This window comes from Eleutherodactylus coqui, chromosome 7 (assembly GCF_035609145.1).
Source record: "Eleutherodactylus coqui strain aEleCoq1 chromosome 7, aEleCoq1.hap1, whole genome shotgun sequence".
NCBI classification, from domain to species: Eukaryota; Metazoa; Chordata; class Amphibia; order Anura; family Eleutherodactylidae; genus Eleutherodactylus; species Eleutherodactylus coqui.
Genome location: NC_089843.1, coordinates 171386575 through 171458663, shown reverse-complemented (window position 1 = coordinate 171458663; position 72089 = coordinate 171386575). Strand labels below are relative to the sequence as shown.

General features: G+C 44.1%; 1 long non-coding RNA gene across 1 annotated transcript; it reads left to right on the top strand.

The window, feature by feature from the left end:
* The first annotated feature begins 37385 nt into the window (after positions 1-37385).
* On the top strand, positions 37386-61868 carry LOC136573623 (uncharacterized). Its single transcript, XR_010785898.1, has 3 exons — positions 37386-37472; positions 37593-37666; positions 61416-61868. It is a non-coding gene; the product is annotated as an uncharacterized lncRNA (long non-coding RNA).
* Positions 61869-72089: the final 10221 nt, after the last annotated feature.

Sequence of the window (72089 nt, the reverse complement as noted above, 5' to 3'; positions counted from 1 at the left end):
AGGTGCACGTGTTTGCACGCCTGTTAAACACGGACATGTGAACACACCATAAGGAACCAATGGTTCTAACAGACGAGTGGTTTTGTGCACAAATAAACACGCTCGTCTGAATCCACTCTTAAGATTGTACCAGCAAGTTATCAGTATTTGTTAAACTTTGCTACATTTGTAGGTACACGCTATAATGTTGTTTTTATACCATGTATCCCATAGACTGCATGAGCACCTTGTGTATTGAGTTGTAATCTGCTGGCGGATTGTATTTTGCAGCAGTGCACCATAAGTTGGCAGACTAGCTAGGCAGGAAGGATGGTAATTTCCCTGGCTGCCGGCTTGCAGGAGAAAGTTCTATAGTCAGTGTCAGCATGAGGACTTAGTCACATGGGTAGTAACTAGAGATGAGCGAGCACCAAAATGCTCGGGTGCTTGTTACTCGAGTCGAACTTTCAGTGATGCTCGAGAGTTCGTTTCGAGTAATGCACCCCATTGAAGTCAATGGGCGACTCGAGCATTTTTGTATATCGCCGATGCTCGCTAAGGTTTTCATTTGTGAAAACCTGGGAAATTCAAGAAAGTGGTGGGAAGGACACAGAAACGGATACAGCAGGCGAGGGGCTACATGTTGGGCTGCATCTCAAGTTCCCAGGTCCCACTATTAAGCCACAATAGTGGCAAGAGTGAGCCCCCCCCCCCCCCCCCGCACTGTCAGCATAAAGATCGTTCTCCTCTGCACAGCTGTAACAGCTGTGGCAGAGAAGAGCGATGTTAGCCCATTGAATTCAATGGAGCCGGCAATACAGCGTCAATGCTTACAACGGAGCATGCTCAGCAATCCCTGCACATTGCCCATAGAGGATGTGATGTGCCTGGACACAGATGAGTCACACCGGAAGTGCGTCACTGCCCATAGTATCTCAGGGCGGAAGTACATCAAAGCTTACAACGGAGCATGCTCAGCAATCCCTGCACATTGCCCATAGAGGATGTGATATGCCTGGACATAAATGAGTCACACCAGGAGGTGTGTAGGGGCGGAGATTTAGCCAGTGCTATCAACAGTACATGCTCACATCTCTATATGATATACAACAGAGGTATATCACATCTAGTATGAAAATAAGCCCTGACAGAAGACCTGACAGGTCTGTTTGTGTATTGAGCTTGACAAAGACGGCAGCAGCCGTCGAAACGTTGCCATGCTGTTTTACTTCTGGATCTGTATTCACCAATAAAGGATGATATTTCAGCAATACCTTCTGTCTCTTGGCTGATCTCCCCTGGACCAGTGCTGCCTTCCAAAAACAACTTGCTTGTTGCAAGAGGTAAAGGAACAGGCAAGAGATTTTTAACCATGATCAGGCATAATATATTTTAAAAATCCCACTTCCGTCCACTTTTAATTTGTTATTCTAATAATGCTCTGTATGTTTTCATACAGAAACTGTTTCTTGTTTTCCTTTCCCACAGGCTTCCCGGGTGTCAATCTGGATAAGCAAATTTCCCTTTTTTCTTAATAAAGAATTTATATAAAAAGAAAAAAATCCCACTTTCAATGACTTAAATCCCTTTTAGAGATGAGTGAGCACCAAAATGCTCGGGTGCTCGTTACTCGAGTCGAACTTTCAGTGATGCTCGAGAGTTCGTTTCGAGTAACGAACCCCATTGAAGTCAATGGGCGACTCGAGCATTTTTGTATATCGCCGATGCTCGCTAAGGTTTTCATTTGTGAAAACCTGGGAAATTCATGAAAGTGATGGGAACGACACAGAAACGGATAGGGCAGGCGAGGGGCTACATGTTGGGCTGCATCTCAAGTTCCCAGGTCCCACTATTAAGCCACAATAGTGGCAAGAGTGAGACCCCCCCTGCACTGTCAGCATAAAGATCGTTCTCCTCTGCCACAGCTGTAACAGCTGTGGCAGAGAAGAACGATGTTAGCCCATTGAATTCAATGGAGCCGGCAAGACAGCCGGCTCCATTGAAAACAATGGGCTGCCGGCGATCGCGGGATGAATTGTCGGGAAGGGCTTAAATATATAAGCCCTTCCCTGCAATTCATCCAGAAATGTGTAAAAATAAAAAAATATATATATACTCACCTGGTCATGGCAGACGGAGTTCAGCGCGGCTGGCGGCAGTCCTCCTGAACTGCTCTGAACAGCTGTGAGTAGTATTCAGCAGCCGTTCGAGTATTAGCATGTTCGAGATGCTCGTTACTCGTGACGAGTACCACGTGATGCTCAAGTTACTTTCACTTTCATCTCTGAGACGTTAGCGCGCTTTTCTGGCCAATAGAAAGACTGGGAAGGCATTACAACTTCCCCCTGCGACGTTCAAGCCCTATACCACCCCCCTGCAGTGAGTGGCTGGCGGGATCAGGTGTCAACCGAGTATATAAATCGGCCCCTCCCGCGGCTCGCCACAGATGCGTTCTCACAGAGATCAGGGAAAGTGCTGTCTTGCTGTAGTTGCTATAGGGAGAGTGTTAGGAGTATTTTAGGCTTCAAGAACCCCAACGGTCCTTCTTAGGGCCACATCTAACCGTGTGCAGTAGTGTGGAGGCTGCTTTTTGCAGTGTTGCATTTTTATTTTTTTTTGTATATCGGCCGTGCAGAGCATTGCGCCCTGCAGTAATTATACATAGTCCAGGGCCAGTAGTGGTGGTGAGGCAGGGACAGAAGACATATTTATTGAATATAGGCAGTGGGCCTTTCCAAAAACATTTGGGAAAAAAAATCTATTTGGGCTGCCTGTGACTGTCCTCAGTGTACTGGGTCTGTGCTGGGGGTAGTTGTCCTCCTAATTCATACGCAGCCAGCTAAGTGTTAAAGCAGGCTTGCGCAAAATTATTTCCTGGCTCTGCTGTGCGTTCCGTAAGCGAAGTCAGCCTCCAACCACAGGCCAATAAGCGGCACATTTAATTACAGCGTTCTGTTTCTGCACTACTGGTAATACACCATGCTGAGGGGTAGGGGTAGGCCTAGAGGACGTGGACGCGGGCGAGGACGCGGAGGCCCAAGTCAGGGTGTGGGCACAGGCCGAGCTCCTGATCCAGGTGTATCGCAGCCGACTGCTGCGGGATTAGGAGAGAGGCACGTTTCTGGCGTCCCCACATTCATCTCACAATTAATGGGTCCACGCGGTAGACCTTTATTAGAAAATGAGCAGTGTGAGCAGGTCCTGTCGTGGATGGCAGAAAGTGCATCCAGCAATCTATCGTCCACCCAGAGTTCTGCGCCGTCCACTGCTGCAACTCTGAATCCTCTGGCTGCTGCTCCTCCTTCCTCCCAGCCTCCTCACTCCATTACAATGACACATTCTGAGGAGCAGGCAGACTCCCAGGAACTGTTCCCAGGCCCCTGCCCAGAATGGCCAGCAATCGTTCCTCTCCCACCGGAGGAGTTTGTCGTGACCGATGCCCAACCTTTTAAAAGTTCCCGGGGTCCGGGGGATGAGACTGGGGACTTCCGGCAACTGTCTCAAGACCTTTCAGTGGGTGAGGAGGATGATGACGATGAGACACAGTTGTCTATCACTCAGGTAGTAGTAATTGGAGTAAGTCCGAGGGAGGAGCGGACAGAGGATTCGGAGGAAGAGCAGCAGGACGATGAGGTGACTGACCCCACCTGGTTTGCTACGCCTACTGAGGAGAGGTCTTCAGAGGGGGAGGCAAGGGCAGCAACAGGGCAGGTTGCAAGAGGCAGTGCGGTGTCCAGAGGTAGAGGCAGGGCCAGACCGAATAATCCACCAACTGTTTCCCAAAGCGCCCCCTCGCGCCATGCCACCCTGCAGAGGCCGAGGTGCTCAAAGGTCTGGCAGTTTTTCACTGAGAGTGCAGAGGACCGACGAACAGTGGTGTGCAACCTGTGTCGCGACAAGATCAGCCGGGGAGCCACCACCACCAGCCTCACCACCACCAGCATGCGCAGACATATGATGGCCAAGCACCCCACAAGGTGGGACGAAGGCCGTTCACTGCCTCCGGTTTGCACCGCTGCCTCTCCCCCTGTGCCCCAACCTGCCACTGAGATCCAACCCCCCTCTCAGGGCACAGGCACTACAGTCTCCTGGCCTGCACCCACACCCTCACCTCCGCTGTCCTCGGCCCCATCCACCAATGTCTGTCAGCGCACCGTCCAGCCGTCGCTAGCACAAGTGTTGGTTCAAAAGAAGTTAATGCAACCACAGCACTCACCAGAGTTGAAAGACTAAAACTCTGGATTCCACCAGAAAATCATCTGTTGTGGATATGGGGAGAAACATGCAAGAGCCTGGTGTGGTCCGGATCCAAAAACCAAACACAGCTAAATTTGTAAAGTAACCAGGCAGCAGCTGATGATTTTTTATAAAGATAGAAAAAAACTTTTATTCCTCCATAAAAGTCAGACTGGCGACGTTTCGGTTTCCACTGAAACCTTTCTCAAGCCCCTGGGCTTGAGAAAGGTTTCAGTGGAAACCAAAACGTCGCCAGTCTGACTTTCATGGAGGAATAAAAGTTTTTTTCTATCTTTATAAAAAATCATCAGCTGCTGCCTGGTTACTTTACAAATTTAGCGCAAGTGTTGGAGCGCAAGCGCAAGTACGCCGCCACGCACCTGCGCGCTCAAGCGTTAAACGTGCACATAGCCAAATTTATCAGCCTGGAGATGCTGCCGTATAGGGTTGTGGAAACGGAGGCTTTCAAAAGTATGATGGCGGCGGCGGCCCCGCGCTACTCAGTTCCCAGTTGCCACTACTTTTCCCAATGTGCCGTCCCAGCCCTGCACGACCACGTCTCCCGCAACATTGTACGCGCCCTCACCAACGCGGTTACTGCCAAGGTCCACTTAACAACAGACACGTGGACAAGCACAGGCGGGCAGGGCCACTATATCTCCCTGACCGCACATTGGGTGAATTTAGTGGAGGCTGGGACAGAGCCAGAGCCTGGGACCGCTCACATCCTACCCACCCCAGAATTGCGGGCCCCAGCTCGTGTGGGTACAATAAAGATTTATTCTTTTATTTAACCCCTGGAGTGCTGCTCTTATACATACTTTGCCCCAGCTCGGTGTTGGTATCTGCGGCGGTGTATGCTTCCTCCACTAAACCACCCTCCTCCTCCTCCTACGCAACCTCTGTCTCGCAATCAAGATGTGTCAGCAGCAGCACGTCGCCACCAGTCGGTGTTGCGCGGCACGGCAGCACAGCGGTGGGCAAGCGTCAGCAGGCCGTGCTGAAACTACTCAGCTTAGGAGAGAAGAGGCACACGGCCCACGAACTGCTGCAGGGTCTGACAGAGCAGACCGACCGCTGGCTTGCGCCGCTGAGCCTCCAACCGGGCATGGTCGTGTGTGACAACGGCCGTAACCTGGTGGCGGCTCTGCAGCTCGGCAGCCTTACGCACGTGCCACGCCTGGCCCACGTCTTTAATTTGGTGGTTCAGCGCTTTCTGAAAAGCTACCCACGCTTGTCAGACCTGCTCGGAAAGGTGCGCCAGCTCTGCGCACATTTCCGCAAGTCCCACATGGACGCTGCCACCCTGCGCACCCTGCAACATCAGTTTCATCTGCCAGTGCACCGACTGCTGTGCAACGTGCCCACACGGTGGAAATCTACGCTCCACATGTTGGCCAGGCTCTATGAGCAGCGTAGAGCTATAGTGGAATACCAACTCCAACATGGGCGGCGCAGTGGGAGTCAGCCTCCTCAATTCTTTACAGAAGAGTGGGCCTGGTTGGCAGACATCTGCCAGGTCCTTGGAAACTTTGAGGAGTCTACCCAGATGGTGAGCGGCGATGCTGCAAACATTAGTGTCACCATTCCTCTGCTATGCCTCTTGAGAAGTTCCCTGCAAAGCATAAAGGCAGACGTTTTGCGCTCGGAAACAGAGCTGGGGGAAGACAGTATGTTGCTGGATAGTCAGAGCACCCTCCTGTCTATATCTCAGCGTGTTGAGGAGGAGGAGGAGGAGCATGAGGAGGATGAGGAGGAGGGGGAAGAGACAGCTTGGCCCACTGCTGAGGGTACCCATGCTGCTTGCCTGTCATCCTTTCAGCGTGTATGGCCTGAGGAGGAGGAGGAGGAGGATCCTGAAAGTGATCTTCCTAGTGAGGACAGCCATGTGTTGCGTACAGGTACCCTGGCACACATGGCTGACTTCATGTTAGGATGTCTTTCTCGTGACCCTCGCGTTACACGCATTCTGGCCACTACGGATTACTGGGTGTACACACTGCTCGACCCACAGTATAAGGAGAACCTTTCCACTTTCATACCCGAAGAGGAAAGGGGTTCGAGAGTGATGCTATACCACAGGACCCTGGCGGACAAACTGATGGTAAAATTCCCATCCGACAGCGCTAGTGGCCGAAGGCGCAGTTCCGAGGGCCAGGTAGCAGGGGAGGCGCAGAGATCAGGCAGCATGTACAGCACAGGCAAGGGAACACTCTCTAAGGCCTTTGACAGCTTTCTGGCTCCCCAGCAAGACTGTGTCACCGCTCCCCAGTCAAGGCTGAGTCGGCGGGAGCACTGTAAAAGGATGGTGAGGGAGTACGTAGCCGATCGCACGACCGTCCTCCGTGACGCCTCTGCCCCCTACAACCACTGGGTGTCGAAGCTGGACACGTGGCCTGAACTCGCGCTGTATGCCCTGGAGGTGCTTGCTTGTCCTGCGGCTAGCGTCTTGTCAGAGAGGGTGTTTAGTGCGGCTGGGGGAATCATCACAGATAAGCGTACCCGCCTGTCAACCGACAGTGCCGACAGGCTTACACTCATCAAGATGAACAAAGCCTGGATTTCCCCAGACTTCTCTTCTCCACCAGCGGACAGCAGCGATACCTAAACAATACGTAGGCTGCACCCGCGGATGGAAGCATTGTTCTCTATCACCATCAAAAACGTGGATCTTTTAGCTTCATCAATCTGTGTATAATAATCATCCTCCTCCTCCTGCTCCTCCTCCTGAAACCTGACGTAATCACGCCGAACGGGCAATTTTTCTTAGGCCCACAAGGCTCAGTCATATAATTTTTGTAAACAATTTTTATACGTTTCAATGCTCATTAAAGCGTTGAAACTTTCACCTGAACCAATTTTTATTTTAACTGGGCTGCCTCCAGGCCTAGTTACAAATTAAGCCACATTAACCAAAGCGATTAATGGGTTTCACCTGCCCTCTTGGTTGGGCATGGGCAATTTTTCTGACGTACATTAGTACTGTTGGTACACCAATTTTTGGGGGTCCTCGCCTACAGTGTAATCCAATTAATTTTTTGCTCACCTGCATTACAGCTGACGTTACATCAGCTGTGCTGGGCACTGCAATGGGATATATTTATGTACCGCCGGTGGGTTCCAGGGAGCCACCCATGCTGTCGGTCCACACGGAGTTGTAACTACATGTGTCCACTTCTAAAGAACCCCAGTCTGACTGGGGCATGCAGTGTGGGCCAAAGCCCACCTGCATTAAACATGACATTACCTCAGCTGTCATGGGCAATGCTATGGGATATATTTATGTGCCGCCGGTGGCTTCCTGGCACCCACCCATGCCGTCGGTCCACAGGGACTTCACAATAGGGAGATGTACCTGCCCTTGTCTATGAATTAAAAAGCCCGGTCAGGTTGGGGCATGCAGTGTGGGCCGAAGCCCACCTGCATTTAATCTGACGTTAGCTCTGCTGTCCAGGGCACTGCAATGGGATACATTTATGTACAGCGGGTGGGTTCCAGGGAGCCACCTATGCTGTGGGTGCACACGGAATTCCCATTGCGGAGTTGGGGATTCCCAGTTGTACCTGCCTGTGACTATTTATAAAAAACCGTGGTCTGACTGGGGCATGCAGACACCTTGACAGAATGAATAGTGTGTGGCACATAGGATCCCCATTGCTATGCCCATGTGTGCAGCTCCTGATGGCGGTGGCACAGGATTATATTTCTCATTGCTTCTGTACAGCATTGTGGGCTATCGCCCCACCCCTTTTAAAGAGGGTCGCTGCCTAGCCGTGCCAACCCTCTGCAGTGTGTGCCTGCTCATGGCAGACGCACTTATAAATAGACATGAGTGTGGCGTGGCATGAGGGCAGCTGAAGGCTGCGCAGAGACAATTTGGTGTGCGCTGTGGACACTGGGTCGTGCAGGGGGGGTTGGGCAGCATGTAACCCAGGAGAAGTGGCAGCGGAGTGTCATGCAGGCAGTTATTGTGTTTTGTTGGAGGTAGTGTGGTGCTTAGCTAAGGTATGCATTGCTAATGAGGGCTTTTCAGAAGTAAAAGTTGTTGGGGGGGGCCCACTCTTGCCGCTATTGTGGCTTAATAGTGGGACCTGGGTACTTGAGATGCAGCCCAAAATGTAGCCCCTCGCCTGCCCTATCCGTTTCTGTGTCGTTCCCATCACTTTCTTGAATTGCCCCGATTTTCACAAATGGAAACCTTAGCGAGCATCAGCGATATACAAAAATGTTCGAGTCGCCCATTGACTTCAATGGGGTTCGTTACTCGAAACAAACCTTCGAGCATCGCGATAATTTTGTCCCGAGTAACGAGTACCCGAGCATTTTGGTGCTCGCTCATCTCAAGATCTTATCAGTACAACAGAGTGAGTGATCAGTGCAGAAAGGGGGAGGAGAAGAAGTGCCTGATAAATATAATAGAATATATACAAAAGTTGGTGTTCATTTACCAAAATCTACAATATTGCTAGCAAACATTCTTTGCTAGCAGGAATATGGATTGTAAATGTGTAACCTTTTAGTGACCTGAGAGCGGTCACAGCCATGGGTAATTGGAAGTAATTCAGTGATTGGGTAATAGCCTTGTGGTCATAAGGGCCTCCAGTGGTGGTGAGCATAACAAGCCAGGCTGAGGATAGATGGTAGCATCCCCTGACAAATGACAGCAGCACTGTAAAACAGACAAAAACTAACAGGCACTCAGGGTTAAGTTTAGTAAGTTCACATACTATATCTCTGATGGTTATCTGCAACCATCAAGCACACTGTGCATTTAAAGGCCCATTTACACTCAACGATTATCGCTCAAAAGCCATCTTTTCAGCAATAATTGTTGTGTCTAAATGCACTGCCATCTTGCACTGTTCGCTCATCATTGATTTGTAGCAAGTTAAAAATCAGTGATAACTCTTATCTCATTTTCTCAGTGGGTGGGCGCTGATAGCATTCTTTCAGCTGATATCCCACTGGGACTTTCCAGCGGGATACCAGCTGAAGGCTTTGAGAACAAAGAAGCTGTCAGCACTCCTGCTCTTTCTCGGAGCTATCAGCTTAGCGGGACACCGCTGATAACTGCGAGAACAATGCAGCTGTTTGCATATACAAAACAGCTGCTTTATTCTAAGTTATCAGTGGGGTCCCGCTTTGCCTGCATTTTACTCTTTAAGTAGCTAATTAGCTACTTAAGAGTTATGCAAAGATGATCGCTCAAAACTGTCACTCAAACAGTCATTTAAGCGATTTATAAGTGATCATCTTTCAGTCTAAATGCACCCTAAGGCCTCAGTCACACGGGCGCATCGGCACCCGTACATAGGCGCCGATGCACCCGTGTGACTGCAGGAAGGACACGGCCGTACCTAAAGACGGCCGTCTCTCTGCAGCGCCAGAGGAAAGAACACATGACCGACAATGAAGCCGGTCACATGTTCTTTCCTCCAGCGCTGCAGAGAGACGGCCGTCTGCAGGTACGGCCGTGTGCTGGTGACAGTCACACGGGCGCATCTGCGCCGGTGTAGGGGTGCCGATGCGCCCGTGTGACTGAGGCCTAAGACTGTTCTGCAAATATCAAGTTTACTGTTACAATTTGTTTGATTGAGGGAGGATTTAGATGAGCGTAGGTGCAACTACATTTGGCAGCACAGAGCGTAGTTTCGCCTGAACAAGGTTAATTTCTTCACTTTCGATGGCTTTTCAAACTCCACACTACAGTGTAGGAGTTTGAAAAAAAACGCTGGAAGATAGGTGTCACCCGATCTTTCCTGCACATTGGCAGTTCCTATATTTTCTTGGCCTTACAATTAACAGCCAAGAAAAGAGCTAGTGAAAACAAAACCATTGAAATCCAATTGAAATCAGTGGTTTTGTTTTGTCTCGATATGTGGGAGAAAAACATGTTTTGTCTTAATCCGCCATGAAACTATCCAGCTCTTTGTATCTTCCTATTGACCACTACAATCTTCAACTATTCCTGAAGGATATTGGCAGGTAATCTAGCCTGAATTTGGTTTGGAATGGCACTGAATGGTATCCAATGGAATATTAGACCACTCGCTATGTAAAATCTAGTAAATCTCCTGTAGGGATGTTTGTGGGAATAATGTGTTTTCACTCTTGTGTCTCCAAGACAGACCAGAATGCCTCGATAATATTCCGGTCTGGTGACTGTGATAGCTAGGGAAGATGCTTATCCTCATCTTCATGCTCCTGAAACCATGCCTAGGCATAGGGAAAGCTGCGTGGATAAGAGCATTATCATCTGAAAAATTACCTCTCCATCAGGAAGCAATGTCTGCACCATTCGGTAGACATGATCAGCCAAAATGTCATTATAGTCCTTGGTAGTGACTCTCTCTTTTAAGGTGACAATTTTTCCCTGCAGAAAACCATAAGTTGGCTGCCCAAGCCATGACAGATCCATCATGCTTGACCGTGGGAATCAGACAGTTGGGATTAGTTCCATCCTCACTGTAATCACTGAGACAGGATGCTAAAAATGACGATTGAGCTTAGCAGTTGTCTTCCTATTAGAGTTAATAATTCACTTCAACATCCTTCTGTCTTTGACACTGAGTTTATACTTACGGACACTATTAAAGTTAGCAAAATTTTGCCTTTAATACTGTAGTGACTTTTGATACCATACCTCTAGATACATCAAGCAAGCTAGCGATTTTGCTGATACTCCAATTAGATGGACACCAACAATCTGCCCTCTCTGAAAGTCTGTGAGGTTAGACATCTTGCACAATCCGCAACACGAAACGCTATATGCAAATGTACTACTTCTGTTTTACTTTTGATTTGCATGAACAGTACACATTAACAACAAATGTGGCTTGGGGGTCCAAAGAGCCATTCCTGCATGCATTACCAAGAACATTATGAATCTTAGGCGTTTCCATTATTTTGATAGACCATTGCATATTTTTTGAACCCACTACCTATAGAAAGTTTTATTTCTTATGGTCAGGCCTTTGGGTCCAAGCAATTATTTTTATTTTTTCAGCAATATATTCCAAGCCTATGACTTTATTATGTTTCCATCAACAGAGCTTTATGATGGTTTGCGTTTTCCAAGATGAATTGTAGTTTTATCAGCAGCATTTTAGGGTACATGTAATTGATTATTTTTATAACAGTATATAACACAAACACATATATACAGTACATAGAATTCATGATAGATTGCTGATCTAGTCTGGTACACTTGGTATCAGTAAGGAACATTTTCCATTTTAGGGCAAATTGGCTCATGCCTTATGTTTTGTTTCTTCCTCTGGATGAATAGTGGAAACTTTTAAAATTTCCCCCTTTCCTTCATCCACATCCTCTTCCTGGTTGAACTTGATAAACGAATGCCTTTTTTTCAACAAAACTATATGAATATATAAAATTGAACTATTTAGTTGAGTCTTTTGTAGAGCACATTTGTTGTGCCTCATAGCCTTTATACAGTATATGACACGCTGTGATCGTATGCCTGTAATAGAAAATAACATGTAAACCAGTTTACCATTGTAGCTTTACTTCATTAAATCTTGCAATTCTTGCTTTTTACAGAGCTTGGTTGTTTATTTCTTCAGTTTTTTTTCATATTATGTGCATTTATTATAACAATAAAATCCTACAAGAGCTCAATGTTTTCATTGCACAAAGATTTGTGGTTTACACTGCTCTTTTTAAAATTGTATATTCGACTTTTCTTACCTATAATGGGCTTAGCTCTGGGTTTGGAACTTCAGGTCTTAGAACAATAAATATAAAATGCATTAAATTCAAAATGTGAGGAATGAACACCATGGAATTGACTCACAGTTTACAAATATAATGGTTGTTAAGTTTTTGGCTAATTTCAATTATTTTACATACATTTTAAGAAAATATAGGTATAATGAAAAATCTATCGCTGATTTTTAGTAAATAACATTTAAAAGCATTACATTTCAAGAACATTTATAAAATATAACCATTACAAATATCCTACAGTAAATACATTTCCAAAAGAAGCAACATTAAAATGCACCATAAGCATGCCATTTAGGTCTGCATTTCTATCTTTTATTTAGTTTTCCATCTTCGTGTTCTACTATGTAAGGGCTATACTCTTAAGTTACTAAGCAACATGATTTGATATTGTAGTTGGTTCTATGTATTAAATAGATGTTAAATGTGTTTTGGAGGACATTTACTAAACAAAATGTGCCAAAATTCTGTTGCAAATTTATTATGCGTTTCAGATACTTTTTACAATGTAATGAGAATTTATTAAACTGCTTGTGTGTGTTACGGACAGTGAGTGTGGACCCACTGTGCCAACCAACCAGTTTGGCTTTGGGCTAAACCTAAGGACGTTTTCCTGACGGTTCCCTGGTATTCACCCTTTAACCTGTGTACAGGGATCTGGAGTTCCCTGCAGGAAACCAAGCAGGTCGCTACCTTCTGGAGAAGTCCCTATGTGGTTGGTAGCTAACCCATGGGAGTCTGAAGCACTGGTGCACAGCACTGTGAAACACCCCAAACTATGAATAAAATCCAGTGCAAATTCGGGGAAGGCAGAGAATAAATGTATACAGGTAAAAGTATGAGAATAAGAGCAGACACAAAAGTCAGAGGAGGAGACCTATGCTGGGTGACTGAGATAAACACACACCAACACTCAGGCAAAGAAGGAAGATCCCTAGCTCAGCTAAATAGAATGGTAATAGCCTAATACCCTGGGCTGAAAGCACTGAGGATGATTAACCACCATAGTGCTGATAGAAAGTAGAAGCTATGAGTCCATTCATACAGGAGGAGCAGAGCGAATAGCAAGAGGGTGGCAGACATGGGAAGCTGGCCTAGCAGTGTGAGAATTCTGGGATAAAAACTCTCAACTCTTTGACTCTTTGCACTCTGTCAGGCACTTTTCTAAAAGTAAGTGGATATTAGAATAAGGAGTACAGCATTTCATGGCCCAAGAGATTTGCTATGCTATATGCCAGATGCAGGAATAAACTATAGTGGAAATTTACATCAACTCATAGCTTACATAGATTGCATATTCTGGTGCATGGACTGGCCAGATATGTGCTAAATTTATTAAGAGGCATGCACCTTGTAATAAATTTGGTTCACTGTACTCCAGGGCATTTTGGATTTAGATCGGTGTATAGAATGCCAGTCTGAGTAAATTCCATGCTCTACTATTTTAAAAGTATTTAGAAAAAGGTCTTTAAATATTTTTTAATTAAACTTTATTTAGCAATTATCAAGTTTACAAAAATATGCAAGTGAGAGGAGTAGGGAAAAAAACTAATAGGGTGGCGCAACCTATTTTAGGAAACGTGCACATATTTGAATAAAAGCGTTATTTTTTTATTTGGATAAAATCCAGTAGTGTTTTGAGGCGCTTTGCCTCTTCTTCAGTCCTGCTGGAGACACAATACATAATATATACATCACAAATAGTGGTACATGGGATATATATATATATATATATATATATATATATATATATATATATATATATATGTGTGTGTGTGTGTGTGTGTGTGTGTGTGTGTAAGGGTACATAATAGAAGAAAGAGAAAGGGGTGTATAATAAAGTGCAAATAGAGATTGATAGCCAGGGATAAAAAAATGTTCAGAAAGAAAAAAAAATACAATAAATACATGAGAATACATGAAGTCACAGTTGGGGAAAGTTTAGGCAAAAATACATTATTCCTAGACTATTAATGTGATCATTGCCAGTAAAGCATAAGTTAAATAACTATGACAAAAACTTACATGAATATACAGTAAAGTCATAAAATTGTGTGGACGTCTGAACTAGTAGTTATGAGAAAAAAAGAGTCAAAGGCAGAAATGGGGGGGGGGGGACAAGCAAGGTGTAGCGAATGTGGAAATGTGGATAGGAGCATAAAATTGTAGGAGATTAGTGCTGAGAATAGGAAAGAGGTGGTGTGGGGAATGAGTGGGAAAGAGAGAGAGAGAATGTGGGGAATTAAGGGAAAGAGTAGGCATAGATGAAAATAGAGCATGAGGAGACAGTGAGTGCTGGAGAGACAAGAATAACAATGGCAGCTGGACATGAGGAAAGAAACTTGAACTAAAACACTGGGGAGTTTTGAAGGAGAAGTAGACTTACCACTGGACTGAGTTGGGGATTGGCTGGGGTGGGGTAGGATATTGCTTTTGCCAGGTGTGTGTGGGAAGGCTATTGTATGCCGGGGACCCCAGGCATACCAGATGCCATTGCTAGGAGACTGGGGCGGTGCGAGATGAGCTGGTGACGTGGCACCATTCAGAAGGAAGGGGAGAGAGAGGGATAGAGAAGGGGACGTATTCCCAGGTCATGTGAGATCTGAAGCTCCAGGGTAGGGAGCGAGAGAGGGAGGTAGGGAGGGGCGGCGTGTGGGTCAGGTGACATCACCAGGAGTTTAATACTCATTCGGGCAGCATGTATAGGCTGGTGGAAACACGCAGTGAGGAGAAATAGAGGTGGAGCAGGCAGGGAAGGGAAAGTTTCAGATGGAAGATAATGTAGGGGAAAGAAAGAGAGAGAATGGATAGAAAGCAGGGGCTAGAGGGAAAAGTGGAGGGGAGGACAGAAATGGGAAAGCTTGTATATAGTGGGTGTTTTTTTTAATAATATGAGACTATGAAAGCAATGTTTTTTGCTACTGTGTGTGAACAGTATATAAAAATGAGAATAAAAATACAAATAAATGACTATTAAAATACATATAAATAACAGTGGAGTCTGTAAAAGGAAATGGTATCAATGCAATAATAAAGATAATATTATTAATAATAAAATATGAATACATAGATAATAATGATTGATAAATAAACTTGAGGAAAAGAAAGTTGGCAATCAAATATATTTAACATATATACTAACATAAAATGAAAAAGGATTCTCTTAAATAAACAAGCAATCAGCTGATAGCAGCTGTGTATGCCGACTTCATCATATAGATTTCACGTGACTGTCTCAAAAGCTTCATTTAGGTCCATTGGGGACATAGAATTCAGTTTGAAAATGCAGAACATTTCTCATTGCCGTAAGGTTACAAATCTGTCTGGATTATTTGATGGAACTTGTTCTAATCCCGTTACGGAAAAGGATCCAAAGTTGCGATCATAAGTCATACTTGCATGGTGGGATACACTGTGTTTTAAAAAGCTGTGTGAAGTATTGAATCTGTGGTTATTTATCCTGCACCTTAATTCCTGTGTCGTACGGCCTACATTTTGGAGGCCACATGAACATTGAAGGAGATATATAACAAAGGTGGATGAACAGTCAATGTATGATCGAATTTTGAAGGTCTCTTTCGTAGTTGAGCTTGTAAATTCTGTTTTCTTGTGTTCCATAATTGCGCAGCATTTGCATTTTTTCTTACTGCACCTAAACTTTCCTGTGTTCTTGGGTGCCCTTCACTTGTAAATGGAGTTTAGATTGGTGACATATTTTCATAAAAATATATTGATGTAGTGCGACAAGTTGCTGGTGACGGACTTTATACTCGAAATGATGGGTCTGCCAGGAGGGTTTTTCTGGTCCTTGTGGTTTTTCGGTAGATGGTAGATGATTGAGATCCAAGCGTACCTATTAGAGATGAGCGAGCACCAAAATGCTCGGGTGCTCGTTGCTCGAGTCGAACTTTCCGCGATGCTCGAGGGTTCGTTTTGAGTAACGAACCCCATTGAAGTCAATGGGCGACTCGAGCATTTTTGTATACCACCCATGCTCCGCTAAGGTTTTCATTGGTGAAAATCTGGTAAAACCCAAGAAAGTGATGGAAACGACACAGAAACAGATAGGGCAGGCGAGGGGCAACACGCTGGGCTGCATTTCAGGTTCCCAGGTCCCACTATTAAGCCACAATAGCAGGAAGAGTGGGCCCCACCCCCCACTAACAATTTTTACTTTGGACAAACCCTCATTAGCAAGGCACACCTTAGCTAAGCACCACACTACCTCCAACTAAGCACAAGCACTGCCTGTGGGACACACTGTTGCTCCTTCTCCTGGGTTACATGCTGCCCAACCCCCCCCCTCCGCACGACCCTGCGTCCACAGCGCACACAAAAGTGTCCCTACGCAGCCTTCAGCTGCCCTCATGCCACACGCTGGCCTCATAGCCACACCACCCTCATGTCTATTTATAGGTGCGTCTGCCATGAGGAGGAACCGGAGGCACACACTGCAGAGGGTTGGCAGGGCCAGGCAGCGACCCTCTTTAAAAGGGGCGGGGCGATAGCCCACAATGCTGTACAGAAGCAATGAGACATCCAATCCTGTGCCACCTCCGTCAGGAGCTGCAAACGTGGGCATAGCAATGGGGAATCCATGTGCCACACAGTATTCATTCTGTCAAGGTGTCGCATAGCTCAATCGACACTGCAAGGGGAAAGCTGTCTGCGCTCTGCCCCCTACCCAAGTCAGTCAGTGTCTTTGTGCCAGACAGGTCAAACACCGTGATGGGAACTAAGTTTGCACCAACAGCATAGGTGGGTCCTAGGAAACCCAAGACATGAAAAAAAATTGATCTGAGCAGCCAAACATGGCAGACTTGCACCGCACCCACGACATAGGCCTCGGCCCACAGCTTCAGCAATCCTAGGCAGGAAGCGGACTTTCACTGCAGCCAGGACATAGGCCTCTGCACAAACCCTCAGCAATCGTGGGCCTACAGCGGACTCCAATGCTAGCGTAGCTGTGCACGTCTCATTAGCGCTGTATTGCTCCTGAAGTTTGTCCCAATGCAGTGCCCCGGATAGTAGAGCTAACGTCAGATGAAATACAGGTGGGCTTTGGCCCACACTGCATGCCCCAGTCAGACTGGGGTTTTCTATAAGTAGTCACAGGCATGTACAACTCCGCAATGGGAATTCCGTGTGCACCCACAGCATGGGTGGGTCCCAGGAAGCCACCGGCGGTACATAAATAAATCCCATTGCATTGCCCAGCACAGCTGAGGTAACGTCAGATTAAATGTAGGTGGGCTTCGGCCCACACTGCATGCCCCAGTCTGACCGAGGTTTTTAATATATAGACACAGCAGGAACAACACCCCTATGTGAAGTCCCTGTGGACCCACAGCATGGGTGGCTCCCTGGAACCCACCGGCGGTACATAAATATATCCCATTGCAGTGCCCTGGACAGCAGAGCTAACGTCAGATTAAATGCAGGTGGGCTTCGGCCCACACTGCATGCCCCAGTCAGACTGGGGTTTTTTATAAGTATACACAGGCAGGTACAACTCTGCAATGGGAATTCCGTGTGCACCCACAGCATGGGTGGGTCCCAGGAAGCCACCGACGGTACATAAATAAATCCCATTGCATTTCCCAGCACAGCTGAGGTAACGTCAGATTAAATGCAGGTGGGCTTCGGCCCACACTGCATGCCCCAGTCTGACCGGGGTTTGTAATACATAGACACAGGCAGGAACAACTCCCCTATGTGAAGTCCCTGTGGACCCACAGCATGGGTGGCTCCCTGGAACCCACCGGCGGTACATAAATATATCCTCTTGCAGTGCCCTGGACAGCAAAGCTAACGTCTGATTACATACAGGTGGGCTTTGGCCAAGAATGTTTTCATTGTTGGAGGAGGAGGAGGGGGATGTTTTTGAGACAGTACGTGTCGTGTCCCCGTGTCCGTGGTTATATGCACCTTCCCAGTGACTGAAAAGATGTCGCGCCTGGGTACCTAGTAGTGCGGCCTTGCCACCATCATGTCTTTGGGAAGCCTCCGTTTCCACAACCCTGTAACATAGCAGTAGCAGCAGTATAGGCAGACCCCAGTAACAGTTATGTAGAAGCAGTATGGGCAAAGCAGCAGATTCACATTTCCCTTGCAGCAGTGTAGGGAGAGCACAGCATTTGTAACATTTTAGTAGTAGCAGTATAAGCAGACCCCAGTAACATTTACGTAGAAGCAGTATGGGCAAAGCAGCAGATAAACATTTCCCTGGCAGCAGTGTAGGGAGAGCATAGTATTGGTAAGATTTCAGTAGTAGCAGTATAGACAGGCCCCAGTAACATTTACGTAAAAGCAGTATGGGCAGAGCCCACTATTAGTTACATTTCTGTTATAGCAGTATAGACATGCCCCAGTAACATTTCCGTTGAAGCATTATGGACAGAGCCCAGTATTAGTAAAATTACAGTAGTAACAGTATACACCAACCAAGGAAACATTTCAGGAGCAGAAGTATCGGCAGACCGAAGTAACATTTCTGTTGCTGAAGTATAGTCAGACCCCTGTAGCATTACTGTGGAAGAAGTATAGGTAGGCAGAACAGAGTTACATTTCTGTAGCAAAAGTGTAGGCCAACCCCAGACACAGTGGTGTATTATTCGCTCTGGCCCTGCCTCTATCCCTGGCCACCCCACTGCCTCTTCCAACCTGTCCTGCAGTTGCAATTGCCTCCCCCTCTGAAGACCTGTCCTCAGTTAGCTTATCACACCAGGTGGGGTCAGTCACCTCATCGTCCAGCGGCTCTTCCTCCAAATCCTCTGTGCGCTCTTCCCTCAGACTTACTGTCCTTACTACTACTTCACTGATAGACAACTGTGTCTCATCATCATCGTCCTCCTCACCCACTGAAAGCTCTTGAGATAGTTGCCGGAAGTCCCCAGCCTCATCCCCCGGACCCCGGGAACTTTCCAAAGGTTGGGCATCGGTCACGACAAACTCCTCCGGTGGGAGAGGAATCGAGCAGAGACAGAGCGGTGTAAAAATGTTTGTGAATTAAGAAAATTTGTGGTTTCTTGGTGTTCACTTAGAGGCAGACTGAGCTGACGCAGCGCAAAGTGCGGACAGAAAAATATTTAAATGAAGGCTGCACGCAGGCCTTGCTGTGAACTATGCAGTTTGGATGGACGTGAAGTCCCACAGGCCATGCAGGCAAATTCACTGGGTCACTGGTAGCTGTAAATTTTTTAAATGTCCTTTTTTCCTAGGCAATGCAGGCTGAGGCTATGCAGTGTGTATTGCACTTTCAATCTATGGGCGTCTGACACACCGTGCAATTGTCAGACAGCACGCGTATAACACAGAGCGGCGTAGAAAATTTGTGGTTTCTTGGCGTACACTTAGAGGCAGACTGAGCTGACGCAACGCAAAGTGTGGACAGAAAAATATTTAAATGAAGGCTGCACGCAGGCTCTGCTGTGCAATACAGAGGTACTACAACTCCCAGCAACCACGGAGTTAAATGCACACGGTCACAGGTTGCCCTAAGAAGAACCGTTGGGGCTCTTGTAGACAGGATTCTACACTACCACTGTCCCTGCCTGACCAATACTGCCCCTATACTCAAGTACAGTCTGCAGCCTGAGAACGCTATAGCCTGCATGCCCGATATACATTAAAAAAAAAAGTGCAAAACTGCTCACAGCAGCCACAACAGTAATGCACTAGGTGAGCTGTGGCCCTAAGAAGGACCGTTGTGGTTCTTGAAGACGCTAACACTCTCCCTAAAGCAGCAGCAGCAGCACTGTCCCTGATCTCTCTTAGCTAGGGATGAGCGAACGTGTCCGTTACGGACACATCCGCACCCGGACACCGGCTTTGCCGAACACTGCAGTGTTCGCGCGTAAGTGTCCGGGTGCCGCCGGGGGGCGGGGAGATGCGCGGCGGCGCGGGCGGCAGTAGCGGGGAACAGGGGGGAGCCCTCTCTCTCTCCCTCTCCCACCCACTCCCCGCCGCACCCCCCCGCGCTGCCACGGCGGCCCCCGAACTTTTTCGCCCGAACACTGAAGTGTTCGCAAAGTTCGGTGTTCGGGCGAAAAAGGGGCGGAGCCGAACGTGTTCGCTCATCTCTACTCTTAGCGTGTGTCTGTGGCGAGCCGCAGGTGGGGCTGATTTAAATACTAGGGGGTCACTTGATCTCACCAGCCACTCACTGCAGGGGGGTGGGATAGGGCTGGAACGTCACAGGAGGAAGTTGTAATGCCTTCCCTGTGTTTCTATTGGCCAGAAAAGGGCGCAAATTTCTCAGGAAAGGAAATGTAATTGAGTCAAGTGCCACGTGGTGCTCGTCTCGAGTAATGAGCGTCTCGAACACCCTAATACTCGAACGAGTATCAAGCTCGGATGAGTGCGCTCACTCATCTCTAGTACCTATAATGAAGTAGTTCTTTTCTTTCTTTGTTAAAATTTAGCCCTGATATGCATCTTGAATAAGGGCGCCCACCCACTGGCGTTTTTTTTTCCTTTGCGTTTTGCGTTTTTTCTCAAGAGCAATTAGTTTTGAATGTACTCCTGTCCACTGGCGTTTTTTTTTTCAGTCCGTTGCAATTTTTAACATAGGAACTGTCAGTTGCATATGTGTCCTTATTTTTCTCTTAATGCATCCATGAATGTCAATGTAAATTAACGGAAAAAGCCGCGAAAATGCCGTGAAAAAGCCGCGTAAAGCGCGCGGAAAACGCGCCGAAAACGCTGCGTTTTTCACGCACGAAAATCGCAAACGCCAGTGGGTGGGCGCCCTAAGGGTTATAAAGGTTTGTAGTATGTTGGCCGTTGGGTCAGTAGTTGGGCAAGTGCAATTACAGTAGACATTAAAATACTGTAGCCTGCATACTTTGCACAATATTAGGACAACGACCTCTATTTTTAAGCATTATCTCAATATAAACAGAACAAAGACCAATTTCAGAGGAGGTTCTTTAAAAATTCTAATAATGTAATAATTTACTGCAGCCTAATACAGGGCAGACCTATAAGGGCTCAGTCAGACGGGAGTTTTTTACATGCGCTTATTCGCACCTGAAAAAGAATCGCACTTCCCACGTTAAAAAAAATGCATGACCACGTCCATTGACACCCATATGTTCTATCTGCAAATTTTATGCCCGTGTAAAAATCTTACATGTGACCACTACCATTGAAAAGCATTAATTCTATATAGGTGCGAAACGCAAATGCAAAAAATATGCGCAGCAAAAAACACGCTTCTGACTGAGCCCTAAAATAGAGAATTGAACCATTGCTCCCAAGCATGTGTATATTTTATATAATTCCCAGATATACTCACCAGAGTGCCTTCTATTATGCAGAAATTATTAACACAAGAGATTAGCTCCAATAAGCTAGGAATAGGGATGAGCGAACGTGTCCGTTACGGACACATCCGCACCCGGACACCGGCTTTGCCGAACACTGCAGTGTTCGCGCGTAAGTGTCCGGGTGCCGCCGGGGGGCGGGGAGATGCGCGGTGGCGCGGGCGGCAGTAGCGGGGAACAGGGGGGAGCCCTCTCTCTCTCCCTCTCCCCCCCACTCCCCGCCGCACCCCCCCGCGCTGCCACGGCGGCCCCCGAACTTTTTCGCCCGAACACTGAAGTGTTCGCAAAGTTCGGTGTTCGGGCGAAAAAGGGGCGGAGCCGAACGTGTTCGCTCATCTCTAGCTAGGAACCCCAGTTGATTTTCAGTATTTTGCTATTAAAGTTTTAGCAGCTACTACATATGGAATACTCAAGTTTTGTCTGAAGGTAGTTAGACTGGGATATTAATATGTAATAGAACCAAGAAAAAGCTGTAGTCTAGTATTATTCTTAAGAAAACTTCAAGGAGAAACTTAAAGGGGTTGTCCCGAGCCAAAACCTCAAAATTTTCAATTAGCCCATTCCCCCGTCACCTCCCGGCATAAAGCAGCCCTTTAAGGCGGTTATAAACCTCTTCCTACTTACTGTTTAGAAGAAATAATAACTTATAAAGTGCTTCATCTAAGATGGCGCCTGTGATGTCCCAGGGTGCGTTCCACGGTGCACCGCGCTTCCAGGAGGCTTTCATGCGCGCTCCCGAGACGCCGGTCATGTGAGCAGGTGACTGACATCATCGGTGGAGGCGTGCACTTGTAATGAATGAAACACCGATCCAGCCACCCCATTGGCTGGTCGGCAGAACGCATCACAGCGGGAGGTGGAGTCTGCCGGAGAATACAGCAAACAGCTGTTTCTCCCTTCTCTTGACCACACAGACGAGCTGTATCGCGCAGGCACGCTGGAGCGGCTCGTTCACAGCGGGGAGAGTACAGACTGCGCAAGCGCGTCTAAAACAGACTGCTGAGGAAGAAATTAGACGGTACCATGGCGACGGGGACGCAGAGACAGCGCGAGGACGGAGACAAGTGAGTGAATAACTTCTGTATGGCTCATATTTAATGCACGATGTATATTACAAAGTGCATTAATATGGCCATACAGAAGTGCTTAACCCCACTTGCTTTCTCGGGACAACCCCTTTAATTTGATTCCAAAACATGCTGATAAGGAAGCAGTCCCAAAAATATGTCACAGGGTTCCTCTACCATCTGAGCACCTCGAGCATTTATCAGAAGACATGAGGTGATTAGCAGCTAGGTGGCCAGTAGTCATGCACCAATGGTATAGAAGTTGTTGATTCCAAGAGAGAGGCACAATGAGAAAGTGGCTTCACTAGCATAAGTGTTTTGCTCCACTTTACTGCACTCACTAAATATCCCTCTCCCATTATACCAAGAAAGGAAGTCTTTCCTTTAACTCTTATGTATGCACCCGGACTTATTAACGTTATTTCGCACCCAGTGTACCCACATGCATTACAGCCATTCTAGAACGTGTGAACAGATGGAATTTGGGGGTCACGCATACACTCCCACTAAGCACTTGCTCTCATGGAATTTAACTATTGTTGGAACATTGAAAAAGAATAAAACGTATATACCCAAAGAGATGGCACCCTCAATAAGAAGAGCAGAGTTTTCAACATTGTTTGGATTCCATGAAAAAGCAGCTTTGTGTACTTGTGTGCCAAAAAAGAATAAGGCTGTAATTTTACTTTCTACTATGCACTACGATGCGGTAGTTTCTGACGATGCAGATAAAAAAACGGGGATAATTTTATATTATAATAAATACAAAGCTGGTGTCGACACTAAGGACCAATACCACGCATCGGGGTATAAATAGATGGCCATTAGCCTTTTTTTACAACATTGCCGACATTGCAAGTTTAGCCACGTACATTATTTATTACAAAAACAATAAAATGATTCCAAAGAAAGTAATCAAAGATGACTTTTCTTGAGACAGTTGAGTGAAGAGCTTGCAGTACCAATAATTGAAGATCGTTCTGAAAATCAGCAAGTTATCAGAAATTATGAAACCAAATTGGCAGTTGAGCGCGTTCTTGGTCGATCGATTTCCACGATTTCACTACCTTTGACATCTTAGTCACAGTTAGATCGAACTTGTCGAAAAGTTTTGAAAAACCAGAAAATCTTGTGCAAATTGTAGCAAACCCGTGTGCGACGAACACGCCATAACTACAACAAAATGTATCCTCTGCAAACATGTTGTTACTCAATAAGCATGTAATTAGTAATTATAATTAAATATTTGAAATAAAAGTTATATATTCTCATAAAAGAATGTTTATAAATGTTTATTTTAATATTCTTACCATTTTAAAAAGCTAAAAATTCATTCATAATATATAAATATACATGGGTACCCGGGCACCCCGGGTGCGACTGGGGAGCGTTATTTTCAACTATATTTCTTTAAATGATTACATGCTTTAAAAATTCTGGTAAAATGATATTTCCATAAAAAAGGTCAAATCATGAGGATCTAAAGCTGCTTGAAGAAATCTTTGCACAAGAAAGAGAAAAATCATGAACAAGTGGCTAGTGGGTACCCGGCTACGGACATAAGGGTTAAGGCTGCCTGTTCACGGGTGTTATTGAATTGCGTTCCCCGCGGCGATAATCCGGCCGCAGGGAACGCAATGCACGCTTTCCATAGCATTGCTATGTAAAGCACCGCCCTTCCTGTCCACGAGCGGAGAATCATTGCGATTCTCCGCTCGCAGTCGGCAATTCGCAGCATGCTGGGAATTGCTGTAATTCTTCGTGGCCAGCCTATCTGTCAGATAGGCTGACCGTGGAGATTAGTCTGCCAGCTCCTGCTCTCAGGCGGTGGCTCCCGCGGGGGAGTTCTGCTGCGGGATACCGCAACGCACGTGGATGGGCAGCCTAAAGATATCTTGTAGATGGCTATACAATGTTTTGAAATACCTTTATTTGTTTATTTAAGTTAGAAAACTCTAACTGAAAAATGCTTTTAGATGGAAAAAAAGATGCAGGGGCTTAAGTAATCCAATGCCTTATCCTAAGATATTTTTTAAAAGTCCTATACCATTACAGAAATCTACTTTCACATATGCCTGAAACAAAATCCAATTGTTAATTGTAATATCTGGAATAATATAAGTTATTATATGTAGAAGTATTTAAGGTATCCTAAAAGGAACAATAGTTTTGGATGTTATTATGTATTTCTAGGATATAACACATACATTTATAGATAAGTAAGGTGAAGTGGGTACTGGATCTATCTATTCCTCCCCCATCAGTCTACTTACCAGATCTTCACCTCCCTTATCTTCTCCTCTCTCCTGCAGTCTGGGGCTGGACCATGTGTTAAGGAGACAGACAGGGAAGGAATAGGTAAGTTTAGATAGTTTTTCTTTTAATGATAAAACTCCTTTAAGCACAGATGGATATCTGCAGGTGTGTTAGGAAATGATTTTTCCATAACCACCCAGTGCCTTAAAGCTGCTGAATCTTTACACTGCCTGGCTAAATCAATTCGGCTGTATGGTAATAATTAGAAACCTATGGGAGGCCTAAACTACCATTGTGGATAGGAAAATACAAGATAGTGGTCACTACTCTGGGCTGTTCCTCTTTCCTAACATACCTAATAAAAATTATTTGCAAATTTTGGAGTTACGATGGTGGTACCGGAAAATTCTAAACAAATATAAAATCTTGGGAATTATTAACACTTTAATGGCTTCATATTTGAGTAATTTAGCTAGGTATTGCTCAAGATATCGAAGAGGAGTATAATTATTTGGGAATAAGATGCTAGAGGAAAAAGATTATTTAATTCCCAAATACTGTAAAGAATCCATAATCCAGGGAAATACAAACTTCCTTTCCAGCCTATGCATAACCTTGTAAGAAATATGCATGTCAAGAATCTGAGATTAAGGCCTCCTTCCCATGGACGGATTTCCGCCGCGTAATACGCGGCGAAAATCCACCGCGTTGCCCGCAGCTATTAGGTTCTAATGAACCTAATAGCTCAAGTCTCACGGTGCGGAATTCCATCGCGGAATTCCGCACCGTGAAATTGAGAAGGTACAGGTCCATAAAATGGAAGAATCTGTCTCAAAATGGCCGCTAGATACAAAATGGAGCATTACAAGATGTAAATAAGCTTGTGTGTAGTGAAACAATAATTCAAGCAGAAATAACTTTACAGCAGGATATTCGGTGCAATGTCTAATGATTTGTTTTTATTCTTCCGAGAGCCAAGCCTGAAAAAATTCGTTATCAGAAGAGACTCCCCCACGCCCGGAGCTCTGGGAAAAGAACGAATCGTGCTAATAAGATGCTGCGACCATCCAAACTCACAAGGGAGGAATAATCATTTGAAGGACATTTCACATATTTATTCTCACTGCGCTGATTGTTTTAACAAAGCACAATTCTTGATGTTTTTCTAACCCAATAAGATTAACCCCATGACTAATGACGTATTCCTTTCCTGTATTAGAACTATACTCAGTCAATAAACGCTCAGTGTACGCGCCTTAAGCAGAGTGGGCTGTATACTTGCCGCGGCTCATCTCTACGTATCTGTGGGAGCTAATTACTATAAATCATAGTTTTTGGCCTCCCTGATGCATCCAGGTACAAACTAATTTGGAACCTAAGGCTTGAAAGGTTAATGTGACCGGTCATGTGTAGCGGTCCTTAACAAAATCACCCGTCCTCACCCGCGGCATGCTCTATTTGCCGCGGGTGTACACGCGGACGGCTTCCATTGCAGTCAATGGAAGCCCGTCTGTCATGCTATCTTCCGCTGTAGCACAGCAGAAGATAGCGTAAAACCGCTTCCCCACCCACCGCCAGCCGCGTCATGTGATGCTGTGGGCGTGTCATATGATGCGGCCGGTGCGTCACATGACGCTGCGGTGCATGTGCGCCGAAGCATCATGCGGAACGGAAGATGCCAGATCCGCAGGTAGGTAGGGGGTCTCTGGGGGGCGCCGTGACGGGCTCTGTCGCGGAATTCCGTGGTGGAGCCCGTCACGGCCGTGTGCAGCCGGCTTTAGTGACATTCAATTTATGATATGAAACTTTGCTGAATTTATTTAGTGTTTCAATAGTTACAGGCAATAACAATTTTGGTTGCACTAAAGCTATAATATCGCTGTCCACAAAAAGTTTAATCTTACACTTATGAGAATTCTGGTCTTCACTTTTGCATTTCTTATCCATTCCACTAGAGGCTCCATAAGTAAAGTAAAAATTAAAAGTGATAATGGGCAGCCTTGGCTTCAATAGAAAGAAGGAGAAAAGGCATCCAAGTTCCCTCAACATAGTTAACAATAGTTAAGAATCTACAGGTACCTTTAACAGAGTACCTGCCCTTCACAAACCCCATCTGGTCTTGATGAACCAAAGTTGGCCGAATATTAGCCAAACTGCCATATTTTTCTTAGTATAAGATCTACCCCTAGTTCTCTCCCAAAACAGAATTTAGGAAATTAGATATCCATATTTGAGGGTCTTTCTAGTTGAGATGATTCTCGTTTGAACAAGCGAACAAGCGAGTGACGTCACCGCTAACTCATTCGCACTCATGCGACCAGTTTAGACAGGCAAATGCTTCATTGGCTCATTCAAGCGATAATCATTCAAAATCGTTCAGTGCCTCTATAAGTAAATACAGGGACTGAAGGATTGCTGTTTAAACTGCATGATAAGCGGACAAACTGATGATTCTTTATGTCTGCAGAAACCGAACAATGAACGAGAAGCAAATAATTCTCATTTTTCATTTAGTTATTGGCTCACATTTAGACCAAATGATTATCATTCCTTTTCACTCATTTGAGCGATTTTTTTGAATGATAATCATTCCATGTAACACACAGAATTAGTGAGTTGGAGGGACTGTATGTAGGTCATCTTAGAAATTGTACAAAGAGGTGAGTACTCTGCCACAATATAATGCTATAGCTTGTGGGTTAACCCTTTCCAATCCAATTTTGGATTTAAGGTTTCCTAAAAGGCTTTCTCTTTTTGCTGTTATACAACGGTGCCATCTGCTGGCTAAAGCCAGTGTGTGTGCGCCAGAGAGGCTCCGACAGTGGAGTGGATAGCAATAGACGGTAAAAATACCCTGTTGGATGTCTTCTGACATTGGAGCTGTACAAGCTTCAATCAGAATGTAGGAAGACGTCAGACAGTGGATTGGAAAGGGTTAAATACCTTTTCATTCTGAGCGTTGAAGACATAGGCTAATTTGGAGTTAACCGAGTGGGACTTAGAATCATAAAATGGTAGAGTTGGAAGGGACCCCCAGGGTCATCGGGTCCAACCCCCTGCTCAGTGCAGGATTCACTAAATCATCCCAGACAGATGTCTGTCCAGCCTCTGTTTGAACACTTCTATTGAAGAAGAACTCACCACCTTCTGTTGTAACCTGACTTGAGAAAAGATTCAAGTACCACACAAGCTTTCTTGCTTTGTCCATAATAGTGGGGTTTAATTGTCCAAAGAACCTGATTGCATTTATAAAGATCTAATTGATGTAGTTGATCTCTGCAGATTTTTAATCAGAATTGACCTGACAGGACAATTTTTAACTTTATTCTGTTGGCCTAAATGAATAAAATTATTAGAAAGATGTGATCACAGTTCAGTTTTACCTTTTTTGTTTGCTGTAGCCATACTTATAAAATGCCATCTAATATATGCTTTATGGGTACACAAGATTGCAGATGTGTGAATATCAAACATGTCATTGTCATTAAAAAAAACCTCGGAGTGCGGATGATGATTCAGCCCTATGTTTAGAGGAATGGAGATAATAATTATCTCCAGAGGACTGTTGGAGGATTATTATATGTTGCAGAGATAACTAGAGATATGGGAGCGTGGTCAGACCACGTGGTTATACCTATTTTAGAACTTAAAACATGTTTGTATAGCAGATTATCCATAAAAAAAATATATTGATACATGACTATGTCTTATATGGATGTGAAAAGAAAGTAAAGTCCCTTTCCATAAAATGCCGTAGTCTCCAGAGATTCTCCTTTTGTATTACCTGATATTGTTCTGTGGGTCTGTCTAGCACATTTGTAGCACATTAGGGTCCGGCGATGTCCACATAACTTTATTGAAGTTTCTTGCCACTCAAATCTCTCCAATGTTGGTTACATTTTATAAAAAAGTTACAATAGAATCTGGCCTGTTTTTTGGAAAGTAAACCAAACCTATGATGTATTCAATATTATTTATCATACATATTCGAATAACATATCTGCCTAGTGGGTGGATGAAGGTATTAAGTGGAGAGAAAGTCAAGGAATTTTTAACAATTGCTACTCCATTATTTTTTCTAACCATTGGGGCTGCAAAGACATGTGGAAATTACTAATGCTTTAGCCTGGATATATCTGCCTGGTTAAGATGTATACACAAGAGCTTCCAGCCTATTCTAGAGCACTGATTGTTTTAAAGGACTATTAAGCCCTTTACCATTAAGCAAAATTATTTGAAATATCATTTCCAAAGTATGTATAAATGCAGTGTAACAAAACACCTTTGCCTTAATTTATGAATGTGTTTCCAACAGATTTGTGTCTAAGTGTGTCCGTCCTGAAGAGGACGGACGCACTTCAGGACGGACGTCTCTCCACAGCGCCGGAAAAAAGAAATGGAACCGGTCACATGTTCTTTCTTCCGGCGCTGCGGAGATTCGTCCGCATCTGCCGTGCAGCCGTCTTTTAGTGCAGGAATAAGGGTGCCGATGCGCCCGTGTGACTAAGCTCTAAAACTGTGCAGAATTCAAGCACATGGAGTTTTAGACAAATTTAGGCCTCATGTCCACAGGTATAATTGAATTGCGGAATCTGTGTCACCCCTACGTGCGAACCGCAGTTCAATTAGCCTATAGACAATCATTGGGCATCTACAGGTAATTAAATACTTCCGGGTGTCATTTTTGCCAACTTGCGGATTGCACGCACGAGAAAAAAATTGCAGCCTGCTCCATTTGAAGTTAACGGAAGTCGTCTGATGCGTGGCACACCCGCAGCTGACACTGTGGACGTGCCGCAGATCACGCAGAAAAGCAGGAGATTTTTTAAAAAGCCCTCCTCTTCGAATATGCGGTGGCTTGGCGGCCGGTGCGCCCACCCACACCTGCAGTGGAGAAGATTGAGAGACCCGCACAGCCACACAGAGAACCTGGACAGGTAAGTACTGTCCTCTTGCCACGGGCAGGGTGGGATTCCACTGTGGGCTTCTGCCCGCAAAATTCATCCTGCCCATGGACATGAGGCTTTATAAATAGTTTGCGCCAAAAAGAAGAAAAAGCCTGGGCCTAAATTGAAGCTGTGCGTTAATGTCTAGAAAGTCCTCATCAATTTAAATTTTCATATTTTTCTAACTTTATCCTTTTCAAAAAGTCTTTTGAGTATTAAAACTTAAGATGCAGTGATGGAATTTACACTGGAGAAACAAAACAAAAACTACAGTCCAGGATGAAGAGCATTAAGCAGCCTCGGAAGCTTGCATATATAGTTTTTCTGGTTAGCCAATAAAGGTATCTCTTCTCTAATACGTTTGCCTTTTTTTATACTAGAGTTCATAATATTACTGAGATTTTTCTGTCTAACACACTATTTTTGCTCCACATCTAAATAATTAATAAACAAAACAAAGCTGCAAAATGAAGCTACATACAGTAGAATATAGATTCGGTCTAGCTTGAAACAAGTAGAAGTGTTGCAAATTACAATACAATTTACTTTCATATAAGTACCATTCCATATAATCATACCAAAGTGTATTTGTCTTCCCTTAAGAAATTGTTTCTGAAGATAGGAGATAGCATGCAGTTGTAAGTACAGCAATGATACCTTGACAGCAGTAACATTGCCTGAGAAATTCTTGAAACTTGAGCTAAAATGTTGCTGCTATCTGTTATAGTAAAACCGGCTTTGTACAACCGGATGCTATTGCGGAATCCGCGATCGACATACAAGCAGAGGATCCGCAGTACATCGCCACATTGAAAGGTATGTACTTTCGCTTTTTTCTTCACACTCACGAATATGAATTGTGTATTATGCGAGCGCATGAAAAATCGCAGCATGCTCTGTTTTGCTGCAGACAGCCTCCATTAACATTAACAATGCCCACACCGCTACCTAGCAACGGTGCGGGAAATACAAATATATATTTTTAAAAATCCTTCCTGCTCATGACAACCTGCGAGCCTCCGCGGTCATCTGCATTACAGATAATGCCGGTACACGGTGTCGCCGGTCAGGGTCTAAACCAGATTCTGCTGCAGGATCCCACATGCGGAATCCGACTTGCCCGTATGCAGCCAACCTAAGTGTGAGCTGAAACAGAAAGAACTGATTTGCACTGGTGATGCTGGCCTTCTACACTTTTTATTACTGTGGGTTGGTTTCCATTATTGGACTTTTGCAAGTACCTGTAAATACATGTGTAAATGTTCATACTGTTTCCTGTTTAGAATTTTTTTACAGCGTTAATCATGCAGCATAAATGACATGATGAATTTCTTCTGTGGGTCGGTAGAAGTATGATACGAGAATTATCATTTTTTTCTTATGTTTTTCCACTCTTGCACAATTAACCCCTTACTGACGAAGCCTGTTTGTGCCTTAGTGACGGAGCCAAATTTTGGAAATCTGACATGCGTCGTTCAACGTAGCATAACTCTGTAAAGGCTTTACATATCCAAGTGATTCTGACATTGTTTTTTTGCCACAAGTTGTACTTCATTTTGGTTGTAAAAAGAGACCGATAAAATCTGTGTATATTTATTAAAAGCGCCAAAATTCGGAAAATTTTGAAAAAATTGTCATTTTCTCACATTTTCAACTGTAATATCTCAAATATGTTCAAACATACTGTACAAATTTTTGATAAGATATATATTTCCATCTGTTTACTTTATTCTGAATGCACATTTGAAAAACTTTTAACCATTTATCCATTGGATAGCGCCGATCGCAATGCCGGGGGTGACTGCCCGCATCCTGGGATGACAGCTCCATGCTGTCGGCTACCTGCGGGCACTGACAGCATGGAGCTGTCACGTCCTCAGGCAAGTGGGCATTAATCCAAAGAGGATGCATAAAACTACGTCCTCTAGGATTAAAGCCCACTTGCTGAGGATGTAGTTTCCTGATGGGGCAGTCGTTAAGGGGTTAAAGCCCTTTTGTTTTAATTATTGCTTTTTTACATTGTTGCATTCAAAGTCGCATAAATCTTTTTTATTTTTTCATGAAAAGAGATCTATTAGGGCTTGTTTTTTCATGTGTGACGAGCTGTAGTTTTTATTAGTACCATTTTGGGGTACATACAGCTACAGCTCCACTTTTATTACATTTTTATGGGAGACAAAATTAACAAAATAAGCATTTTGCTTACATTTATTAGGGTTTTTTAAGGCTTTTGCTATTCAAGATAAATAGTGCATTCAATTAATTGTACAAGCCATTACAGATACAATGATACCAAATATGTGAGTGTTTTTTATGCTGAAAGGGGTCAGTGAGCAAAAACTTTTTTTTTTTATGTGCTGTACGTCCCTGTAGGGAGCTTGAACCATAAAAGCTCTGACCCCTATTGTTATAATGCATTGCAGTATTTCTAGAAGTACTGCAATGCATCATCGCTCACAATAGCGATCACAGACCATGGCAGCCAGGACCCCAGTGTATTACATCATGGAGAGCCGATTACATCACAGAGGGAGTGCTCTGTATATTGATCATGGCATGTCAGAGGTTAAGAGCAAGGATTGGTGTTCTGATCAACCCTTATTGTTGCAGGGGGAGGTCAGCTGTCAGTAACAGCTAGATCCCCCTGCGGGATGGTGCTGCCATCCACAGGATGTAAGTTTGCATCTTATTGTGTTAACTACCACCCTGCCAGGACATAAACTTACATCCTGTCGCATTACGGGTTAATGGGCTTTTGCTAGTGTTCAGGCTGTTTCATTTTTAGAATTTCTTTTGCGCCTTTTTTAGTAGTGACAACTGGTACTAGTGTATTTTGTCTTCACCAGAGTTATGGGTGCAGACATGGGATGGCCGGCTGGAGCTACAGGGAACGGCCGCAACTCCGGATTGGCTAGCGGGTGCACACCTTTACCTGGCTCTCGGTGCATTGCCATGGCAACAGGATGCCAGATACAGGCATAATGCTTTGCCATTCAGGAAAAGAAGTTGCCGGTTAGGTTGATGGTGAAGGATTAGGGTTAGGGTTGATTTGACACGTTGGGTTAGGAACTGTCCAGCGGCTAGGAACGTTAGTAAGTCGGTCACAGCAGGAAGCCGTGTCTCCCACAGTGGGAGTTGGCCTCCCACTGTATCAGCGGGTGTTAAGTGGTCTTGACAAATTGAACAGTACAGCGCCAGCCAGAAGAGCAGAAGTGCCAAAGAGTGGGGGTTAAGTGGTTGGCCTGAAGTAGAAAATCAAGCATGGCCAGGAGCAGCAGGAGGATCACAGTTGCAACAGTTTAGCAAAGCGGGGCCGCAGGTCACCTCGGTCCAGTTGTCTATTAGATACGCAATCCGGAACTGTGGGCGTTCCCAGTAGCTCCACCCGCCCAGCCCATGTCTCAACCCATAACTCTGGTGGAGACAAAATGCACCAGTACTGTGACAACTACTGTGCTCTAAAAGCAATAAACCCCATAGTTCCCCGATAACAATTACTATGCCACCATAAAACGGATAGCCACAGTACAACTGTAACAGCCATTATTGTGATAACCCCTATTTACTCACAGAGAAAGCCAAGTGCTTTCATCGTGGTAACAACAAAGGTGCCTTCATGAAAGCCATAAGGTGCCCATAACTTTAATAGCTACAATGTGTGCAGAACAGACACTGTGTCCTATTAAAAAATTACTTCCTCTATTCTCTGCTACAACAAAGTAACTAATGAGTAAGAAAGTGGGAAACAAGGGATACTTTCTCTTCCAGAGCTAATCAGAGAAGATGGTTAAGCTGCTTTCACATCTCTTCAGAGGTTCCGTTGCAGATCCGGCACAAAATGCAGGACTTTTGCATCTGGGAAAATGCCAGTCAGCTGAATGCAAACTGAATGGACCACATTATAGTCAATGGGGTCCATATGGCGCTGTTCAGTTCCATCATGAGCCAGATCCATTTGGCCAAGGGATTCGCCTTTTCTGCTCCCAAAACAGTGTGGGAAAAAACAACCCCCATGCAGATATAAAAGCAGCCTTAAATGGTACGTAGGAGATTTACCTTTGTTGCAGGAGTTCCTTTATCTGTAGAGACTTCCAGACCTTCTGAAAAAGTCTTATGCGAACAGATAAAGTCTACTAGAACATAATATTGTCGAATTTATTATAGACATATAATATGAAATAAACCTAAATATATTTGACTGTTTTGTGATTTGTAATTAGTTAGTCAATATGGAACAAGTATACCATGCACAACAGTAAACACTTTCTTATAACATGGCACCGTCCATAAAATAACAAAATCTGCTTTACCGAATTGAGAAATTCAGGTCTGCTACCTTGTATAAGTAACATAGTTGGTATGTTGACCTGTGTTTTTTTCTGTTTTCTAAATATGATTTCCTTACTTGCAACAAATACAGTATGTATTATGAAGGATGTGACAATTCTCTAATTAAGCCATACAATCCTCTGTCCACCAGCTTGCTACAAGAACCATTTTCCATCTGGAAATCATCTTCTACAGCAAATCATTTCTTACAGTTTTATGTTAAAAAGAGTTAGTAATGAGAAAGAAATGTGTTTAATTATCTTCTGTAACATAAGCCAAATTGTAATGGTGTTTGATTACATATAGCCACAAAAATGTCAACTACATTTCCATTTAGAGTGCTTGGTTAAAGAGCCGTGCAAATAGGGAATATCTGGATATCTGCAGACATCATGACAGATCTCAGCATCCTTATGGCACGTGCTGGTTTCAATCCCCTCGCTTCTTCTCATGATCCTTAATGTAATGTAACATAATGCATTTTTTCAGCACATCATTTCCCTAAATGGGTATGGGAATGCTGCAGATTTACTCATGAGGATTATTAATAAAGTGAGTCAATCTCCCCACAGTTCCGCTCATTCAGAAGGTGGTATCCTGCAGCCAGCATAGTAAGTAATGAGAACACTGCATCTCTCCATTCACTGGGGCACAGACACAATTTCGTATTGTGATGCGCTCCCAATGTATGAATACAGTATTTGAGAATAAATGATAGCATACTTTCCTCTAGAACAAAACACTATTCATTTCAAGCAAAATGGCTGGTTACATTTAACGTATTTTCTTCCAGTAGATTACACCTCTTATAATCTTGCCAAAGCAGCTATGCATTATGTTAATGTTACATAGCAACCATCGGCTGTTCTCCCATCCATCAGTATATTTTCAGATGCATTACTTTATGATGTGCACTGGCATGGGAAGAAGGAGATGAATAAAAGTCTCATGGGTTTACAAAAAATATTAATGCTTGTATAGCAAATAAACTGAAAATCTTAACTTATTCACTGGATATTGTATCCTTCCAGAACTAAGATGAGAATGGGAATCATTGGAAAGTATCTCTGGAATGAATAATAAAATAGTGAAATGCATTAATAGATGCTACATAGGCAAAAATGATGGTCTCATACTAAATTATTGACCACGAGAACACAGCTTGCCTTCAAGTGTTTGCATTAACTAGCTATAATGAGAAGGCTAAAATAATTTGGGAATCAGGAAGAACTGGTAACTATGAATATCATATAGAATTATTATATTGTGTTCTATTAATGTACCGTATTTTGTGTAACCTCTAATAAACAATGCCAATCTTGGACTAAAAGGGATTAGAGATGAGCGAGCATACTCGTCCGAGCTTGATGCTCGTTCGAGTATTAGGGTGCTCGAGATGCTCGTTACTCGAGACGAGCACCACGCGGTACTCGTCTCGATTAAACGAGCACTGACCATTGAATTCAATGGAGCCGGCAATACAGCCGGCTCCATTGAAAGCAACGGGCTTCCGGCGAGCACAGAATGAATTGTCGGGAAGGGCTTAAATATATAAGACCTTCCCTGAAATTCATCCAGAAATGTGTAAAAATAAAAAAAAAATATATACTCACCTGGTCCCGGCAGACGGAGTTCAGCGCGGCCGGCGGCAGTCCTCCTGAACTGCTCTGAACAGCTGTGAGTAGTATTCATGAATTTATGAATGGGTGAGTGACTGCTGCCTCTCATTGGCTCAGCGCAGGGACCAATCTGATTGGTCCCGCTGAGCCAATGAGAGGCAGCAGTCACTCACCCATTCATAAATTCATGAATGGGTGTGTGAGTGAGATCTGCCTCTGATTGGTCAGGCTGTGACCAATCAGAGGCAGCTCATTCAGCAGGTGGGGATTTTAAATCCCCGGCTGCTGAATACTACTCACAGCTGTTCAGAGCAGTTCAGGAGGACTGCCGCGGGCAGCGCTGAACTCCGTCTGCCGGGACAAGGTCAGTATATATTTTTTTTTTTATTTTTACACATTTCTGGATGAATTGCAGGGAAGGGCTTATATATTTAAGCCCTTCCCGACAATTCATCCCGCGATCACCGGCAGCCCATTGCTTTCAATGGAGCCGGCTGTATTGCCGGCTCTATTGAATTCAATGGGCTAACATCGTTCTGCCGGGACAAGGTGAGTATATATTTTTTTTATTTTTACACATTTCTGGATGAATTGCAGGGAAGGGCTTATATATTTAAGCCCTTCCCGGCAATTCTTCCCGCGATCGCCGGCAGCCCATTGTTTTCAATGGAGCCGGCTGTATTGCTGGCTCCATTGAATTCAATGGGCTAACATCGTTCTTCTCTGCCACAGCTGTTACAGCTGTGGCAGAGGAGAACGATCTTTATGCTGACAGTGCGGGGGGGGTCTCACTCTTGCCACTATTGTGGCTTAATAGTGGGACCTGGGAACTTGAGATGCAGCCCAACATGTAGCCCCTCGCCTGCCCTATCCGTTTCTGTGTCGTTCCCATCACTTTCTTGAATTTCCCAGGTTTTCACAAATGAAAACCTTAGCGAGCATCGGCGATATACAAAAATGCTCGAGTCGCCCATTGACTTCAATGGGGTTCGTTACTCGAAACGAACTCTCGAGCATCACTGAAAGTTCGACCCGAGTAACGAGCACCCGAGCATTTTGGTGCTCACTCATCTCTAAAAGGGATTTAAAAGTCATTGAAAGTGGGATTTTTTTCTTTTTATATAAATTCTTTTTTTATAAATTTTGGGGTGGATACAGAAAGAAAAAAGGGAAATTTGCTTATCCGGATTGACACCCGGGAAGCCTGTGGGAAAGGAAAACAAGAAACAGTTTCTCTGAAAACATACAGAGCATTATTAGAATAACAAATTAAAAGTGGACGAAAGTGGGATTTTTTAAATATATTATGCCTGATCATGGTTAAAAATCTCTTGCCTGTTCCTTTACCTCTTGCAAAAAGCAAGTTGTTTTTGGAAGGCAGCACTGGTCCAGGGGAGATCAGCCAAGAGACAGAAGGTATTGCTGAAATATCATCCTTTATTGGTGAATACAGATCCAGAAGTAAAACAGCATGGCAACGTTTCGACGGCTGCTGCCGTCTTTGTCAAGCTCAATACACAAACAGACCTGTCAGGTCTTCTGTCAGGGCTTATTTTCATACTAGATGTGATATACCTCTGTTGTATATCATATAGAGATGTGAGCATGTACTGTTGATAGCACTGGCTAAATCTCCGCCCCTACACACCTCCTGGTGTGACTCATTTATGTCCAGGCATATCACATCCTCTATGGGCAATGTGCAGGGATTGCTGAGCATGCTCCGTTGTAAGCTTTGATGTACTTCCGCCCTGAGATACTATGGGCAGTGACGCACTTCCGGAGTGACTCATCTGTGTCCAGGCACATCACATCCTCTATGGGCAATGTGCAGGGATTGCTGAGCATGCTCCGTTGTAAGCATTGACGTACTTCCGCCCTGAGATACTATGGGCGGTGATGCACTTCCGATCCTATGAGACAGGCACCTGACAATTAAGCCGTGATGGATCTGCAACACCCGGAGCACAGGTATTTCTCATCCCACTTGATTTTTATGGGGGGTTCTTTTAGCATATATGGGGCACTAGTCTATTGAGGATGATATTTCAGCAATACCTTCTGTCTCTTGACTGATCTCCCCTGGACCAGTGCTGCCTTCCAAAAACAACTTGCTTCCAGTTTACTTTGGCTCCTCAGTGTCCGGGACCTGGCAGGCTTGCACGGTGAGCATTTATCTTCCTTCACACCTATTATATGGTGCATATTGGCTTGGTGCTGCTGTTTGGCTACTATTCATATTGTTCCTTTACCTCTTGGCAGGTAAACAATATAGCCACGGGTAATAAATTTAGCAAAATGATAATGCCATGAATAAGCCCTCACCAAAGGACATCCCTTTGACTGCAAGTGATTCTTGACAGTGACATTTTATATCCAAATGATGAATGCCAACATGACAATATTAGCATCCTGCGCTGCTAACAATTATCAGAATATGCAACTTGATAGAGACACACGCTCATAACCTCAGGGCACATTTTTTACCCGCACATAACCCTCAGGCGTAATTTGACAACACATTGCTCACTCCCACCCCTGCCCCCTCCATTGAACACGGAAAGATGGCGCTGATTTTGCACCTGAAACCACTTAATGTCAGACGTCCATGCTGATAGCAACTCACTCAGATGCTTTACACCTACTAATAAACAGAGTCCAGGAAGACTTTCTACACTGACAGTCTTTTCTCCATGTGATCTCTTCCATTATGTGCACAATCTCTGAACATAAATCTGGAAGGGTGCAAACATTCCTATTGATTACGCCGTGGACCCCAAAATAAATCCATGACAGCTGGAGCCCAACTGGGACCGTGGTCGATTTGGATCCGGAGGGACCGGACATTGAATGACACTGACACGTGGAGGCAACCCTAGCGGAACTGGTGGGCACAACCAAAAATCCGAACACGGTAAGATAAATTAATTATCTATACCTGTGTGGCCAGTTCCAGGCTTGTCTGTGTGTCCGTGCCCGATGCGGTCAGTCCAGATCCGTCAGATAGGTACCTTAAGTCTCAACCACGCAATACAGAACCTGTCATATTTTAAAAGGAATTGTTTGCATACCTGTTGTTCTGAGAGTACTGGTTAATCGGCAGAGTCAACAGACTGGTCACGGGAGGGTAAAATTCATTGAATTTGTCTTGGCCGACTTTTCTCCAGGGGAGCAGTAGTTGACTCTGGGGAGATAGAGGGTGCAGGTGGATGGTGTTAGGGTTGAAATGAGTCAACCTGGTTACTCCTGGCAGGTCAGTGAGACAGCCACAATTATACCAGTGCTCAGTCTATGTGTCTATGTGTATGTATGTCCTGCTCAAACTGTAAGAAGGGATTGTTGTTGGCAATAAATATGCATTGGTTGGGTTATAGCCAAGATTGATGCACCGTACACAGCGGCTCGTTATGGGTTTGGCCCACTGGTAGAGGATTATCCTCAGATCAAAGTGTGTAGGTTAAATGTGCATTATTGGATCCCTTCTAGTAAAGGCAGATTGCTAAACTGTGTTGCTGCTGAATTGTTTGAAAGTACAGGACATGATATCTTGTGCCCAGCATCGGGACAGTGTACATTGAACGTTACATTGACGGTCAGGTAGTGAGAAAAATATGGGTAACAAGCATAATGAAGGCATGTGATTTGGTGGCAGAGAGAGAGGATCAATATGTGATAATAGATATAGATACAGCGCAATAGATATACAGGAAAAGGTGTATAATACTATGTAGATAGATATGTGTATATATATAGCTAAGCTTGCTTTTAGTGAGAGAAAGTCTGTTTCCTTGAAGCTGCAGGCTGAGACAACCCCCCCCCCCCCCACACACACACACACACACACTCACACACACTCCTTGCTTCTCTCTTCGTCTCCTAACTTCTCATGAGATAAGAATAGAGAGAATGTGATACTAACCTTGGAAAGTAGCTTTGGTTGCTTTAAAGGGGTTGTCCCGCGAAACAAAGTGGGTCTATACACTTCTGTATGGCCATATTAATGCACTTTGTAATGTACATTGTGCATTAATTATGAGCCATACAGAAGTTATCAGAAATTTTTCACTTACCTGTTCCGTTGCTAGCGTCCTCGTTTCCATGGAGCCGTCTAATTTTCAGCGTCTAATCGCCGGATTAGACGCGCTTGCGCAGTCCGGGTCTTCTTCTTTTCTCAATGGGGCCGCTCGTGCCGGAGAGAGGCTCCGTGTAGCTCCGCCCCATCACGTGCCGATTCCAGCCAATCAGGAGGCTGGAATCGGCAATGGACCGCACAGAAGAGCTGCGGTCCACTGAGGGAGAAGATCCCGGCGGCCATCTTCAACCGGTAAGTAAGAAGACACCGGAGCGCGGGGATTCAGGTAAGCGCTGTGCAGATTTTTTTTTAGGTCCCTGCATCGGGTTTGTCTCGCGCCGAACGGGGGGGGCTGTTGAAAAAAAAAAACCCCGTTTCGGCGCGGGGCAACCCCTTTAATCGAATAAAAGCTTGTAATGAATCTAATGAATTATACTGTCTTAGAAGGCTGGAAAGAAAGGAGTTTTAAGGTACATTCTTGCTGGGTCTAAGGTCACAAATAGTGATGTACTAAATAGTTAGAGCAGGTGGGGTATCAGTAAACAGGATCATTAGACTGCAGCGGTAGAAGAGGAAGCAAGTTCGTGGAGAATCTGTGGACAATTATGTGACAAATAACCACTACTGTTTGTCTTGTGTGTCTTGATGTTATGTAATCTAAACTTTGTTGTACGTCTTAGTCTCTTTCATACAAGTGTAAAAAAGTTATACCCCAATCACATTCTGTGGGGGCTTTTAAGAATACAAAGGTTAAAAATGCAGAAAATGCTGCGTTGTCAGAAGCTCCTAGCATATGTTTTTTTTTTCTTTTACGAGTATAACTGCAGCGAATAGTTAAACTAAAACAACTTTGTTCAGTCTGTGTCTCATTTTCACAGAGAGATAACAGTCAGAGTTATTTTGCAAAGGTGGGGACTGTCATTCTCGGACTTCACTCTTTGCTCAGAGTCACAGACAGAAAAGGAAGGAGAGAGGGGGGCTGAAACATATCCACACATTCCAAAGGCACCAGCGTTTAATATAGCATATAACAGCTTCAGTAAATAAGGAACATAGAATCAGCAAACTTTTTCACACAATTTGTCAAAAATAGCACTCATTCACAATCTCATCTCAATAGAATCATGTACTTTAAAACATTAAAACACTCACCTCAGTGTCTTTCAACTGATGTATGTTTGTTTATCACACTCCTTTTCTGTGTATCTATGTCCTGCTGGTACACTTTCATACAGGGGGGGGGGGGGATGAGAGTTAATGAACAGTCTTCAGACTGTGATGAATGTAAAATGTGTGATGCAGATATTGACTGGGGATAAAGGTTTTTCTCCCAACCCCCATCTGCATAAGACTTTACTTGTTTGTGATGTGAATTTGAAGGTTGCGAATTTTAAATGAAAGCATGAAGATTGAAGAAACATGAAAACGGACAGAATCAAAGGGGTGGAGCTAAATGATGCACAGCACATAATGGGTCATCCCTCTCTTGTCCAAAAAGAAAGGGGTGAGAATCTTGGACAGCCAGGAAAGTTTTTTTTTAATCTTAAATTTGATAAGACATTGCAGGCAGGATCAGATTAATAATGAATTACTTAAAGCATATCACATTTCAAATATGGATAGATGTTTGTGGATTATTCTGCCCTGATGTAACTCATGTCTCTGTTAATGGCAATGAGATCTTACAAGCCTTATCTGCATCCATCAAATTCTCACCGGATGGATCGGTACGGATTGAGACCTCAGGTGCCAGTTCAGAAGCGTTTAGTAAACTAACTGCTCTCCTGGTGGAGCTGGCTTATGTGTTTGTCCTGACAGCTGCTGCAGAAACTCAGCTTTCCGCAGGTCCTGACAAATTGTTGGCCACCTCCAAGACAGACATAGGGAAATTGAATGTATCCCCTATGATGGTATATTTGAAACCAAGATACACACCCCTGGGTCAAACAGTATCCCTTTAGTTTCCCACAAGAAAATGTTGTTGGGGACAAGTGGGAGACTTGGTTCCAAGGGGGGGTTTGCGCGAGATACGTCCTCCAGTGAACATCTCTCTTTTCCAGTCAAGAAAAGACACAAAGAGGTGTCCATGTGGACACCTAACACATGGTACATGACCTCCATGATTGGGGGAAAAGGTTACGGTTCTGGACTACCCACTAGTGGTCCTCACCCCTCATGACATCCAGAGCATATGCACGCAAGTGCAACCCAAGCACTTATCTCTGGCCTGTCAGATCCGGCTACAATGAGCCCTCTTCATGCCTCATAGTATTTCTTTCCAACGTTGTACTACCTTGAACCCGGCTACTCTTCTTCCAATCGAGTATCCTGGCTCAAATGGGGTAGGAGAAGGCACAGGTGATCAAGGTATTACTGATCAGCTATTTTTAAAAAATGTTTGCAACAAGAAAATTCAGGTTTTAAAAACAGTTACTGGAACCCCTTGTTAACAATGTATATTTTGAGCTTTTTGTAGATGGTACCAGGGTGAGGATTGGTGACTCCACACTGGATATGCAGTGGTCACACAACATGATGTCCCCAAAGCAGAAGCTCTGTCTCCGCATGTCACAGCACAAGAAGCAGAACTGAAGGCCCTCACTGAGGCGAGTAAACTGGCAGAGGGTAAGACGGCAAACATTTACACTGATTCCCGGTATGCATTTGGCATAGCTCATGATTGTAGCCCAATATGGAAGGCCAGACAGTTTCTTACCTCAGCAGGACAGCAAATTAAGAATAGTGCAGTGGTGCAGAGTCTCATGGAGGCCCTACTTCTACCTGACAAAGTGGAGAGCTCACACCAATTCCTACACTGGAGAAGCAAGAGGCAACACCATCTTAGAAAGCACAGCAAAGGCAGCGGCCCTCAAGCCGATGAAGAAAAGAAGATACTGACAGTAGTATCAGAGTCAGAGACAAAAACTTTGGACATTGACAAAACTTTGGACATTAATATGCTAAGGACTTTACAGTTACAAGCCAGCAAGGAAGAAAAGGAAAAATGGACTAAAAATGGAAGCAGCAGAACAGGATAGGATAGCGTATGGCGAACAGTCAACAGAACTTGCCTACCACGGTCCTTGTGCCCCATGATGGCCCAGCTGATGTGCGGAAAGATGCACCTATCAAAAGCAGCAATGATGTCGGCGCTTGAATGAGAACGGGTGACTCCTGGGTTCTCTGCAGCTGCTGCATCATTTGTCCAGTGTTGCATGGTCTGTGCCATAGGCAACAGGGCAGAAGTAAAGGGGCCACATAACACTTGCCTAGGCCACTCTACCCATTTCAGGGATTGCAAATTGACTACATTCAGCTCCCACTTGGTGGGAAATATGAATATGTGCTTGTTGTTGTTGATGTCTTTTCAGGTTGGAGGCCTACCCTGTTACCAAGTTAATTAAGCAGTTTACTGCACAGATGCTCATGAACGAGGTAATCTGCAGATATGGGGTACCGGAAGTGATTAAGTCAAACAAAGGTACACACTTCACTGAAGGCCCTTCACAGGTACACAGGTACACACTTCACAGGTGAAATAATGCAACACATCATGTCTGCTCTGGGTATATCCCAGGCCTTTCACACACCCTACCATCCACGGAGTAGTGGGAAAGTAGAAAGGACGGTACCCTGAAATTTAAGATACAAAAGACAATGGAGGAAACGGGCAAACCTTAAACTGAGTGCCTTCCATTATCTTTTTTTCTCAGTTAGGTACATACCTAGCAGCAGAGGAATAAATAAATAAGTTTAGAACACTGTGTATTTAGAACACTGTCATAGGTTTTCGCTAAAATTGTGCTTCACCGATGGAAGCCCTCTTGCTGCCTGAGAGAGTGGCCTGAAAATGCAAAAAAAGACCACTCCATGGATGGCACCTGATACAACAGTAAATCACCCAGCTGATCAGGCTGTGAAGACAGCCATGCAGAAGCCCAGTGTTATGGCACTCTGACCCCCCGAGTGCCAGGTGGGGTGCCCTGAACTTCCCGCACCCCACTGTCCCTGCCTACTTGCCTCGACCCTGGCTAACCCCAGGCGGACAACTGGACGGCGGTCCCTACTCTGGCTAGGGACCTGGCGACTACAAGGAAGAATCTAACCAGCGGGGGACAAAGTGCTGACAGAAAAGGCAGATGGATTGACCAACAGAAAATACTGAGCAACAGGCAAGCTGGACTAGAAGCTTATGAGCAAACTAGGGACTGACTGAGACTAGCTGCAGACTGAACTGACTAGACGCGGACAGAACCAATAACTGGCAGTGAGCTCAGATCACTGCCAGTCTTTTAACGACAAGGCTCCGCCCAGGGGCGGAGAGTGGGAGGAGGCAACTCCTCCCACTGCTGATTAAGAAGGATGGAGGAGTGCGGGCGGCACCCTACAGACGGACACGCCCACACTGCCGCCCACAGGCCACCCCACGCCGCCAGGAGAGCCCCGACCCCAGAGCTCCAGGACGCCGGAGCCGACACGGCCAACCACGGGACCCTGCGCTGCCCTGCATGGTAACACCCAGACTTGATCCTTCAGGGGTTTGGGCGGTACAGGCCAGACAACACCCCCGGTGGATTATGACTTGTTGATTCACTTACAAAAGGCGACTAAAGAAGGGCAAAGAGACACCTGGGGATAAATTGATGGTATCCAACAAGCCTTGTCCCCTACAGGCCCCTATCCTGTCAAAATAACTCCATGAGATTTCTACATCTAGGCACTCAAAGCACTTGGGTGTTCTATATACCATGCTCCAGATATAAAAGTCAACTAAGGTCCTTTACAGTATGAGATGTAAGTCCCAGAGATAACTCTTGTCATACTGAATATCCTTCTGAAAGGATGCAGAGTGGTTTCATGTTTCTAAGTTCCAAAATGTCTTAGTTGGCCATTGGAACAAATAAAACATACTATGATTGGACCATACAGTATAACCATCACTTAGTCCCCAGTCAGGTCCATTAACTGAACAATTAGTATGTTGTAATTAGACTTTTGATGCATCATTATCACTACTTACCAGCTGCAATACTTAGCTGAAAAACTATTATGTTCCTCTTAGTGTTTTGCAGTATCCTCGTCGTAAAGCATTTCTTCCTACTTCATGATAGCAATCCTCTGCTGTCAATCTATTGACTTTTAACTTAAAAGATAACCTTTCTTCATGTGTCTATTCCCATATTTTGTACATTCTGTACACCCTAGCCTATATACATCCCACAGTTAGACAATGCAACTGCAATAGCAATAGCAACAGGTCCTGCTTAGGCACCCATAGCGTCTCAATTACCCAGTTACATCCCCCATACTTTTTAACATATCCATACAAATCTTTATAGCATGTTGGTACCTTGTGAGAATTTGAAACTATTGGGTACTAAGAAATACACAGTGTACTGCATAACTGATAAAAATAAAAACAGGCTTGCAAAAGACGATACAGGAAATAAATATTACTAGACGACTAACAAAAGGCTGGAATACAGTAAATAATTAAAGTATACCTTTATATTGCGCTATTATTTATTTATTTTCATAATTCAGTAGTACATACATATGAAACTGTAAAATCAGTAAGGCCGCGGTCAGACAAGAAATTTTTTAGAGCATGAATAGGCGTGCTTAAAAGTCAGCTCAATTAGAACCAATGCTTGCCAATGAAAGTGGTCACATGTCTGATTTTTAGAGGTGATAAATAATCGCACCTGCAAAAGATAGGAAATGCAAGTGCAAAAGCACCTGGTCAGCTATTCATGCACCTAAAATCACTCATCTGATCGAGCCCTTAAGAAGGGAGATGAGGTTCAATGTTGACAATATAATACAAATGATTATACATTTCTTGGAGCAAAGTACATCCTATTTATACCTGGACTACATTACTTTAGGGTCGAAATTCAATGGAAAAAGACTTGGACGCAATTATTGATAAAAATAACCCCTAAATTATAGCATGCAATGCCAGTCTGCTGCACAAAAGAGTTAACATGAGATATCATATCCTTATATGAATGGCCCCTAAAATCAATTTGATGTGTCTTTGTACGACTACACAGACAACGTGTGGTCATTTGTTGCACTTAGGGGGACTCAATCACAATCTTTTTACAGCACTCTCTGAGAGTAGCACAAGGTAGTGACGGGCATGCGGAGTGATATATCTACTGTATATATCTGCAGTAGTTTTGGAGAAACTTGCATTTTAATAGTAGCAACCAGACATACAGAAGTAGTCCTTGATATGCATGAGCGGCAGTTAGCCTCACCCACCCCACCATCCAGCCAATTATTAACAACTCTCTTTCCATGTACATTAATAGGCAGACTGCCTATCATTGGCTGGAGGATGGGGTGTGTATGGCTAGCTGTAATTCATAAATTTCAAGGGCTAGTCTTCTATGTGTGGCTGTTACTATTAGGGATGTTAGTTTCTCCCAAACTACTGCATAAATACATATAGCAGACATATCACTGTAATCAATGTGACTGACATGCTGCTCTCAGAGAGGGCTACAAAATTATGGTGATAGATTTACCCAAGGTTAAAAAGGGGCTGCTGTTTTCTTTATTTTATTTCAGATATAAAGCCAAATCTATTAATCTTTCCATAGGCTGTACCTGGTATTGCAGTTAGGCTCCATTCTTTTGAATGGGGATGAAATGCAATAGCAAACACAGCCCAAAGACAGATGTGGAAATGTTTCAGGAAAAACATCAGATCTCTTTTTCTAGTCCTAAATCAAAATTTGAAGGTGATACTTTCCTTTCCAAACTACAGCATTAGAGTGCATTCAGATGAGCGTGTTTATGTGCGTACATACGTGCGCACATAAGCACGCGTCTATTAGAACCATTGGTTCCCTATGGTGTGTTCACATGTCCGAGGTTTACAGGTGTACAAATGCATGTACCTGCAAAACATAGGTCCATAGTGCGCATCAATATTCCCTGCGGGGAGTCCCCTCATCACTGAACACTGTGAAAGCACTGTCACAGTGTTCAGTGACAAGTGAACTCCCTGCAGGGAGTAACGAATCCCCTGCTACATTAGTCACAGCTGTGACAGCTGTGTAAGAGGATCACAAAGCTCTTCGATTGATTTCAATGCTGGCCACCCCACAGTGATTTTCGGGGAGGGCCTTTAAATATAAGCCCTTCCCTGAAAATCATTCCTATCTGGTGCTAAAAAATAAAAATATATATATACTCACGTCTCTGCCGCTGCCGAGACTCAGGTGCGTCCAGTCGCTTGGTCCCCGGCACTATAATGAATTTCTTTCAGCAGGCGGGGATTTAAAATCCCCGCCTGCTGAAATGGCTGTGTCTGATTGGCTGAGCACTCAGCCAATCACAGACAATGCTCAGCCGTTCATTGAATGACAGCTGAATGCTTCCTGTGATTGGTCACAGCGCTCAGCCCATCACAGGCAACACTCTGCCATTCAATGAATTCAATGAATGGCCGAGCGCTGCCTATGTACCTATGTATGCACCAGCACACACTCGTTTGAATGCACCCTTATGAAATGTGTTCCCACCGGCTTTAGTAATGGCTGAATTAGTTTTTAAGAAATGTATAGATATCTCTTTGATTTCCAGAGGGGTCGAGAGTTTTTTTTTTCATTTTATGACACTAAGATTCAAGGGTGGCTTTGCTGTCTTCTGGATCAACTTGTTTTGTTTGAATTTGATAGACGTTGCTCTTTTTTCAAGCCATGATGTACCTGAGCTGCCTAAGGGATGATTTGATGTATTTATTAATGCTTATGCTCGAACAATCCTTCAACTTCTAACAACTTAGAACAATTTCATCTCTATGTTTATGTAACAGAGTAGCTCTAATTTATATTATCAATGCACAGCAGGAAGAGGAAGCTGTATGTGATCAGCCCATCATGCTCAGTTTCCTGTCATAGGAAGCAGGGAAGACTGGAGAGGTGAATAACCAACTGGACAACAGATATGATCTTGACTACCTTGAACCATCAAAGAGGCTAGCATATTATTACCTCTATATGGGTTGCTCCAGGAGCACAACATCTGTGCATATGCCCTTTTAGGGGGGTCCCCTGCTTTAGAACCTCATATCGGAGTCAGAATAAACAACTCCTATTGCGATGGACTCAAGTTGTCATTGCATTATATGGGCAGTCATACTTTTTCCCAGCTCCTCCAAGCAAATGCAGCTGTTTTGTTGGGTGATGCGAGCAGGACCTGGAAGTTCAGCCAATCGCCCCAGCCTGAGGCCACATTTTGAAAGGGGTTATTTTAATGAGACAACCCCTATAACCACTCAAGGTGTTCATACACATTAGGTCAAACCTGCTAAATTAGGCATAATTGATAGACTAATGTGTATAGGGATCATCAGATTTTCACTTAATGGCAGATATTGAAGAACAAAAAGGATCAGACATGTTGGATGTAAACATACCTGATGTTTTGTCCCTCTAGCAGATAAACTCTTGTCAGAGGGGTCTGGCAGCTGCTTGCCCCTGTCATACCATTAAATAAACATGAATGCTTGACCAGTGTCTACATGTTTCTGATGGAGATGGTTGGAAAAGCTGTTGGCCAAATACACATTCAAACAATAGTTATCTTAAAGGGGCTGATTTTAATGAGAACTGCACCTGAAATTACGAGCACTGGCCACTTCAAAGTGGTCAGAGCAGTGGCTTCTGCTTGGACCCTGATATATTCCAACACAGCGGGTACTCCTTGGAAAAACCCTTCAAGTGTGTAGGGGCATTTAAACAATCTAGACCCCACATTTATTACTAGAGATGAGCGAGCATACTCGTCCGAGCTTGATGCTCGTTCATAAATTAGGGTGCTTGAGATGCTCATTACTCAAGACGAGCACCATGCGGTACTCATCTCGATTAAACGAGCACTGACCATTAAATTCAATGGAGCCGGCAATACAGCCGGCTCCATTGAAAGCAATGGGCTGCCGGCGAGCGCGGGATGAATTTTCGGGAAGGGCTTAAAAATATAAGCCCTTCCCTGAAAATCATCCTAAAATGTGTAAAAAAAAATAAAAAATTTATACTCACCTTTCCGCTAAATGACAGCTGAGAGCTTCCCCCGACTGGTCCCTGCGCTGAGCCAATCAGAGGCAGCACTCACTCACCCATTCATGAATTCATGAATGGGTGAGTGAGAGCTGCCTCTGATTGGTGAGGCTGTGACCAATCAGAGGCAGCCCATTCAGCAGGCGGGGATTTTAAATCCCCACCTGCTGAATACTACAGAAAGCAGTTCAGGAGAACTGCCAGCCAGACGCGGCTGAACTCCTGCTGCAGCGGAAAGGTAAGTATACATTTTTTTTTATTTTTACACATTTTAGGATGATTTTCAGGTAAGGGCTTATATTTTTAAGCCCTTCCCGAAAATTCATCCCGCGCTCGCCGGCAGCCCATTGCTTTCAATGGAGCCGGTTGTATTGCTGGCTCCATTGAATTCAATGGGCTAACATCGTTCTTCTCTGCCACAGCTGTTACAGCTGTGGCAGAGGAGAACGATCTTTATGCTGACAGTGCGGGGGGGGTCTGTAGTGGAAACCCAATATTTCTATATTTTGGACTGTGGGCCTTTGGTAGTGGACATTTGTGAATTTAACATTCTGTATAACCAAATGTTATGTTTGCCTTCTGTTCTTACATTTACGCAATATGCAATACTTCCTTTAATGAAACTTCTGTTCTCAAAACGCTGACAAGATAATATATAGTGTAAACACGTTACATTTTCCATCTGTTTTGTGCCTTTAGAAGAAGTAAGGATTAGACAGATAACCACACTTGAGACAAGTACCGCTTTTAGATACCGCAATAATTACCCAAGCAAGTTTACTGGAAACTTATGCAAATAACATGGGAGGTTTGTGCAATTACTAATTCATGATGTAACATCCAATCATATCGAAGGAACCACACGTGGGTCCAAGACAACCCACTCATCCCGTCTACCACCTGATGGCCAATCACAGATGACCGGAGGATGGAAGAATTGCAAGATGCTTATCCAATAATTGAACAATACGTTGTATCTATGTAATCTTTGACCTGCCCAGATGGGCAGATATGTTAAACTCTTTTAAAAGAGGCTGCGCGCCCAACATTAAAGCAGAATTGAGGAAGCTTATACATGCTGAACCTGTGTCAGTGTGAAAACTTCTTATGCGCATTATCAATTCAGAATTAATATGGAAGGGTGTAAACATTCCAAATTGATCAAGTCGGTGGACACAAAAGGAAATCCACGACAGCTGGTGGCCCGTACGGGGAGTGATCGATAGGTTCCAAACATCTCGGACAGAAGACACGGACATAGGCAACCTTGGACTTGGCGGGCCCAACAAAATCATCAGAACACGGTAAGATAAATTAATTATCTATACCTGTGTGGCTGAGTTCAGGCTTGCCTGTGTGCTGTGTCAAGGCCGATCGGTTTGGACCCACACGACGACAGGTATTTCTTTAAGTCTCGATCACTCGATAAGAACCTGTCATAAGATATAAAAGGAATGTTTACATGCCTGTTGTCTTGAGAGTACTGGTCGATTGGCGAGCTCAGTGAGTTGCCCTAAGGGAAAGGAAAACCCTGCACAGGCGTCCCTGCTCTGGTCTGGTTACAAAACCTAAGAGTAAGGGACCTGTCAGGGGGTTTGACTAGGGGTTCCTGCTCTGGTCTGGTTTGGTTACAAAACCTAGGAGTCAGGGAACTGTCAAATGTCTGGACAGGTATCGCTACTTCGGTAAAGTCTGGTAAAAGACCTAGAAGAAAGGGAACTGCCAGACAGCATCTCAAGGGGCAGCTAGACTAAGCCAGCTGTACTGGTGCTCTGTCTATTTGTGTGTGTCCACAAATTTGTTTATTGTTTGAACGTTCATGAGTAGATCCCTCTGTCTGAGGGTAGATTACTAAACTGTGTAGCGACAGAAATGCTAGAGACTCTAGGGCGGGACATACTGTGTCCGGCGTCTGAAGAGACTTCTATAATCATGAATCTGGCTGCCATGATTGAAATTGAAAGGAAACAAACATTGTACTAAGGTCAATTCTTACCTTGGTTATCATTGATTAATCAAGCAATCTTCCTGTGTGCTCAAAGCGTCCTACCTGTCCTTTATATAAAGTTAGTGTGCTTGTCTGTTGTGTAGAGCTAATCCTGCTGAGTTGTTTATATAGAAATAGTCTGTTTGTCTGTCATATAGAATTAGTATCAGTCCTGCTCAACTGTAAGAAGGGATTGTTGGCAGTGAGAACGCATTGGCTGGGTTATAGCCAAGATTAATGCACCGTACACAGCGGCACGCTGTGAGTTCGGACTTTATAGGTTAGATGTTCATGATTGAATCCCTTCTAATAAAGGCGGACTGCTAAACTGTGATTTGTTGAAAGTTGAAAGTATAGGCTTCTGCCCGTAAGTGAATGTATAAAAAGGGTTAACTGAATTTGTTTAGTGAGGAAAAAAAAAAAAGGCTGCTTACTTCATTTAAAAAGAGGAAGTGCTGTAACACTGAATAGAAGTGAAAGCAAATTCATGTGCTGTGACAAAACAACTACTGTTCGTATGTCTTGTTATGTAATCTAATCTTTGTTATACGTCCGTCATACAAATGTAAAAGGTTATATGCCACTCACATCCTGAGGGGGCTCTTAAGAATACAAAGTTACACACAGTTGTGACCGTAAAGTTACAACATAGTATGTCAGAGGAAGAGAAGGCGGGCTGAAATGGCGTCAGTACCAACACATGCCAAGGACGCCAGCGTTCAATATAACAGTTAAGTTGTATAACAGTTGAGTAAATAGGGAGAATTGCAGTACATTACCAATCAGATGGAGATGCCCGGCATCTAAGACTGCATCTGCCCGGTCGCCGGAAGGACGACCAGGAACGAGTCTGGGACAAAAACTGTTGTAAAAGTAAATTAGCCACGTTCTCCCTTGTAATCCTGTCTCTTCCATTCTGTGTTAGAGGTAACGATAAGGCCAGGTATCCACAGGAGGGACGGGGCAGATTGACCCGTAATTTGTAAAATGTAAATTGTCTGATGCATAAGACTTTATTTGGTTGTGATGTGTATCCGAGGACTGCCAACGTTGAATGAGAAAATGAGGAAGTAGGTATACAGCCACACTCAGAGGGGTGCAGCTAGATGATGCATACGTCTCTTCTGCAAGGAGGGGGTAAGAATCATAGATAGCCAGAAGAAAAAGTTTTGTTTTTTTCTCCTGTCCCAAACTCAGCTTTCCACGGTTCCTGACAAATTATGGGCCGCCTACAAGACAGACGTAGGGAAATTGAATGTACCCACCATGATAATGTGTACGAGACCCAGATACACACCCCTGGGTCAAACAGTATCCCCCTAGGTTAAAAAAAAGCCACGCATGTTAGGTGCTGTGTGCTGATGCTTTGGAAAAACTGCCGACCGGCCACAATTTCACTGTTAATTTCCCTTGCAGAAGCTGTAAGGCCTGGAGGCCTCCAAAGACTAACCAAGTTCTGCAAGAAAGGTTGTTCTCCTGGCCAGGCCATACCTGTACATACATCCGTTGCCAAATTCCACACCTTTCTGGGCCTTGTTTCATACTGCCGCCCATACGACAGTATTGACACAAAAGCACGGAGGACAATCACGGCCACTGGGATACTACTCCATGAGGTTAGATCCAGTGACTCGAGGAGCTCCCTCATGTGTTTGTGCGGTGGCAGCAGTACAGGCAATGGTTGACAAATCTTCTAAGTTGGTATTGGACTACCCCCTAGTGGTCCACACCCCAAATGACATCCAGAACATACCCACACAAGTACAACCCAAGCACTTATCTCTGGCCTATCAGATCCGGCTACAATGTGCTCTTTCCATGCCTCCCCCAATATTTCTTTCCGATGTTGTACTACCTAGAACCCGGCTACTCTTCTTTTAATCAGGTATTCCGGTTCAAACGGGGGAGGGGAGGCATAAGTGATCTGAGCATGGCAGATCAGCTATTTTTTAAAAATAGTGCAACAAGATTCTGACAAAAACTGTTGTTAGAATCCACTGTTAATGATGCATATTTTGAGTTTTCTTTTGTAGATGATACCAGGGTGAGGATTGATGACTCCGAACCAGATATGCAGAGGTCACACAACAAGATGTCCTAAACGCAGAAGCTCTGCCTCCGCATGTCTCAGTGCAAAAGCGGAACCGAAGGCCCTCACTGAGGCGTGTAGAGTGGTAGAAGGTAAGACGGCAACCTTTACACTGACTCCTGGTATGCATTTGGCATAGCTCATCATTATGACCCAATATGGATGGCCAGACAGCTTGTTATCTCAGTAGGACAGCCAATTAAGAATGGTGCAGCGGTTCAGAGTCGCATGGAAACCCTACTACTACCTGGCAATGGAGAGCTCACACCGATTTCTACAATGGAGAAGGGAGAGACGACACCCTCGCCAACAGCACAGCAAAGGCAGCGGCCCTCAAGCCGTGGAAGAAAGAAGAAAAGATACTGACAGCATGAGTCAGTGATAAAAACTTTGGACATTGATAAAACCTTTGGACTTTGATAAAGACTTTGGACATTGATATGCTAAGGACTCTACAGTTACAAGCCAACGAGGAAGGAAAGCAAAATGGGCTAAAAGATGGGAGCAACAGAACTGGACGGCGTATGGCGAACAATCAACAGAACTTGCCTACAGAGGTCCCTGTCCCCCATGATGGCCCAACTGGTACACAGAATCAAAAGCAGCAATGATGTCGACACTGAACGAGAATGGGTGACACCTGGGTTCTCTGTAGCTGCTGCATCATTTGTCCAGTTAACATGATCTTTGCCATGTGCGAGTCAGGACAGAAGTAAGGTGGCCATATAACACTTGCCTTGACCACTCTACCCATTTCAGAGATTGCCAATTTGACCACATTCAGCTCACACCTGTTGGGGAGTATGAATATGTGCTTGTTGTTGCTCGAGTCTTTTTCAGGTTGGAGGCCCACCCTGATACTAAGGTAAATGAGCAGGTAACCACACAGAAGCTCATGAATGAGGTAATCTACAGATACAGGGTACCGGAAGTGAATAAGGTAAACAAAGGTACACACTTCATAGGTGAAATAATGTGACATCATGTCTGGAAGGTAATTGGACAGGGGAGTGTGCCTTAGTAAAGCCCTTATGCTCCTCCACATCCTGTCAGACAGCATTGAGGATAATGAGGTTACCCCCAATAGTTACTTTATCTCGATCCAACTCTGCTGTGTTCTGTAGTTATCCTGTCATGTTGGTCTATCCTTGTTTTCTGCATAGGTACGGCGGTTCCTTCCAGTCTTGTCACTAGGTAGTGTAGGGTCAGTGTAGGCGGCCTGGACGTGTCCACCATCCGGGCTATCTCCAGGAGGGACATTGGTGTGGGTGAAGATCAGGGAGTCCCACGCCGTGCGTACCTGTGCATACTACTAGTATTGTAACAGTACACTAGAGTGAGAAGAGAGGCTCCTGGTGGTAGTTTTGACCTACACGTGTACATTGACGTCATAGGACAGCCAAGGGGGGTACCTGACGAGTTTTTTAAAACTTAGAGACCACGTTAAAGCTAGATTCGAGTCCATTTTCCTGATCATTATCGTAAATAAAATGTTGACCGGATTAATTATGTTTATTATAATTAGCAGCGGTTTATAAATTATACTAGAGATGCCTTATAGGGACTAGTCGACCAATAGGACTTACCTCGACTATGACTTTTCAAAATAGAATGGCACTAGGTACAATTTTAGCCAAAAAGGGGAGTGTCTGTAAGATGATAGGGGAGACTTGTACCTACATTCCAGACAAAACGTGACCCGTGGGTAAAGACGCAGTTGCCATTAAGAAGCTGACCGCACTAACTAAAAAGAGCTAACCTTAGTCTGTTTCCTCAGTTAGGTACATACCTAACAGCAGAATAGAAAAAATAAGTTTTAAAACATTGTGTATTTACAACACTGTGATAGGTTTTCGCTAAGATTTTGCTTTATTTTATCTGCAGTGCACTCTGCTCATGCCACGCAACATACCGGTGTTACAACGCCCCTGGTCCTGTTACCTTGCCGCCTCTGGAAAAGGGAAGTGGGAATAATCACCTTGTAGCTCTTTCCTTCCAGACTGATAGATATGATCATGCACTTACTAATGAGACAGAGGTTCAGTCATGTTGATCAGGCATTAGATAGCCTAATTTTGCACTCTTTGTGGATGAATCGAGGTAGCGTCAAGAAGGCGGGTTCTACACAAGTTATGCAGTGTTTACCTGAAATAGTAAAAGCCGCACCTCTCCTAACCTAATGCCTCGAGATCCCAGGTGATAGCCTAGACCTCCACATGTACCAAAGACCCGATTGCCATGAATCCACAGCTAGGTATCGGAGGGGCATTTACAGCCTAAGCGACAGTTGTGAAAGACCACCACTCTACTGAGTTTTCGAAACGTTCTACACAAGAGTTTACGCTGATAAAGAAGTTATTAATTATATTTGTTGCCATTATAATTGTCCTAATTCCTGTTTGCTGTTGCATACAGTGTATTCCGACCCTGATGACTGCCTGGTCCACCTGTCTTACTATGATGTTCAACAAAAAAACCCCACTGTCAGTGCAAACGTCGTCATCAAGGATCCAGAATACGATGATGTCGAACCATCCTATACCCCCATGACAGCAGTAGCTCCAGTCTACAACACAATGCAAGTCTAGGGTCAGCGGTGGGGGTGGGACGGAGCAGGGCGAGTTTAGTGAAACAGATAGTTTCAAGGGGGGGGTCTGTAGTGGAAACCCAATATTTCTATATTTTGGACTGTGGGCCTTTGGTAGTGGACATTTGTGAATTTAACATTCTGTATAACCAAATGTCATGTTTGCCTTCTGTTCTTACATTTACGCAATATGCAATACTTCCTTTAATGAAACTTCTGTTCTCAAAACGCTGACAAGATAATATATAGTGTAAACACGTTACATTTTCCATCTGTTTTGTGCCTTTAGAAGAAGTAAGGATTAGACAGATAACCACACTTGAGACAAGTACCGCTTTTAGATACCGCAATAATTACCCAAGCAAGTTTACTGGAAACTTATGCAAATAACATGGGAGGTTTGTGCAATTACTAATTCATGATGTAACATCCAATCATATCGAAGGAACCACACGTGGGTCCAAGACAACCCACTCATCCTGTCTACCACCTGATGGCCAAGATGACCGGAGGATGGAAGAATTGCAAGATGCTTATCCAATAATTGAACAATACGTTGTATCTATGTAATCTTTGACCTGCCCAGATGGGCAGATATGTTAAACTCTTTTAAAAGAGGCTGCGCGCCCAACATTAAAGCAGAATTGAGGAAGCTTATACATGCTGAACCTGTGTCAGTGTGAAAACTTCTTATGCGCATTATCAATTCAGAATTAATATAGAAGGGTGTAAACATTCCAAATTGATCAAGTCGGTGGACACAAAAGGAAATCCACAACAGCGGGGTCTCACTCTTGCCACTATTGTGGCTTAATAGTGAGACCTCGGAGCCCGAAATGCAGCCCTGCATGTTGCTCCTCGCCTGCTCTATCCATTTCTGTGTTTTTTACATGACTTTGGTGATTTGCTAAGATTTTCACAAATGAAAACCTTAGCGGAGCACCAGTCATATACAAAAATGCTCGAGTCGCCCATTAACTTCAATGGGGTTCGTTACTCGAAACGAACTCTCGAGCATCACTGAAAGTTCGACTCGAGTAACGAGCACTCGAGCATTTTGGTGCTCGCTCATCTCTATTTATTACCATTAACCCCTTATATGCCCATATACTACCAAAGATAAACATGGCATGCTAAAAGACAGATATATAAGAGCTGATTCAGATCAGCACTGTTGGTTCCACTTTCCTACTCTGTTATGGGAGCAATAAAATGGAATCCACTGGCCGAAGAGATCTGTTTTACGACGGAACTGAATAGCACCGGACGGACCCCTTTGACCATAAGGAGATCTATTAGATTTCAATCTCATTGTCTGGAATTCAGCAACAGAGGCTTCAAAAGGAACCTCTGACACTGATATGAGCAAATTCTAAGACACTCTTGAAATTCGATATGCATACCTTAACCTTCCCTTTTCATTGGTGGCACAATAATATGAGCCTATAAAGTTCATTTTTTATGATTAACCCCTTAGTGACGAAGCCTGTTTGCGCCTTAATGGCCCAGCCAAATTTTGGAAAACTAACATGTGTCACTTTAACATAGAATAACTCCGTAAAGGCTTTGCATATCCTAATTATTCTTACATTGTTTTTTAGCCACATATTGTACTTCATTTAGGTGGTGAAAATATACCGATAGAATTTCTGTATATTTATTAAAAGCGCCAAAATTGGGAACATTTTGAAAAAATTAACATTTTTTCACATTTTCAACTGCAATATGTCAAATATATGCAAACAAACTGTACACATTTTTGATAAGCTGTATATTTTCATCTGTTTACTTTATCTAACGGCTGTGGATGTGGAATCACTGTGTCAACCGGTATTCTTGTATCGTGTCACCACCAGTCTGATGAGTGGAGACGGGCTGAGGTGAAGGGAACACCCAGAGCTTCTTATCGGCAGCCACATCCACACCCTCACTGCTGTGCCCAGAACTCTGTGCTAGCTGCTGATTGGCCGCTTTTATACACACGTTCAGCCACCTTCAGGGAGCTACAGAGACCAGCAGCTCGGTGAAGAGACTTCACAGAGGGAGGATTGGAAGAGCTTCACAGAGGGAGGGAGCTCCCTCTGTGTCGCCGGGTTGTCATGGCAACAGGACACCAGATACAGGGGAATGCAGTGAACACTTTCCATAGGCTACTTTGGAAAGCGCAGCCCTGCTGTCCACGGGCGGAGAATAACAGTGATTCTCCACTCGGGGGATTTAAATCACAGCATGCTGTGATTTGCCACGATTCTCCATGGTGAGCCTATCTGTCAGATAGGCTCAGCACGGAGAGCCATCGGCCCCTGCCCTGCTCCCCAGCAGCAGCTCCCGCAATGATGACCTGCCATGGGATATCGCTACGCCCATGGACAGGAGTCCTAAATCGGCGGCAGAATCACGCTTTGGGGCACTGAGCTATTAGGTTCAATAGGACCCAATAGCAGCATTTTTCCGCCACGGATTTACGCTCCCTCTGTGTCGCTTGGTTGTCATGGTAACAGGATGCCAGATACAGGGGAATGCAGTGAACGCTTTTCATAGACTAGTATGGAAAGCGCAGCCCTGCTGTCCATGGGCGGAGAATCATAGCGATTCTCCACTTGCGAGATTTAAATCGCAGCATGCTGTGATTTGCCGCGATTCTCCACGGTGAGCCTATCTGTCAGATAGGCTCAGCACGGAGAGCCGTCAGCCCCTGCTCTGATCCCCGGCAGAGGCTCCCGCGACGGCGATCTGCCGCGGGATATTGCTATGCCCGTGGAAAGGAGCCCTAAATCGGCGGCAGAATCACGCTTGTGGGCACTGATCTATTAGGTTCAATTGAAGCCAATAGTAGCGTTTTTCTGCAGCGAATTTACGCCGCATGAACCGCGGCAGAAATCCGGCCATGAGCATTAGCTATTAAGAAGCTCCTGTCCACAGGCGATATGTCACTGCGTTATTTGCAGCGATAATCCGACTGCGGGTAACGCAGTGACCGCTTTCCATTGACTTAACTATGGAAAGCGCAGCCCACTGTCCACAAGTGGAGAATCATAGTGAAATGTTTGAAACAAAGTTAAAACGGTGCATTCATCTGTAGAGTTTAATATGAACAGTTATGTCTTTGCACTATAGTTCAACAGTCAGAAAAAAACTATGGAGCTAGGATCGCAGCCAGAGCGGCTTCTGAGAAGGGCATGTAAGAAAACGCTATGGATACAGCATACAATGCACCCTGCAGTCCTGTATTTCAGTACTGACCTTCTGAAGAAGTCTTTTTTGTCTGTCCTCGCTGGAGGGTGTACGGCACAATACGTCTTGGAGAGGATTGTGGTGCCGGCACGGCGCAGGAGGATCCTCAATCAGACGCCACTTGGATGGTAACTCATTGGCGCAATAGGGTCTCTTCCTGGACTTCTTAGAGCCACTGTCCGCCATTGCTATGCCAACAGACAAATAAAGAAAAACGAATTAATTGTATACATTATAACCGTCACAGCCCAGTACATGTGAGAAGTATGAACATGGCATCAGATTCCAGACACCGCCACTGGAATCACAATCTATAAGTAATGACATCTATATTATAAAGTATACCCAGTGATGTAATCATGGGGTAGATGCCTCTTCTGAATGGATGTCACCAAAGAAGGATTCATTCTGAGGCCTCGGTCAGACGGGCGTTTTTTGCCGCGATTTGCGGATCACATGACGGATGCGCATCCGCAAATCGCGTGACCGGGGCCGAAAAATCGCCAGAAAAATCTGCTCCTAGCCGCGTTTCCTTTGAAACGGGCCGGAGCAGAGGAGCGCTGTCCAGCGCATTGAATTCAATGGAGCCGGCAATACAGCCGGCTCCATTGAAAGCAATGGGCTGCCGGTGAGCGCAGGATGAATTTTCAGGAAGGCCTAAAAAATATAAGCCCTTCCCTGAAAATCATCCAAAAATGTGTAAAAAAAATAAAAAAAATAAAAAAAAATATATATATATATATATATATATATATATATATATATATATATACACTCACCTTGTCCGTGCAGCCGGAGTTCAGCCACGGCCGGCCGGCAGTTCTCCTGAACTGCTCTGAGTAATTGAATTGTCAAGCTTGACAAAGACCATCTATGTAACGGTCGAAACGTCGCTGTGTCCTTTGATGATGTGATGTTCTGATGAAAATACAAGTCTTTTATTGCACCTGAAGATTTGGACTCTGCTGCCTATTTTCTCTTTCTATGTAGCTGGGGAAAGGTCAGCGGATAAAGATCCTATAGGGGACATCGATGAAGGCCTTAGATAAGATATTTCACCTTCCCTCATGATTCGGGTCCATGACAGGAGTGAAACCTTAGCTTCTTTTTACTTTTACATGATCCAATGGATAACGGTGATCACGTGATCAGGAACCTCGTACCGCACCCCACCGTGAAATCTTCAGGTTCTTGCCTACGTTTATTAGCCAGGAGATTTTAAATCACCCCGGCAATCCGCAGCTTTTCTGCATGTGTCCGCCATTTTGGAAATGGGTGGGTGCGCAGAAACCGGGGTAAGCTCCATAGATAAATCCGGGGGCCTAAGGCACATAATTTCATCTCCCCTCACGGATATGATCCGAGAGGGGAGATGAAACTTAAACTTTTTTTCACACTTTTTTTTTTACTTTACATGATCGCCGTTATCCATTGGATAGCAGCAATCATGTGAATGGGAACCGCATACAGCAGGGACATCGCGGAGGACAGCCAAGAGTACTTTCAGCTCCCCTCATGGGGGCTTTCCGCAGTCCGACATTACAGCTCCAGGGTGTTGGCTACCTCAGGTAACTGACAGCATGGAGCTGTCACGTCCACAGCTTGCAGGGCTTTAATCCCCAGAGCAAGCGTGTTTTTACTGCCCTGGGGATTAAAGCCCACTAAAGTTAGACGTAAAAAGTCTATGGGGGGTCACTAAGGAGTTAACAACCTTAAGTTGATACAGAAATGTAAAAAAAACCCTGACATGGATTAATTTCCCACAGTTCATCCTGCACCCTGCACTGAACCATATGCACATGTGTAATCATAGTACAAAGTAATGTGCATTGATTCAAAAGTTATTGTTAAATCCAAGTTTTAAGCAGATTTCCATATTTGCTTCAATTGTTTATATAAGTTATGATAACACCTCAGATTTTCTCATTGTGTTGGTGGTGTTATCAGTTTTATAATGACATGAGTGGTGAAACATAACAGACAGACATTCATATTATGTGTGAAAGCATTTCATAATGTTGTCAAGTAAAAAATGTTCTATTCTCTCTAATATAGTGCGCAGTAGCATAAAACATTACAGTCTGTTACCCTGTTAGGTCAAACTGAAGATTCTTTCATTGTAAAGTCCTTGTTAGAATGACCTTTAGAATTTTGTTTTCTCGACTTGTTGCCTTTCTGTAATATACAGTATCGAAAAATTAGTATAACACCCATCCTTAAATAGAAGTTGAAGTCATGACCTTGTGAATTGTAAATAGACAGTGTGCAAGGAGATGTTCCTTTAATGAAGCCTCTTCGGGTCAGAGTTTAGACAATGCTGCCATGGGAATAGGCCAACAAAGACACCAGTGACCACATCTATTCATCTTGCCATATGTAACTGGGAATATAACAGCTATCAGTTCTGAGAGAGTGTCTATAATTCTAATTAGATTAAGATCTACAGGATGTCATTATCTAACTGACTTATTGATTGTAAAGTCACAATGACATATAACCCTGTGGTACTAAACTGAAGTACAGTAGTGAAAGTCAAGGATACTGTCCCTGAAATGCCGCTCAATAAATGCCATAGAACATCCAACTAAAAATGTCACATAACAGCCACTAAAACACGATTAACTATTTAGTACATGGAAAAGCCGCATAAAAATAAAAGCCACATTTTCTGCTGTTATGCCTCTAGATTAAATTTCAATAATGTTCTTACAGAGATGAATTTAAATGGAGAAAGTTCACAAAATTCTTTGGATATAGGAGGCAATAGAGGGAATTTAACAACTGTTCATCTGACTTTACCATTAAATTATTGCCTTCATTCATCAAACATGCTGTGTACTCATTCCTTTTTATATTTTTTATCCTCAGCCTTCTCTCAAGGGACAAGCTATTATTCTACACTACTAAAGAGGATAAGGAAGGTATTGCAGTTCATTGTACGGAAAGCACACCAAAGGGGGAACACATGTTCAGTATAACAATGATGTGTTTATGAAGTGCTAAGTGCCTGAGAAACAACCTTTACAGGAAGGACACCTACTTAGAAGGAAAAATGGAAAGAAAGACCCCCTATCAGATGATGAACCTGCCACTGCTTGTATTGCAAAGATACATAATCATAACCATCTGTTCTTGCAAAGTCCCGCTGTATGACATATTTTGACAAAACACTACAATGGAAAACCGTATGCGATTTGTGTTATCTCTGAGTAAATGTAAAAATGGGGCTTTTATAGAAATTTTAATCAATTAGAATTGGGAATTTTGTATACTGCTGTAAGAAAACCAGAACAATCAGATAGAATGAAAGCTTTGCATAAGAAGGATCCATTAAAAATAATTTGAAAATAAAAAACATGTTCTTTTTGTTATATTAATTTCTTGTTTATTATAATTTACTCTTTACAGCTCTCTCAAGATGTTTTTTTATTCTTTTAAGCATGACTGTGTCTATCACCGGTTGGTGGTGTGATTGCTGGGATGCTGACCGGCTGGGAAGTAGTAGATAGGTGAAATCCGCTTATGCCAGATTAAATTGAAAAGTCTTTACTGAAACAGATTAAAATAGTAAATGTACACCATAGGATACATAGACCCAAGTCTAGTCTTGCTACGCGTTTCGAACCAATTAGTTCTTCCTCATGGTATGTGACACAGAGAGAATATTTAACCCCTTAATGACATGGCCTATTTTGGCGTTGAGGACCAAGCGATTTTTGGTATTTTTTCAAAAGCCATAACTTTTTTACTTTTCCGTCGACGCGGCCTTATAAGGGCTTGTTTTTTGCGTGGTGAACTGTAGTTTTTATCGGTGCCACTTTTGGGTACATAGACTAGATTGTAAAACTTTTATTATTTTTTTTATGATAACAGGGAGAGAAAACGCATCAATTCTGCTATAGATATTTTTTTTTACAGCGTTAATCATGCAGCATAAATGACACACTAATTTTTTTCTGTGGGTCAGTACGGTTACAACGATACCAAAATTCTTATATTTTTTTTTAGGTTTTTACACTTTTTTTGCAATAAAAACCCTTTTTTTAAAAAATCTTTTTTTTTCTCTATAGCTGCATTCAAAGTCCTGTAACTTTTTTATTTTTCTATGTACGGAGCTCTATAAGGGCTTATTTTTTGCGAGACGAGCTGTAGTTTTTGTTGGTTCCATTTTGGGGAATGTACGGCTATTTTGATCTCTTTTATTGCATTTTTTGGGAGGCAAAATGCTAAAAATTAGCATTTTGCCTCTGTTTTTTAGCGTTTTTTTGTTACGCTTTTTGCCGTACAAAATAAAAAGCATATTCACCTTTTTGTACACATCCTTACGGACGCATCCATACCCAATATGTGGGGTTTTAATGTTTTTTACCTTTTTTTATGCTAATATTAGAAAAAGCATAAAAAGGGGTTTTTTACATTTTTTTTACATTTTTCTTTTTTTTACATTTTTATTTTCTTTTTTTACACTATTTGAGTCCCTCTGAGGGACTTGCAGCACTGTGCCTATGATCGCTATCATAAGGCATGGCAGAGCTACTGCTCTGCCATGCCTTATCGCTTATACAGCGATCATAGGCATAGGCAAAACAGGATGCCAGTGCCTGGTATCCTGTTGCCATGGTGACAGGCCTGGCTCTCGCGATAACATCGCTAGTGCCGGCCGGAGACACAGAGGGAGTGCGGTCCCTCTGTGAACTCTTTCCCTGCCGCGATCTACTTAGATCGCGGCAGGGAAGGGGTTAACAGTGGGGGGGCGCATCTCTGATGTCCCCCCGCCGGCTATGACTGACAACCAGCTCCCGCTGCGGGATAGCGTAGGATCATATGTGATCTTGAGCTATCCCCAGGACGTACCGCTACATCTTGTTGCAGGAAGTACCAGGCTCCCACGACATACTGGTACGTCCTGGGGCGGGAAAGGGTTAAAAACATTAGAAATGCATAAAAAGCTTCCACAGACAAAAGTATGAAGAATAATATAAAACAAGATAACTACAAAACCTGTATTTATTGACCAGTAAATATAATTTACAAATTTTAAGTTTACATCAAACCGCACAGCATGGGATGTGATCCAAAGTAATCTGTTTATTGATTGACAGGCAACTGTTTTTTTAGGGGCACATGATTCAATTACAATTATTAAAATCTATTATAATTCATTTATTACCATTGGTCAAAAGAAACAAACATAATATGAATATACACAATGAGGAATTTAACATCTAAAATACCAGGCAAACGCACACAAGCACAGAAATAATCATACATGATTAACTTCTTGGAACAGTAAACCTAAACAACAAGTTGTTTAGAGAAAAATGTTTAGGAACATATGTGAACAGCTAAAAACATGTCAGTTTGACCCATCAGCCAGTCTAAATGCAACATAGCTATCTTGTGGAGTAAACGCCTTTGTCATTCACTCAGGGCTTATTGACTAACTATTTAATATCTATGATTTGTCAAGAAAGGGGACAAATTAATATAATGAAAAGAGGCATACAAGATGGTTTATAAAACAGGAAAATGGCTACAAATAAGATAGAACATGGAATCATATCCATTTCACTAACAGCAGACAGTATTTAAAATAAAAGGATAAAAATTAAGAGTATTACCATTCTTTATGTGCAGTCACATGGAATTACAGGACAGTCCGCACGCATAGTGCACTCCAGGGGGCTGGCCCTAATCATCAGTCCAATGAAAATAGGACAGCAATGTGTTTGGATACATATTATCCCCAATATGCAGTTCTGGGGTCTCTGAGCATCTCATAAGGATGAGAGTACCTGCATCTGATTTGTGTTGATGTGACATTTTGCAAAATAACCTTGTCAGAAGGCTGCAATGTACAGATCAGTCTTAATGTCCAACTTACATTTTCCTCTTTGTTTGAGCACATTTCCTTTGTTAGAATTTGGCTCCAAAAAGATATCAAGTCTGGCTGTGGCCAGTTCCAAAAATGGGGAGGAGATGTTACTGGGGTGTAAAGGCTGTTCCTGTCCTTATCTAGTATTGTAAATATTTTCTGTTCTGGTTTAGCAAGGGGCTGTTGTACATTACAGACCCCCTGTTAGGTTGTGAAAGCCTTTCTGAAGCCTGCTTCAAGGCCCCCTTCAACACTTAACTTTCCTACATACTGAAAAGCATTTAACCCTTCTACTTACAAACTACACTGTTGAAAATCCATGTGTGACTAAGGCCATACCTCACAGTTAGTATCTGCACAGGGATGAAGGACCTGTAAGGACATCACTGTCTTGTGATCAGGGGCGGGGCATGTAACTCACTCACTCACTCATGGACAGGTGATCATTAGTATCTGCACAGCAATGAAGGACCTGTGGTGACATCACTGTCATGTGATCAGGGGCGGAGCATGTAAATCACGCACGGACGGACTGGGGGTTATTAGTATTTTGATTGCTGCCTGTGTGAAAGCTTGTATACCGGGGTTATATCAGAGAGACCAGAGAAAGAAGCTGCATCCCATTTAAATGCCTATAGAACATGTGGTCTGTAGTTAATAGGGACATATACTCTACAGATGATATATTGCTGCTGGGTGTGAAAGTTTGTATACCAGCAGAGAACTTAAACAGGGTCTATTGGAGGGAGCAGAGAAAGTTGCTGCATCGCGTTTATATGCCTATATGAAATGTGGTATGTATATTGGGAGAGTGTATATTTCTGCTGCTGTCAATGTATATAACAGCAAAGCAGACAAATTAACTACGCTTTGGCATAGCTAATATTGCAGTTCTCTGTTTGTCGCCTGAGATGTCATTTAAAATAGTCAGTGCAGCTACTAGAAATTATTTACAGACCTTCCACAGCTAGCAGTGGGGTTTGGGGAAATAAATCATGTTGTGCCAAACAGGAACAAATATATAAGCTATACTGTGAGGCCTTCTGTTCTAACATATTGTGCCTCCCAGGAATTGTGGCTTATTTAGTTGGCTGTGTTTTTTATTTTAATATAAAAGAAAAAGAAACCCAAACAGGTAAAAAGCAAAAACACACAGAGACCTCAGATGTTCAGAGTTGCCAGTCCTAAGAATAATTTGCAGACCTTACGCAGCTAGCAGTGGTTTTTCTGCAAACTCCAAAGCTAGATGATAAGTTACATAGAACTACACTAAAAGGTAAAAAAATAATAATTAATTAAAAGGAAACATAAATAATGTAAGGGGTAGGGGACGTGTCTGTGGTTGTGTGGTGGAGCTGAAGAGCATGGGCCAATTTGTCTCTTCAAGTGAGTCTTACTGAAGCAACAGCTCCATGTTCTGCAGAATGTGAAGCAAGCCCATTGCCATTCTTTAGAAGTGATTCAGTGTGTAAGTTACATCTGCAGCACGAAGAACAAATCAGAGAGTAGATGATACAGCATGCCTCAAGTATCAACACCTTCTCTTTCCCCCAGTCATAGGCACACAGCAGTCAGTCTGCACAGGTCAGCCAAGAGCATCCCCTCTCTTTTTTTTCCAATACCAAATCTCCTGCACCCTCTGAATGAGTCCTCATGGATCAGTCTGAAGACTAGTTTCATCATTTGTCATGAATGTCAACCGAGCAGTCCAAACAACCAGAGGGAGAAGACCAAGACATTTAATGTACTGATGTCCAACAATTTATTTCCTCTGAAAAGGAAGATGAGGGTGGATCAGTGTGCATACTCAGCCCTCCACAGGCAATGTGTACTCAGTGGGATGTGGAAACGAACGTGCCACCTCCCGATGCTCACTGTGATAAAGTTCACTCAGGAGGAGAGGACAATCAAGAGATATAGGAGGTAGAAGATGATAAGGGGCTTGATCCAACATGGACAGACAGGGTGAATTACAATAGCAGCATTTAGGGAGAGGGGAAAGAGGTGGATGTTGGGGGGCAGCATCATGTTAAGACAGGGAGTAGCTACTACTAGTCACAACAACACCAACATCAGGCTCACAGCTAGGTCTACTCACAAGACTTGTGCAGCCTTGGCATTCTTTGAAACCACATGGGATGACAGAAGAGTGGTCATTATTAAGATCTGCAGTAAGCATTTAAAATGTATTAAGAAGTAAACAACTTCAAAACAACATGTATGAACAGTCATATAAAATCCTAAAATCTGGGCCAGAGAACAAAGAGTTAGCCTTATCCTGCTCCCACTTCTGCTGCTGTAGCTGACTCTTCCCCCTGTATCTCTCCCTGTTCATGTAGTAGCCTCTGAGCACAGTGATGCAGTTTTGTGTAGAGGCAGTAGTACGGCTACTTCAGGCCTCTCCACTGCAATTGATGACCGGGTTACGGGCTTCAGGTTCAGGAGAGGGAAATGGAAAGCAGAAGCTGAGCCACAACCATCACCCCTACCTCCACTGACATTAACATCCATCATGTCTCACGTCAGCAGCTAGCCCACAATCCTCCAGCTAGCAGCCAGTTCCCCATTGCCCAGCTATGAGAACGTAAAAAAATACCTCCCTAACCACGAGCACTGAGCCTGAATGCCAGCATTGTACAGGTGCTAGCAATGGAAATGCTGCCCTTCAGGCTGGTGGACACAGACACCTTCTGTATTGCTCTGTGCTAAACAACAGTACCAGATGCCCAGCCTACATTTCTTTGCCCAAAAGGCCATCCCTGCCCCTGCACCATCAAGTGAGTGATAACATGTCCCTGGCATCGAAGAACTCTGTCAATGATAGGGTGCACCTGATCATGTGGTCTAGCAACCATAGGCCGGATGTTACATAGCCTTAACAGAACACTGGGTCAATGTCATGCAGGTGGGGTATAAAGCCAAAATGGGTGGTTCACGTTTCATGGTGTCCCCAAGAGTCGTATGCAACAAAATCCAGCCTCCACACAGCGTTGCACGTATTAAACACCAAAATGCTGTCCTAAAATTCATATATCTAGGGGCCCGCAGCCACAAGGTCAAATAGCTGTTGACAGCTTTACAAGATCAGACTAACACGTGGCTGACCCCACACAATCTGAAGCCAGGCAAGGTCATGTGTGAGAATGGGGACAACTTGCTTGCAGCCCTTCGCAACAGCATTTTTACACATGTACCATACCTGGCCCATATGATAAACCTGGTAGTCCAGCAATTCCTAACCAATTACCCAGGCTTACATCAACTGCTGGAAATGGCTAGGAAACTATTCTTGCAATTTTGGCATTCACACCCACCTGCCTCATTTCTGGCATAGATGTAACAAAAGTTTCGGTTACCACTCAACTGTCTCATCTGTGATGTGCCTACATAGTGGAATACCATGCTACATATGTTGCAGGGGCAAACCCAGCAGCAGACAGCTATCACAGAGTACCAGATGGTTAATGCCATTAATAGGTACTGTATGGAGATCAGTCACTTGATGCCAGTGGAGCTGCAGATCAAAGACATATGTGCTGTTTTAGGGTGCCTTCACACGAGTGTGTTTATGTGCGCACAAAAACACGGGTCTATTACAACCACTGCATTCCCTATGGAAACTGGTGTAAAAAAAAAACATACCCACCTTTCTTCAGCTTCTAGGGCTCATCCACATCCTGTCTGCGGTGTCCCCAGCTCTGCACTGAAGTTCTTTCAGCAGCCGGGGAACTAAAATCCCCGCATGCTGAAAGAGCTGCTTCTGATTAGCTGAGGCGCTCAGCTAATCACAGGCAGCTCTCACCTGTCATTCATCAACCACCTTGATCCCCATTACAAGGCCAAAATGACGAGTTTCATTTTGACAATGGAGAGACCACAAAATGCTGCAAATCAGAGCAGACTGTTGAGCAGCATGAGCAGAGCATTTGTCCATGGCCATGGCCATGGCTATGCATCTGCAATGGATCACAACTCTGTGGATCATGAGGGACAAGCCGGAAGCTGCTGAAGCAGCATCACCACTGGAGGCAGAGGAAGGTTAACAGAGGTATGGCATCGTTTTTTCAGCTATCACAGCATGCAGCAAAAGCACAAGGTAGGACTCACAGCAACAGGCAGCACTTATCCAAGAGTTTGTCAGCTCCTGCATGGATGTACTCAGACATGACATTGCCCCTTTGACTTTTGAGTATCTAAACTGGATGAGTGGCGAGAGCTTGCACAACATGCTTTAGAGGTGCTGGCCTGTCCCAGTGCCAGGGTACTGTCAGAAAGGGTGCTCAGCACAGCTGAGGGTGTGATAACTGACAGACACATTCACTTGTCTGCACTAGAGATGAGCGAACGTACTCGTTTCGAGTACTTACGCACCCGAGTACCGCCATTTTCGAGTACTTCAGTACTCGGGTGAAAAGATTCGGGGGACGCCGGGGGGCGGGGAGAGGCGTGGCGGTGCGGGGGGTAGCAGCGGGGAACAGGGGGGAGCCCTCTCTCTCTCCCTCTTCCCCCCACTCCCCACTGCTACCCCCCGTGCCGCCACGGCGCCCCCCGAATTTTTTCGCCCGAGTACGGAAGTACTCGGAAATCACGGTATTCGGGCGAAAAAGGGGCGTGGCCGAGCACGTTCGCTCATCTCTAGTCTGCACACAATGTGGATCATCTGAGGTTTGTAAAAATGAATCAAGCATGCATTTCTCCTGACATCTGCTCCCTAATGGCAGATTCCACTGATTAGTTGGCATGCTGGTCATTTTTACTCACATCTGACTGAGCATAGATTTATATCAAAAACCACACTGCGACCTCAAGATGCTGTTGCTGGTGATGGTTGTGGTGCTGCTGCTCTTCTTCTCCTGCGTCTGCCATGTTCCAAAATTACTCCCCCACCCCAAAGTGAAAATTCGTCAATACGGAAGTACTGAGATACATCTGGAGGTTTCCACAAGGAGTACACTCTGCCATCAAGGTGCTGTTACTGCTGGTGTTGGTGGTGGCTCTCAGGTGTGCATTACTGTTATAGCAAAGTAATAATTTATTTAGCAATAGTTATGTTTATGTTAAAGATTTGTTTGATTCGTGTATTTATTTTACTGCACTCAAAAAAGCACATAACTATTCTCCTTTTGCAATTTATTCTTTATAATAAAATTTTGATTTTTTTTTTTGTAACTCTGATGTCCAATTGCTTTTACTAATTTTATATGTGTATTATGAGGTTCTGCAACAGCAGAAATGTGTATCAGGGCTCAGTCAGACGGGCGTTTTTTCGCGCGATTTGCGCATGCGCATGCGTCCGGCGATTTTATAAAACCATTGCTTTGCAATGGTATCGGACACATGAGCGCTTTTTATGCGCTCGTCCGATAAATTATAGAACAGAAATTGCAGATCGCACCTATCTGCGATCTGCGATTCCTGTTCTCTTCTCTATATGCGCTCAATGGGGCCGGCGGCAGCAGCGCCGACCCCATTGAGAACATATAGTAGACAATACATTCTCCTCTGCCACAGCTGTTACAGCTGTGGAAGAGAAGAATGATGTTTGCCCATTGAATTCAATGGAGCCAGCAATACAGCCGGCTCCATTGAAAGCAATGGGCTGCCGGCGATCGCACGATGAATTTTCGGGAAGGGCTTAAAAATATAAGCCCTTCCTGGAAATTCAGCCAGAAATGTGTAAAAATAAAAAATATATATATACTCACCTGGTCCCGGCAGACGGAGTTCAGCCGCTGCGGCCGGCAGTTCTCCTGCACTGCTCTGAGTAGTATTCAGCAGCCGGGGCTTTAAAATCCCTGCCTGCTGAATGAGCTGCCTCTGATTGGTCACAGCCTCACCAATCAGAGACAGCTCTCACTCACACCCATTCATGAATTCATGAATGACAGCTGAGAGCTGCCCCTGATTGGTCCCTGCGCTGAGCCAATCAGAGGCAGCACTCACTTACCCATTCATGAATTCATGAATGGGTGTGAGTGAGAGCTGCCTCTGATTGGTGAGGCTGTGAACAATCAGAGGCAGCTCATTCAGTAGGTGGGGATTTTAAAGCCCTGGCTGCTGAATACTACTCAGAGCAGTTCAGGAGAACTGCCGGCGGCCGCGGCTGAACTCTGTCTGCCGGGACCAGGTGAGTATATATTTTTTTTTTATTTTTACACATTTCTGGATCAATTTCCGGGAAGGGCTTATATTTTTAAGCCCTTCCCGAAAATTCATCGTGAGATCGCCCGCAGCTTATTGCTTTCAATGGAGCCGGCTGTATTGCCGGCTCCATTGAATTCAATGCGCTGGACAGCTCCGGCCCGTTTCTAATGAAACGCAGCTAGGAGCAGTTTTTTCGGGCGATTTTTCGGCCCTGGTCACGCGATTTGCAGATGCGCATCTGTCATGCGATCCGCAAATCGCGGGAAAAAACGCCCGTGTGACTAAGGACTTAGAGGGTTTAGCCAACAAAACAATACTGATTGTAGTTAAATCCAGCCAATAAAAATAAACACTTTTTGCATTCACACTTATTAAAAAATGTTTTCATATTCAGATATTCCAGGAATAATTTTAGAAAAGCACCACCTGCTGTTTCTGTTCTGTCTCCGGCAAAGTAATTGTTCCACCTCCTCAGTCTTGCTTCTCTCTCTGTTCCACTTCACAGAAGCAAGGCTGAGTAGGTGTGACCACCTCAGAATATTTACTGAGGTGGACTAGACACAGAAAGGCTGTTCCATGGCAACAGCAGGTGGCAATTTTCTAATACTAGTCCTGGAGTATCTGGGGCTAAAAACATTTTTTAATAAGTTTAAACACAAAAAATGTATAATTTTGGGTTAGATTTAATTATAAACAATATTTTTAGACAAATCTTTTAAGTTGAAAAAGTGAGCTTTCTGAAGCTTTGATCTCTTGAACATCTACATAATGGAGGGAAGGATAAGAAACACAATCATAATTCTTTGCACTGATCTAATTTTGAAACATTGCTGTGCAAGTTTTCAGCATTATTTCATCCACCACCACCACCACCAACAACTAGTATCCAGGTCAGCCAGAGGGGTGGTTGCAAACCAAAATCGGAGTTCCTGATCCATATGTAGTGGAAGGCAGATTCTTTATTTGTAGATGCAGAAACAGGTATTTGTGCACCATGTTTTAGAGAAACGCTTCTCCTTTATCAAGCACAACTGGAATTACAATGTGATGCAGAACAAATTTTATAGAGTGTATTACCTTGTATTCATTGGTGGCAATGGGAGTAGGGGGAGCCATGCATACTTACGCTCGCAAAGTTGCATGCGTATTAACGCGGGACCAGAAACATGCGTTCAACAGAAGGGAGCATACGTTCCAATAAACTAAACTCTATCACTACCCTACATATGCACTTGTCGGAAGAAAGCAGTCATCAGGTAAGGGCGCATGCTTATAAGACCAGAAGTAAATTGTTGTTTTATGTTTGTATACTATGTTACAGGAAATCAATAGGTAATGGTATTATGTGATCTACACTTATATTGATGGTAATTATAGATGAGCGAGTATACTCGCTAAACGCAATTGCTCGAGCGAGCATTGCCTTTAGCGAGTATCTGCCCGCTCGAGACCAAAGGTTCGGGTGCCAGCGGCGGGCAGGGAGCTGCGGGGGAGAGCGGGGCGTAACGGAGGGGAGATCTCTC